Genomic DNA, 72,089 nt, shown 5'->3' with positions numbered 1-72,089 from the left:
GATTGAACTTTATTGGATCTTCTTTAATTCCAAAATGTTATGATTTGTTATGATGACCTGGAAGGAACACACATACTCTCTGATAAAGCATTTCTGGTTGCCGTTTTTCAAGTTCAGAAAAATGCCTTGGGCTAGAGATGCCTGTAGGGGAATTCCCACCTTCATTCTGGAAATGTTTGTTATGCGATTTCTGATATTATTTATTACAGTTTCTTATTACTAAGTTCCTTGGGACTATATGAAGGCCATTGAACTTCTAGGGGCCTTGATGTGTTACATCTATAAGACCCTGGGTTTCCATATCTATCTGACAATCTTTATTTTCCGGGTGGAAAAAATTAACTGTTTTATTTGTTAACGTGAAGGTAATTGACAGGGACTCTGTGAAGTAGGGTTCACTTAGCAGGCTACGTAGAGCAGGACTCCACCTCCCCCGCCCCCCATAGGCAAGTCCACTTTATGGGCTGAGATGCTGAGAATCCCACTGTGTGTTCCATTGCTTCCTTGTAATGGTGGTCTTATTCATGCATGTGTCCAATCACGTGGGCACAGCACCCTTCCAACTGCTCCTGCCCGCTGGCATATCTGACCAATACTATATTGAGCAAGGAGTCGCCAGGCAGAGCGAATGGTTAACGTCACAGCTGATAACCAAAAAGTCTGATGGTTTGAGCCCACCCAGAGGCAACTAGGAAGAAAGGCCTGGCAATCTACTTCCCCAAAATCAGCCATTGGAAACCCTATGGAGCACAGTTCTACCCTGACACGTGTGGGGTTGCCATAATTAATTGACTCGACAACAACTGGCATATTGAGCAGAGACGCAGCATTCAGTGGCCTGTAGTCCAGCTCCCAGATTATGGAAATTTTCTACTGAAGAGTCTCAAAAGTACCAAGAACCGTACATGTTTCAATAAAAATACTCTCAAGACAGGCAGTTTAAGGAAGAGCTAATTCTTTAATATGACTGAGAAGTGATCACTAAAGTTTGACAAGTACTAACCCTGTTGCTTTGTGAAATGCAACAAAACTCATGGAAAATGTGGTTGTATAGTATTTGCCTGCCTTGAGCAGACACTGTCATGGATTGAACTGTCTCCCCCCCAAAATATCTGTCAACTTGACTAGGTCATGATTCCCTTGTATGATTGTCCTCCATTTTCTCTTCTGATGTGATTTCCCTAAATGCTGTAAATCCCGTCACTATGATGTAATAAGATGGATTAGCGGCAGTTATATTGATGAGGTCTACAAGAGTAGGCAGTGTCTTAAGCCAATCTCTTCTGAGGTATAAAAGAGAGAAGCGAGCAGAGAGTCATGGGGACCTCATACCGCCAAGAAAGCAGCGCCGGGAGCAGAGTGCGTCCCTTGGACCTGAGGTTCCTGTGCTGAGATGCTCCCAGACCAAAGGAAGACTGATGCATCACAAGGACCTTCCTTCAGAGCCGACAGAGAGAGAAAGCCTTCCCCTGGAGCTGGCACCCTGAATTTGGAGTTTTAGCCTACTGGACTGTGAGAGAATAAGCTTCTCATTGTTAAAGCCATCCACTTGTGGTATTTCTGTTATAGCAGCACTAGATGACTAAGAGAGACACCTTAGAAAAGATTGAGTTCTCAGCATGTACTTTATATCCCTTTGCTGATTTTATTTTTTTAAAAGAAGCTAACTATTTTAAGAACATGTTTCCTCTACTCAGCCTTTTCTCAGTGATGAGATGGAGGTGGAAAAAATAGTTACACTTGAACATAATATCTTATTTCCTAGAAGCAGCTGATTGCCAATTAAACAGGAATACTGTAAAATAGCAGGTGGATATTTACCGACCAACAACAGGGAACTGAGGAGACAGAGAAGGGCCTCAGGAAAGAAGTTATTATTGTCAATAAAAGGTAGTTAGCAGCTTGAGTTGTCTTCATGCAATGATTTAGTTGAAGAGTCCTGACTTGTCCCTTTCCAGCTCTTCCTATTTTTAAAGTAAAACTGCTTGCCTCTCTGCTAAGACTTGCGTTTACTTTGGATGCTAGCAAAGACTTATGGGTTGTTTCAAATCAACTACAAAAACAGAACATCTCTGATGTTTGTTTTTCAGTGATCCAGGGTGACTTCCTTTCTGAGCCTTCTGTCTCTCCAGGTAGAGTTAGTCATTTCCTCTCTGGGCTCCCTCAGCCTGGGCTTATTTCTGTCACAGCACCCATCTTAGCATGTGATAATTATTTGTTTATGTGTCTGTCTGCCTGATTGTTAGCTCTTCAGAGGGAGAAAACCTGGCAAATAGAAGGTCCTCAATAAATGTTTATTGGATGAATGAATTAGTAAATGAATGAAGGACTGAATGACGGAATAGTGAGCATCTCCTCATCAGCTGTTGTCCTTCTGAGCCACTTGTCTATTAGCATGGGGATCCCCAAAATTTGGTGCTCAGTGGTCATCCTTGCTTAGCAGGGTCAAAGGACTACTCTGACATTCTATGGTGAGGTTTTTGTTTTAAGTCATAAGTGACATGTTCTTACAGGAATGAAAGGGTGACTTTTCCCCTCCTCTCAGCACAGGGTTAGGAATCCATGATGCATATGACCAGCTGCTTGTCACAGCCCCAGCCTTGAGTGATACTTGGACACATCTGCTTGTGACTCAGAGGCAGAACCTTCATGGAAGCTGCTCACCCTGAGCTCCACATCTCAAGGAGGCCTTATGTGGCCGGGCCATGAATGAGATGGTTTGGGGAGAAGAAACAGTTGGCTTTTCCAACTAGCCCAGAAGAAGTTTCAAGCTCATAAGTAACATAGTACCTAACATCTAACAAACACTAATTACGTATTTTAGGGTGAGTGATTAAATGATTCCCAATGCCTGACAAATTACCACATCCTATACCAAAGCAAAAGCAAAATTTTATCCACCCCCACGAATCTCTCAGGCATCGTGTTGCCCTTTGACGAATTCTTTGATGTTGTTATTAAGGATTTTTTTCCAGAAAACTAGGGCCTGGTTTGCTACAGGATAGGATGGATTCTCTAATGTAGCTTCATATAGATAAAGAAGATCGAAGAGGAATTGATGCCTTTGAATTATGGTGTTGGTGAAGGATATTGAATATACCATGGACTGCCAGAAGAACGAACAAATTTATCTTGGAAGAAGCACATCCAGAATGCTCCTTAAAAGTCTTCATCTCATGCATTTTGGTCACGTTATCAGGAAGGACCAGTCCCTGGAGAAGGACATCATGCTTGGTAAAGTAGAAGGTCAGCGAAAAGAGGAAGACCCTCAATGAGATGGATTGACACAGTGGCAGCAACAATGAACTCAAACATAGCAATGATTGTGAGGATGGCACAGGACCATTTAGTTCTGTTGTACATAGGGTCGCTATGAGTCAGAACTGACTTGACGGCACCTAACAACAACAACAACATAGATGAGGATATTGGGTACAGAGGGGGGCAGAGAGACCTTGACTTTACCATGTAATTTCCCCTAGACCATACACCTTCTGAGGTTTTCTCTTAGATGCCACTTCTAGGGAGGCCAATCTGAGAGTTGGTTAGCCTGAGGCCTCTGAGTGGATTTCACGGATGATGTCAGGAGGTAGATGCTTTGTCTAGTGCTTCACTTTGATAAAGATAGCTTACAGGTGAGTAGCGGACACAGAGGCATTGGTCATTCAGTGGTAGAACTCTCGTCTTCCATGCAGGAGACCAGGTTTGATTCCCAGCCGATAAACCTCATGCTCGGCCACCACCCACCTGTCCGTGGAGGCTTGCATGTGGCTATCATGCTGAGCAGGTTTCAGTAGAGCTTCCGGATTAAGATGGACTAGGAAGAAAGACCTACTGATCAAATATCAGCCAGTGAAAACCCTACGAATCACAGGACCAGGCAGCCATGTTGTGTTTTGTTGTGCACGGGCTTGCCATGAGTTGGGGTGGACTTGATGGCAGCCAATAACAGCAACATATGGGGGACACAGAGAAAATTTTTAACAACATGAGGTAGGCTTGTCCTATGCTCGTGATCTTTAAAAAAAAAATCTGGAGTAGGTCTTCTGCTCAGAGTTCTATTCCTGCAGAGAACTCCTTCTCCAAACTTGAGGGTCCACTGGTTGTTTTCAACCAAGTTTTAGGGTTTGTTAAACTTGATTTTTTATTTCTTTTTAGAGAAGTCTTTATTGAATGAGAATGGCACATTTAACTATAAAAAACAAAAACTAGCCTTATTCATATTAGGTCTTGTAGAGTGCCAAATAAGAAAAAGAAAATGGCATCTTGAGAAAAATAATGGTGCAGATTTCTCATAAGGTTGACTTGTCGATTGATTGCCTTATTTGTTGAGTGCCTATGTACAATGCAACGGCCTGGAAATAGGGATACAAAAAGGGGCTGGGCTGGGACTCAGCCCTCAAGGAGCTTATTATCTAGCACAGCAGGTAAGACAAAAAAGCAAATGGCTGTTTTACAAGATAGGTCACGGCAAGGGCCAAAGACACAGATAAAATGCCCTGGGATTACAGAGAAAAAGGACTGTGCTCCCTTCTGGGAAAAACAGCGATGCTTCATTGAAGATACAAGCCTTGCAGGATGGGTGGAAATAGTGGGAAGTGTGCTCCATGAACAAAGTGAGAAAGTGTTTTCATCTGGCTACAGTACAAAACGCTTGACCAGGATTAGTAAGGATTACTGTTGCAGACACTGTGGTTGCTTTTACACAGCAACCATTTCCTCTTCTGTCTTCTAAAGAGTATGTGCCACAATTTTTCAGGGCTCAGCCGCTCCCCACAGCAGCCCTTCCCGTCTGGGGCTGATTTAGGACTGATCCAAGATACTCTAATGAGTTAGGAGGAGGGGTTTGCTGTTGGCATTTGAGAATGTTCTTTCTCATTTACTTGGGTGAGCTCCTAGAAGGCACTTTTTCTCTTCATCTGCTGGATGCTGTTATCTACACGCATATGAGTCCCAGAAGTGTTGTAGCCGGCTTGCCATGGGCCTGAGCATAAAGGGGCACATAGAAAGTTGCAGAGCCAAAAGAATCCTAGGGAAGTGAAATGAGAACCACTGGATTAAGTCATCTCAAAGCCCATCCTATTTCTGTCCTCCCAGTTCCAACAGCAAATAAGTTCCCTAGCTGTTTAGGTTAGTTCGTGTTGAGAGTTCTGTTAGTAGCGACAGAAATTATCTTAACTGATGATACAATTTTATTGGAAATAGTGTTTGAGGAATTTAGACAATATTCCAAAGGCAATATGGAACCATTTAAAAATTTTCAGCTGAGGAATGAAGTGATTAAAATGTTAAGAAGATGAATCTGGCAGATGTATGTAGGATGGTTTAGAGGAGGGAAGAGAGTACAAACAAGGAGGCAGTACACTCCTTGTAGGAGAAGTCTCCCCAAGTGGGATTACAGTGATTAGTGAATTTAATCTTTGTCCTAAATCAACTGAAATTTTGCGTAGTAAAACGTAAAATGAATCACTGTATAAATTTGCTACAGGGAAATCCTAGATCACATTTGGTCCTTAAATTGATTTGCACGGTGCAGTTTTTTCTGCCTTGTTCTAATCAGATCTATGTATTCTTAATAAAAAAAGAAAGGGTGATTCATGTCAGCAAGTTCCTACATGCAATAGGCATCCTTTTCTCAGCTTTGGATTTCCAGAGATTTCTAGGTAGAATACTAATACCAGTGATATTCATCAATGAATACTCACTAAAGTTTTGAAAACAAACCAACGTACAAACCAACCAACCAACCATGAATCATAGAGTAGCTGGCACCTGAGAGCTGATTCTGCCACTTACTCCGAGACCTTGAAAATTTATTTCACTTCCTTAAGCCTCAGTTTTACTAACTGTAAAATCAAGATGGTATGATATGCACTGAAAGGGTTGTGAGGACTAACGCGAGAATATAAGTAAGCCCACAGTAAATTCCAACACATTTTAGTCGTGTTGTGACTTGTATTAATTACCAAGAGTAATAGAAGATTGGACATCTGTTTCCTTAGGAAGCCTGAGGTGTACTCGTGTGTCTGGAGTGTTGATTTTCTTTATGGATCAGATACTAGTCTAGTACAAGGAGGAAACGAACATTTCGTATCTGATTTTGAAAGGGTAAACAAAGTAGGCGAAGATAAAGATATTTTCTGCGCTATTTAAAACTCAAAGAACCTTGATCTTTAATTTATTGCTGACTCACAGATATGACATTAAAATAAAAAGGGATTACTGACATTAAAAACAAAAAAGGATTGTTGAACAATGAACTGGAATGGCAGACATTATGCCTTTTGAAGAGTGAAAATTCAAAAGAAAAATGTTGATTTTTGATAACATCTGTGAACGTTCTCTGTGGTTATGTTCTGAAAACTGATATGCTCACATTATCTTATGTTTGATTTAATCAAATTTTCACCTAACAAGTTGTAAAAATAATATGTTTTATTTATATATGAGAACTAGATATAGAACTGTGACATCTCCTGCCTCGGTCTTCTTGGGGGTCCACAAAAATGTCTAATTCCAAGTACCTAGGCTTATCTAACCTTGCTTGTTTTTTTCAAAAGAAACTTTTTATTTTGAAATAATTTTAAACTTACAGAAAAATTACAAAAATACTACAGAGGGTTCCTATATACCTTTTACTCAGCTTCCCCTAATGCTAACTAATGTTTTACATAACCATAGGACAATTAACAAAGCTTAGAAATTAATACTAGGACAACACTATTATCTAAACTATTAACTTTATTTGGGTTTCCTCAGTTCTTCAAGTAATATTCTTTATTTGTTCCAGCATGTTGTTGATGTTGTTAGGTGCTGTCGAGTTGATTTGCCCTCACAGCGACCCTATGTACTACAGAAGGAAACACTGCCCAGTTCTGTGCCATGCTCACGATCGTAGTTACGCTTTAGCCCCTTGTTGTAGCCACTGTGTCAATCCATCTCCTTGAAGGTCTTCCTCTTCTGTACTTTACCAAGCATGATGTCCTTCTTCAGGGACTGATCCCTCCTGATAACATGTCCAAAGCATGTAAGGCATAGTCTCGCCACCCTTGCTTCTAAGGAGCACTCCGGTTGTACTTCTTCCAAGACAGATCTGCTCATTCTTTTGGCAGACCATGGTATATTCAATATTCTTCGCCAACACCACAAGTCAAAGGCGTCAATTCTTCTTTGGTCTTCCTTATTCATTGTCCAGGTTTTGCATGCATATGATGCGATTGAAAATACCATGGCTTGGGTCAGGTGAACCTTAGTCTTCAAGGTGACACCTTTGCTTTTCAACGTTTTGAAGGGGTCTTTTGCAGCAGATTTGCCAAACACAATGTGTCTTTTGATTTCTTGACCGCTGCTTCCGTGGGTGTTGATTGTGGATTCAAGTAAAGTGAAATCTTTGACAACTTCAGTCTTCTCTGTTTATCATGATGTTGCTTATTGTTTTCTTTATATTGAGGTGTAATCCATACTGAAGGCCGTGGTCTTTGATCTTCATCAGTAAATGCTTCAAGTCCTCTTTACTTTCAGCAAGCAAGGTTGTGTCATCTGCATAACGCAGGTTGTTAATGAGCCTTTCTCCAATCCTGATGCCCCATTCTTCATACAGTCTAGTTTCTCAGGTTATTTGCTCAGCATACAGATTGAATAAACATGGTGAAAGGATACAACCCTCACGTACTTCTTTCCTTACTTTAAACCACCCAGTATCTTCTTGTTCTGTTCAAAGACTGCCCCTTGATCTTTGTACAGTTTCCTAATGAGCACAATTAAGTGGTCTAAAGTTCCCATTCTTCGAAATGTTGTCCATAATTTGTTATGATCCACACAGTCAAATGCCTTTGCATAGTCAATAAAACACAGGTAAACATCTTTCTGTCTTCATCCAGGATCCACCTGACATCAGCAATGATATCCCTGGTTCCATGTCCTCTTCTGAATCCACATCCCCTGTCAATACACTGCTGCAGCCAGGATAGTCTCTCTCAATCTGGGGATAGTCCCTTGGTCTTTCCTTGTCATTCCTGATCTTTATGCTCTTCAAGATTGCTGGTCAGTTTGAGTCTATCTAATGTCTTATCATGATAAGATTGAATCAAAGCCAATACCAAACTCGTTACCGTTGAGTCGATTCTGATTTATAGTGACTCTATAGACAGAGTAGAACTGCACCACATGCTTTCCAAGGCTGTAAATCTTTACAGGAGCACACTGCCACATCTTTCTCCCGCAGTGGGGCTGATAGGTTTGAACTGCTGACCTTTCGGTTGGCAACTGGACAGTTTAGTCACTGCACCACCAGGTCTCCCAGTGTGATTGAACGTCTCCTTTTTTGGCAGGAATTGCAGAAAGTGATGTGTCTTCTCAGTCAGTGGGTCATATCAGGAGTTCATGATGTCAGTGTTACTCTTTCTAGTGATGTTAACCTTGATCACTTGGTTAAGGGGGTCTGCCAAGCTTCTCTTCTGTAAAGTTACTATTTTTCCCTTTGTAATTAATATCTTGAGGGAGTTACTTTGAGACCATGCAAGTATCCCATTCCATTCTCCTCAAAATTTTACCCGTTAATTTTAGCATCCAGTGGTGGATACAGCAATTGTTACTGTGGTATCCTGGTAGTGATTTCCCATTCTGCTTATCCATTCTGTATCTATTAATGGAAATTCTTGTCAAAGGGACACTCTTCTTTCTGGTAATATTAAACAGATTGCCAACACCCATTGCTAAACTCTCCTTAGGGTTCCTAAGGAGCAGCTAGTGGATTCAAACTGCTGACCTTTTGGTTAGCAGCCTGAGCTCTTAACCACTGAGCCATCAGGGCTCTGGTAATAATTACCTGATAAAATTTAACTATAACTTCCCAATATGCATTTTCATTTTAAAATGATATTTCTGTGAGAAAAAAATTTTTGTATTACAAACGCAATGTGTACTCAATATAAAATGTAAAAAAACAAATACAGGTTAAAAAATCCATAATTTCACCTAGAGACAACTATTGTAATATCTAGAGTCTATATTTCCACATACTTTTCTATGCATATATATGTGTATGAAAACACCAGGTGGATCATGCTGTGTGTGCTAGTCTGTAAACCTGCTGCTTTTATTTAACAATACATTGTGGACATCTTTCTATAGCAATAGATACATTTCAGTAACGTCATTTGTAAGGACAGCCTAATATTCGCTATACAGATGTGTCGTCATTTGTTTCATGAATCCCTCATTATTAGATATTTTGTTGCATTTCAGCTTTCCACTTTCACAAATAATGGGGTGATGGCCATGTTTGTACCATCAATATGGATCAAGAACAGTAGCGACATTTATTGCATACTCCTCCCATGCCAGGACACCATGATGAGCATTTACATGCTTGCGCTTATCTTATCCTTACAACATCCCCGGAGATGGGCATCACTATTACCCCCATTTTACAAACCTGGACATTGAAATTCTTTCACATTAAGTAATTTGTCTAAGGTTTCGCTCAGCCAATCAGCAGAATCAGAACCTGAACCCAGAGTCTGTTGACATCAAAGACTGGCTCTTAACCACAGCACTGTGTTGATCTTTCTGGTTGCTGCCTTAAGCAAATTCCTAGAGCTGGACTTTCTGGTTAAAAAAGTACACACATTTGAAAGACTTTTGATGTGTGGTATCCAATTGCCTTCCAGAAAATTGCTCAAATTTACGTTCTACTCCAGTGAATAGGGTTGCTATGAGTTGGAACGGACTTGAGGGCAACGGGTTTGGTTTGTATTTGCCAGTGCATAGGTAGGGTGTGTGTGCTTATTTCCTAAACCAAGGCCAAAACTTAGGAGCAGATTACCCACAGCAGGTGAAATTGTGGGCTACAGATTAGTAAGTAAGCACAAGTAAGCCTGTGCATATCTTGCTTATTGGGTAATCCATCCCTGCTGATACTGGGTGTTATTATTTTTAAAAACTCTTTTTTAAGGGAGGTTTTTAAAGGGGCCTATTTACATTTTTATTTACATAGAGGAAGGTCTGGTATGACTGTTCTTGGCTTCCCTAACTTCCCCTTGGCTTTCTGACCCAAAGTTTGAAGGCTCTAGGGAGTGAAGCCCAAAGAAAACAGTTGTGGAATAGTGAATGAACAAATGAATGGATGCACCCGCTCAGCTGATGGCCTTAGCTTGGCCACTTCCTACTTCAGCAGTTTTGGGAGGGTATCTCCAGAGATGGCCACAGCTCTGGCCGTGGCCACAATGAAAGGAGGGACCCTGCCCTAGCTGAGGAGGAGAGAATAAACAAAAGCTCAAGCGACAGCTCTGACTTTCACAGTCACACACTTGGATGTGCAAAACCGTAATCTTCATTTTCAGAGAATAAATGTAATTTCTGACGGAACAGAAAGTTTTGAATTTAGTCATTTCCATGTACTCAGTCTGATTCAGAATTTCCTCAGAAAGTTCAAGTTTACAATTCAGTCACATTCAAGTTGAAATTCCCCCAGTCCCTTTTCTTCTTCCTCTCCCCCACTTTGTAGTGGTGGATTCTAGTCTTGTAGGAAATATTGCAGCTCCCTTGGCATCCTTGGAGAAGGATACTGTCGGCCTCTTTATTGTGATTTGTCTTGGTCTCTTGCTCTCCTTCCACCTCACATGTACCTCCAATGGCCACCTGGGTGGTCTGTGGGGCAGTGATTGGCTTCCCAGAGCTCTCTGGTGCCAGAGACATTTGCACCTAAGTACTGTGTGAACTGAACCTCTGGCCTTCTGTTGCTGCACACCTCTTTGTTCCAGTCTTAGGGCTTCCTGTCAACATTGTTGTTGTGCTGTCCTTCAAGCCTGGCCACCTACTTCCGAAAATCCAGCCAATGAAAACCCTGTGGATCACAATGGTCAGATCCTGTTGTGCGTGGGGTTACCATGAGTTGGGGTGCATGAGTTGGAGCCAACTTGACAGCAGCAAACACAACAGCAACGGGACCACAGCAATTCTTCTAAATTCATTTATAACTCAGAATAAAGAAATCTCAAACCATGCGTCCTGATTTTGAATCAGAAAATCTGTTTATTGTAGCTACAGCTGACTTTGAAATATGAAGGACAGCAGAGATATCGTTTCAAAGGTTCAGTGGGTAGATTCTTATCTATCCCGTCTACACATCAATGCAACTGCGCATTTCTCTCACTTGGACTTGCATTGTCTGTACAAATGTTCATTCTGACATATGAGCGCACCCTTGGCGTTCACGGATTTAACATTCCTGATTTCAACTATTTGCAGATGACCCAGAAGATTGATGATGTGTAGCAGTTTGTTCCTCGGCTGAAGCACAGATTTGAATTGCCTGCTGTGTGGCCACAGTGGCCCTGGAGTCATTTAGCTAGGGTGTAAGCTTAGCTGACTGTGCGGCATCCCCGTTTTGCAGGTCAATCATTTCTATTTCTCCTAACACAGTCCATTATTTTCATTAAGCACCTGATTACGTTTTTAGCTCATTTCACTGAATTTAACGGGAGAAATGCTAGGATGTGCTCTGGAGAATGTATGAATCTAGGCTTTTGATGAGTACTCACACGTATTCTTTGGGGTTACATCTAGGGTCTAGGACACACTCCATTGTCAACATGTCTCCCTTCCCACTGGAACGAGGGTGTGCTATACAAATGCTCGCTGGCATGAAGGAATGTGAAAGAAGCCACTTGAGCACCTAGGAGTGGCCAGAGATCACTCAACCCACTTTGTGCAAGGTGAGTAGCCAGGCTGGGAATCTGCAGTCTGGTTTCTCCGCTCTGAAGGCAATAAAGTGACCACATGCCTGGGCAGGCAGGTAGGCAGGCAGGAGAACCGGTGGGGCAGCCAGCGCGCTCCAGCCCAGTCTGCTCCAGCCCAACCAGGAGCTCCTCTGTAGCCAGTGACCAAGGTGACTTTCCTTTGGCCAAAACTCCAACAGTGGCTCTCAGTCCTGCCTCCTAGAATCACATGGTGAGCTTGTTACAAAAATAGAGGTGCCCAAGCCCCATTAAATCAGAATTGCCTGGGCTTTGCTATTATTTAAAATATCCCATCAAACCAAAAAAACAAACCTGTTGCTGTCGAGATGATTCTGACTCAGAGCAACCCAATACCCCAAAGGAGTCTAATTTGCAGCTGGGATTGGGAATCACGAGGCCGTAAGAGGGGGGTCTTGGTGGTTCAGTGACAGGGTTATTGCCTTCCATGTGGGAGGATTTGCTTCCCAGTCTATGCACCTTGTGCACAACCACCATCTGTCAGTGGAGGTTTGCGTGTTGCTATGATGCTGAATAGGTTTCAGTGGAGCACCCAGACTAGGACAGGCGAGGAAGAAAGGGCTGGAGGTCTACTTTCAAAAATCACCCAATGAAAACTGTATGGATCACAACAATGATCCAATCTGCAGCCAGTTGTAGAGATGGTGTAGGACTGGTCAGTGTTCTGTTCTGTTGTTCATGGGGTTGCCATGAGCTGTAGGTCAACTTGACAGCAGCTAACAACAACAGGTCATAAGAATGGCTTTTCTCGGCCCTGAAAGGGCTGGTGGCATGGCCTGTGGGATCCTTCAGGCCAGGGATACTTCACAACCCCATTATACCCCAGACATTCCAAACAACTCAGATATGACACGCTTCTCCACACCTCTGCCTTTGCAATTGGTCTCCCCTCAGCTGGCTATTTTTCCCTTCTCTGCTAGGCCAACTTCTATTCATCCTTCATCAAGAATCTCCTTCTTTCAGAAGCCTTTGCAGTGATCTTTCCTCCCAGCCTTCCACTGTCACCCCCAGATCCTGGCTGGCCAGGCACTTCTGTGTCCCCAAAGCCCCTCGGGCACATTGAATATTTTTACAATGTGTGGTTTGTTACTTGTCTATCCCTTTTGTTGGATTGTATTTCCATCTCCACTCCTCCAGTTCTTCACATGGTAATGGTGCCTGGTGTGCTTGCGCACACCATACACACATGTACACACATACACTTGCAGTGATTATTATATGAATTGATCAAGTTTGGATTATAAAGTCCAAGACTTGGATGATGTACTGGACAAAGGAAAAAAAAAATCTACTCAATAGATAAATGAAAATACATACTTGGATAAATGCAAAAAAAAAAAAAAACCACTAGTTTTTAAAAAATATTTTTCTTGAAATAGTGTATTTTTCTTTGGGTAATGCTATGGGGCAGTGATGTTACAACCCAACACCAAACCAAACCCCACTGCTGTTGAGTCCATTCTGACTCAGAGCGACCTCATCAGGCTTCCAAGGCGGTAAACTGTTACAGAAGCAGACTGCCATATCTTTCTCCCACGGAGCGGCTGATGAGTTTGAACAGCTGACTTTTGTGTTAACGGCTGAGTGCTTTGACCCCCGCACCACCAGGGCTCCTTGGTGTTAGAAGTTGGTTCTCAGGTTTGGCTGTACCCTGGAATCACCTAAGACAACAAAATTTTCGTGCTTGAGACCCACCCCCAGCAATTCTGACTTAATTGGCTTGGGTGCAGCCTGGGCCTTGGAATTTTTTAATGTCCAGGTGAGTCTAAGGAACAGCAAAGTTTAAGAACCACTCATCCAGCCCTGTGTCTGAACTTGAATGTGTCATAGGAACCACCCGTGAGGCTAGTTAAAATGGCAGAATCCTGGGGCTGGCCTTGGAGATCCTGATTCGCCTGAGAGGCTGGGGTTGCCTATTAGAAAACATCCAGGTTATTCCGATGGGGGTGCTCTTCCAACCAGACTTTGAAAAACCTTGGCGCAGGCAGTTTGCTTCAAAACCCACTTTCACCAGAGATACACTGGCAACTGAGGCAAAGGTTCATTTCATTCGAGCTTCCCAGGCTCAACTTTTCATTTTGCACAAGTCAAATATCTTAGCAGATTTCCAGGAAGATACACACATGCACACGTACCCGTATGCTTTCCATCCATCATTAAATGCATGGTATTTTTCTTCTATTTTATATATCTCTCCTGCTAAACTGCAAATCTCTCTGGGCCTGAGGCTTTATTTTTTTCATTTTGTTTTTAGCTCCTTATCATTGGCACAGTGCCTTGCAAATAATAAGTGATCAATAAACGTTTGTAGAATGAAAGCAATACAAAAAGCAATTAGGCACTGTTCTGAATCAGCAGCTTGACTAATTCAATTTTTTTTTTTTAAAAGATGGTCAAGAGAGGAGTATGGGAAAATGATGTTAGTGGGAATTCATATCAATTTCCAGTATTTTCAGTTAAAAAGTGAAATGTTAAAAAATATTTTGAAACAGTTCCTTGAGGCACATGTTTTAATTGCCAAAAGATTTTTATTCTTTTTCCCTGCCCCTAAATATTTTAAATAGCGTCTCTCACAGTAAGATATAATTACTGAGGAACTTCCACAAACTCAGAACACAGAGTTTGCTCAACTCTGCAGGCCTGTTTGATTAGAATTCTCAGTTGTCTGATTTTGATTCTGGAAAGTGCTCTCTGGAAACCTGGAGAGAAGACCGTTCTCCCCGTCTTCATCGTCCTAAATTTTTTAGTCAAGATGTTATTTTGACCTTCTAAAACTGTTTTCCATCTTCACCTCTACAACTTTGTGGCTGGGAGGGAGGTAGCAACAGGGAACTCCCTCCCTCAACAGTTCAGGAAGAGACCTACGCCCCCTCTAATGGCCACATTATTTAGACACGTTCTGGAAAAACAGGGAAGGATCCCTGATGGTGCGATGGTTAAGCGCCAGGCTGCTAACCGAAAGTTTAGTGGCAGTTTGAACCCACCAGTGGCTCCACAAGAGAAATGACCTGGTGATCTACTCCTGTACAGATTACAGGGCAGTTCTAACATATCCTATAGGGCTGCTATGAGTTGGAACCGACTCCACGGCACAACAACAACGATAGTGAAACAGGTGGAGGCTACAGGCTTAGGAATTGCCAAGTCTTTCTCTGATTTCTTTGTATATCTTCCCCCTATCCATTATCTACTCATTTCCAAATCCTTATGTGGGGATAGAAGCTCCCCAGTCAGGAAAATCTGGGGGCCTGTTGCTCTCTACACATTTAGCACAAGACCAAGGAGAAAGCTTGAGACCAGGCCTAGGATCTGCTTCCTGCCCCTTTAACAAACACTTGGTTTACTAATAAAGAATGTGACATTCCTTTCCTAAATATTGTCATCCTTCATTTACACAAATAAGGCAGGGGTTAGTGAACTTTTTCTCTAAAGGGCAGATAGGAAATATTTTTGGCTCTGTGGGCCATATGGTTTCTGTCTCAATTATGCAATTTTGGCATTGTAGCGAAAACAACCATAGCAACATGTAAAAAAAAAAAAAAAAGGCCTAATGGTGGTTACAAAAATATCTCATGGTAGAGAGGGAGTGGTTAGCAAACAAACATAGAAGGCGTGCATTATTTGGGTAAAATATGATGAACAAATTGTTATCGGTGTTCTAATAAAGCTTTATTTATGGACACTGGAAATCTTCTTTTGATTTTTTTTCAGCCATTTAAAAATGTAAAAACCATTCTTAATTTGGCCTGTGGTCTGTAATTTGCCAACCCTGGTATAACCAGAGTTATTGCAAAGTTGATTCCAATTCAAAGCAACCCCATGTGTGCCCGGGTAGAACTGTGCTCCACAGGGTTTTCAATTGCTGATATTTTAGAAGTAGATAGCCAGGCCTTTCTTCCAAGGGTGGGCAGGAACCTCCAAACTTTTGGTTATCAGCCAAGTGCGATAACCATTTGCATCACCTAGGTACTCCAACCCAAGTGTAGCACCTTTATAAGAGAGGGAAATAAGGAGGAAGGGATGGCAAAATCAGTTTGTCCATAGATTGCAATGGGATTCAGCATGTCGAAGGGTCTACAGGAATCTGGAAACACAGTAGTTTGCTCATTCTTATCTGGAAACAGCTCCTGAACAATCTGTAGTAAATAAGGATTTTGGAACATAATATGGAGTGCATGCCTTTATGTCTCTAAATCATATTAATATAAATTGATCTGGTCCACCTATTTGCCTGGTGGAAGAATCAATCTCTGATCACTTTTTCCTTGGGATTACAAGGAATTGAGTTTATTCGACACTCATGGGACACAACCGAGGAGATGTTTATCTTCAGTCCATGGTGGCTGCATCATTATTCTTGCTTTCTTCTTGGTGTCATTGTCGGGGGTCAATCTCCTGACTACATGGTGGGGCCTCAGGCAGACATTGTGCTCCTCGCTGACTGCTCTGGACCCCACCACTCTCATAGTGTGCCCTTCTGCAGGCATACCGTGGTATTGGAATGATGCAGGAAAGAAGGGCCTGGTTGTACACCGTGGGTGAACACCCCCACCTGCTAAAAGGCTCAAATCTGAAGAAAAACAGCTCTAAGGACCCTCAACTCTTGTTTCCACTGTGCTAGTTCTTGCTGCCTCAGCCTATAAATTCCAAGCAATTTTCTCCATCTCCAAATCTTGCCACCCACTCCATATTTCACGGTGATCCCAGGGCAATTTCTCTTCCTGGGTGAAGTATACAGAGACTTGTGACATTTAGAAGTACAATGGTTCTCCTCTTTGGCAGGACTGGGACTGACGTGGGAGAGGTTAGGGAAAGGAGATGCTAATATTAGTTAATATCTTTCATAAAAATAGACTCTTTTGTTTCCTTCCCCATATACCATCCCCTACAAGGAAATGCCCCAGCTGCTTCCTGGTTGCCATGACTCCATCCTTCTGTAGAAGTTAGTTCTGGTTGGAGGCAAAAATTAGAAAGAGATGAGTCCCTCAGACACAGTGGGTGTTGACACACGATTTGAAGAACTTTCTTTTCAACTGGAATCAATTTCTTCCTTACCCCTTTCTTCTCCAGATAGTTATTTGGATATAAAAATGTGGGCTGGGACCAAATAGTGAAGGGCCTGGTACTAAGGAGTCTGGACTACATTTTATAGGCAGTGGGGAGCTATATGCTAGAAAGTGGCACAATTGGATTTTTATTTTGGGTAACTAACTCAGGCAGCAAAGCAGAGGATGTACGAAGAGGAGAGTCTAGAAAGTGGGCACCTGGTATTTGGCAATTGCAACAAATCACGCAGTCCTGATTGTGATTCTTTACCCACGTGTCTGCCCATCTCTTTAGACTGTGACCTCCCTTACCTCGTGGGGATTGTAAGGTTCAATTTTTAGTTCCTTTAGCCCCACCACCCAAAGCTTCTGATGTAGTAGTTTACACATTTTGGACACTTTAATAAATATTGATTGAATTAGATTGCTACCAAATGACTTCTTAGAATAAAAACACTCTAAAAGAGAGAATCTGCATTTTCACAAGATTTTTTACTGTGGTCTATGTATAGGGTCACTATGAGTCAGAATCGACTTGACAGCAATAGGTTTGGTTTTTTGGTTTTTTATGTTGGAGCCCTGGCGACATAGTGGTTAAGATCTCAGCTGCTAACCAAAAGGTTTGCAGTTTGAATCCACCAGTTGCTCCTGGGAAACCCTATGGAGCAGTTCTACTCTGTCCTACAGGGTCACTATGAGTAGGAATCAACTCAATCACAGCAGGTTTAGTTGGTTTTCGATATTGGAGAGAATCACCTTAGTTGAGGCGTTTCAGCTGGCCACTAAAACGGAGGACAGCTTTGGGTAAGCCCTTCTTCCCCTCCCTCTCCTCCAGAAACTAATTCTCTACTCTGGCCTGTTTTATAATATGTATTTATGACAACAAAATATTAAAACCACATTCTCAAGTCATAAATAGCACAAACCATATTTTTGCATGGTATTGCACAGCCACAGTATTTTGCAACAGTTCGGCATGGAATTCTAAGTAGCATGCATTAAATTTCATATGCCCTTTAATTTTTTTTATCTCTTCATTTGCATGCATGTGTTTTATAATCATTTATTCTGGTAATAAAACCCACAGGATTTTAAATTGAATTGAGGTCCCAGATGCTTTAAAAGAATTTATGTTGCATAATTGTACTGCATTTCTGAAAACAAACAATAATGTATGACTTAAATATTCTGCCCAGGAGAGGAGTCAGATTCTTCCTTAGAATTCCCTGTCTTCTATTGACTGACTTGCTGTGAGGAGAAGACTCAGAAAACTATTGGGAGTATAAAAAGAATGGAGCAATGGAATGAGAATCCTTAGTGGCTTTCTGAAGAACCACGTATACATGTTTTAACTGAAAATATTTGTAAACTAGCCATCGAGCTTATCTCTCAGTTAGAGAGGGGGAGTTTGACTTAAATCAGTGTATCATCGTGGATGGTTTGTTTATGGGAGGGAAAGGAGAAGAATTTTTCTCCCTTCAGTGGGACCAATCTAACCAGGCCAAGGCAGAAGAAATGTTTAGTACTTGGAGGAAAGACTAGGAACCTGATTTGTTATCAATTTCTGCATATCAAATTACCCCATACTTAGCTTAAAACAATATATACATATATTGTTTTCTGTGGGTCAGGAACTCAGGAAAAACTTAATTGGTGGTCCAGCTCAAATCCTTCATGAGGTTGCTCCCATTGTTTGCTAGGGCTGCGGTCTAATCTGAATACTCAACTGGGGAATGATTGTTTTCTAAGCTCACTCACATAGTTTTGAAAGGCCTTAGTTCCCAGCAGGCTGTGGCCAGTCTTTAGCTCCTCGCCATGTGAACCTTGCTGTAGGCTGCCTGAGTGTTCTCATGATGTGGCAGCTGACTTCCCCCAGAGTGAGTGATCCAAGAAAGAAAGAGAACAAGCACCCAAGATAGAAGTTACTTTTCTTTTATACATACATAACTTTATATTATTGAAGTTCCGGTGGCACAGTGGTTAAGAGCTTGGCTGCTAACCAAAAGGTTGGCAGTTTGAATCCACCAGCTGCTTCTTGGAAACCCTATGGGACGGTTCTACTCTGTCCTGTAGGGTCACTATGAATCAGAATTGACTTTATGGCAACTGGTAACTTAGTATTAGAAGTGACATATCATCACTTCTGCCATATACTGTTGGTTACATAGACCAAACCTAATACAGTGAGGGAGAGTACTGCACAAGGGTGTGAATACTAGAAGGAGAGGATTGTCGGCAGCCATCTTAGGCTGCCTAACCCAGGTTTGACTAAGTAGGGGCAGTGACTCATGACCACAACCTGAAGATGGCTTCTGATTCATGTCATTGTTTGATGAGGGCCAGAGAAGAAGAGAGGAGAGGGCCAAGGCCATGTGAGGCCCCTTAGCTTCCTTCTCACCCCCTGACCAATGCCATAACTTTATACTATTTCTCTGAGCTGTTCCTGGGTAACTCCAGAATAATTAGTGGAGAAAGCTCTTGAGTAGGAGTCAGGAGTCAGGTTTAAGCAGTTTGACCATTAACAGTTTGGCGGCAGAATAAGTTTCATTGGAAGCCAAGTGTTCAGATCTCACCAGTTATGTAACGTTTGGTAAGCCATAGACAAGCCTTGTGAGGCTCAGTTTCCATATATAGGAAATGGGAATAATGCTTTATCTTGTAGTTAAAAGGATTAAATAGAATGTTAGTCTCCTTGCTCCTTCCTTGTGTGACATTAAATTGTTACTTCATGTATCTGGATTCAGTCTCAATGGAAAAATGACAGTGATGAGGCTCTTACCTGGTGGGGTCATTAATGTGTTTTCATTGGGGCCTACACACTGTAATTCTCTCTGGTGTAGATCTGATCTTGTGCCTTATCAAGTTATGCAATCTGTGGGGGCAGGGACCAGGTTGGGGTAGCCACATAATCAAGCCAAGATAATGGTGAAGATGGGGATGAGTAGATGCAGGGTGAAGAGTGGCGCTGTGAGCTGGGCTTTTCCTTAGGAATAGAAAGCACCTTTCCCCATGACTTAGAGGGAACATAAGAAGGAAGTATGATTGATGGTTTGTATATTGTTGGTTTTACCGAAATAAGAGAAAATGTCTATTAAAAAACACTTAGGCCAAAAAGTATCATAAATCACTCTTCTGAGAAGGCATGAACTTTATCTTATGCTTTCAGTTCTAGGCAAATGTTCTTTAGTGGCAAGGAACAGATACCTACTCCTGCTAGTTCAAGTACAACAAAGGAGGTGGCAAAGAGCACAGTTAAAATCAGGGCTTTGAGCGGGTGTGTTCTAGCTCAAACCCCTGCTGAGAATTTACATTTCTGGTAAGTTCCCAGGTGATGCTAATGCTGCTGGTTAGGGATCAGTTCTGAGAACCACTAGCAGAGCAGTGATTCTCAAAATTTGCCATACGTAAGAATCACCTTGGAATCTTGTTAAAATGCAAATTCTGATTCAGTGTATTTGGGATGGAAATGCAAATTCTTAGTAGGAATTCAAACTGGAATGAAATGGTTCAAAACCCTGGGTAAAACACATCTACACATCACTTATCAACCATGTAATTATCTGGCATTTTATATTTATGGAAATAGTAAAAAATCTACTATCTGACTATTTTGTGCTTTAACAACATACATCTGACAATGACGAATGCTGTGGCATGAGGCAAGAATAATGCTGGCTATGATGGTTAAGGTTATGTGTCAACTTGCCAGGTCATGATTCTCACTGGTTTGTCAGTTATGTAACGATATAATTTGGCAGTTATATTTTTTGTTATGATGGTTAAGGTTATGTGTCAACTTGCCAGGTCATGATTCTCACTGGTTTGTCAGTTATGTAACGATATAATTTGGCAGTTATATAATGATGTAATCATCCTCCATTTTTGCATAATGTCAATTTTTGCATAACAACCTGGTCTTTGGAACCTAACCATGTTGATAAGTGAGGTTTATGGATCTCATAGGATCCAACTGAAAATGGGAACTGAAAATAAACAAAGCTACTATCACCATTTCTCAGGAGTTTTTTTTACATTTTAATTTCTCTCTGATGTTTTTCTTGACTGGTTTTCTCTGCTTACTCATCTTTCATGTCACTCAACACGACCCCATTAGCCTCAATTTTGCATCATGGCCTCGCAGATTTAGTAACCCCTATAGGCTATCTTGGAAACCCTGGTGGCATAGTGGTTACATGTCCATCCTGAGACTGTGTACTGAGCAGTTTTCTAGAAGGGACTATGAGAGATGGACAGTCAATGAAATTGTGTCCAGTACATTTCACCCGATATTAAATAGTGTGTTTGCAGAAAGTGGTTAACTTGCTACTTCTTTGTATTTAGGAGGATATTGGTAAAGGATGGAAAAAGTTGAAAAGTTTAGCACAGAGGAAAAGGTTGAAAAGTTTAGAGCAGCTAATAAACTCTATTCTTCCAGGAGAGATAAATCTGGGAATGGGGAAAAGAAAAGTCTCCTTTTTTCTCTCGTATCTGAAGTAATACACATTTTCCAAGTCAGTAGTTTCCAGATGTTGAGAGTTCACAGAGAAATAAAACTAGAAAAATAAAAAAAGGTGTTGGTGGTGGTGGGGGGCTGATATAAGGTTGTGGACTTCATATTTTGCCAAGCAAAGATCTTAAAAACCTCCAACAATTATCTTCTTTTACAATTTCATAAAAGAAAGGACATTTCTGCCCCAAAGAAATACGAAGGACATACTCTCAGTCCTTTAAATTGAGTAAATTTTGCTTTTTGAGAAACTAACTGTATTGTCCTTATTTATCTCCACTCATTGCATGCAGGCTGGTGAGAATTTCATCATGGCTGACACTGGTTTATGGGTTGGTGTTTATTGGCCAACTTCTGTCTGGGAACCGTTGCTGTAATTCAAAAGGAAAGTCATATAGGTCATAGAGAGTTAGAGCCAGTCATCTAGTGACAGGATGAGAAAACCAAGACTCATTTGATCATTCATTGAATAAATATTCAGTGAATATCACTGTGTGGTTCATAGATATTAACTCATCCAAACTTACTAATTAGTCCTTGTTAGTTAATTGGGCCAAAAATCAGTACACTTTCTATGTATATTCTTTTATCTTTCAAACTGGAAGATTAAACCCAATTTTTATGCATGTTGGAGCAAGCCTTTGAATTAAGTTTTTCAAAGAAGGGGCCCATGGCTAAATGAAACCTCCAGAAAAAGTAAAGTTGAACTGTCCATTGCTATTCAAATGTACAGAAATGGCTTTTGCCAGTGGACTAAAATGCAAAATCCTGAATCATTTTGATTAAATTAAATTTTTAATTTTTAAAATTTCTTTTTTCCCCCTCTGTGGTAGGCAACATTTATGTAAATCCATATATGTGGAAAACCTTTTTACTTCAATGAAGCCACATCTCTGTTCTGAATAATTCCCTCCCTCGTTCTTCAAAGTACTGTGTCATTTATGTGAGTGTCGGAACATTTTCTAATTCCTAAGATTTCTGATCATGGCCAGATTTTTGTGCAGGTGCTGCTCCTCTTCAAATAGGAAAGTTTGAACAAACCCTTTATCTTCATGTGACAGAGAGGAAAAGCACAGGCAAAGATGTCCCAGTTCTCTCAGTTTCTATTAACTTTAAGCAGAACTTTGCCTGTGGAACAGAAGATATTCTGACGGCAGAGACTGAGGAGATCAAGTGACTTGCGCCCCACCGTGTAGGATGTCATTCACGGTCTATCTAGATAACCTGCTTTCCAGATTCATACCAAGTTATCCACTCCACTCTGTGCAGTCACTAATGGCGCTGGTTTACTCTGGGACCCTTCCCTGAATGACAGTTCACTTACAGGGCAGGTGATCTGCATCTTCGTGGAGTTGTGAAGCCCATGAACTTTATTCCTATGCAGTCCATTATCATTGCCGATAGCTTATATTCAATGTCTGTAGATGTTGCTCATAGTGTTTTGGGGTCATTTCCCCCCTCCCCTTTTAAATGCACTTATGTTGCTGTTGTTGTTGTTAGGTGCCCTCGAGTCGGTTCCGACTCATAGTGACCCTGTGCACAACAGAACGAAACACTGCCCAGTCCTGCGCCATCCTTACAATTGTTGTTATGCTTGAGCTCATTATTGCAGCCACTGTGTCAATCCACCTCATTGAGGGTCTTCCTCTTTTCCGCTGACCCTGTACTCTGCCAAGCATGATGTCCTTCTCCAGGGACTGATCCCTCCTGACAACATGTCCAAAATATGTAAGACGCAGCCTCGCCATCCATGCCTCTAAGGAGCATTCTGGCTGCACTTCTTCTGAGACAGATTTGTTTGTTCTTTTGGCAGTCCATGGTATAGTCAATATTCTTCACCAACACCACAATTCAAAGGCGTCAACTCTTCTTCGGTCTTCCTTCATTGTCCAGCTTTCACATGCATATGATGTGATAGGAAATACCATGGCTTGGGTCAGGCGCACCGTAGTCTTCAGGGTGACATCTTTGCTCTTCCACACTTTGAAGAGGTCCTTTGCAGCAGATTTGCCCAATGCAATGTGTCTTTTGATTTCTTGACTGCTGCTTCCATGGCTGTTGCTTGTGGATCCAAGTAAAATGAAATCCTTGATAACTTTAATCTTTTCTCCGTTTATCATGATGTTGCTCATTGGTCCAGTTGTGAGGATTTTTGCTTTCTTTATGTTGAGGTGTAATCCATACTGAAGGCTGTGGTCTTTGATCTTCATTAGTCAGTGCTTCAAGTTCTCTTCACTTTCAGCAAGCAAGGTTGTGTCATCTGCATAACGCAGGTTGTTAATGAGTCTTCCTGCAATCCTAATGCCCCATTTTTCTTCATATAGTCCAGCTTCTTGTATCATTTGTTCAGCATACAGATTAAATAGGTATGGTGAAAGAATACAACCCTAACACACAGCTTTCCTGACTTTAAACCAATCAGTATCGCCTTGTTCTGTCCAAACAACTGCCTCTTGATCTATGTAAAGGTTCCTCATGAGCACAATTAAGTGTTCTGAATTCCCATTCTTCGCAGTGTTATCCATAGTTTGTTATGATCCACACAGTCAAATGCCTTTGTATAGTCAGTAAAACACAGGTAAACATCCTTCCGATATTCTCTGCTTTCAGCCAAGATCCATCTGACATCAGCAATGATATCCCTGGTTCCACGTCCTCTTCTGAAACTGGCCTGAATTCCTGGCAGTTCCCTGTCGATATACTGCTGCAGATGTTTTTGAATGATTTTCAGCAAAATTTTGCTTGCCTGTGATATTAATGATATTTTTCTATAATTTCCACATTAGGTTGGATCACCTTTCTTGGGAATAGGCATAAATATGGATCTCTTCCAGTCAGTTGGCCGGGAAGCTGTCTTCCATATTTCTTGGCATAGCCGAGTGAGCACCTCTGGCACTGCATCTGTTTGTTGAAACATCTCAATTGATATTCCATCAATTCCTGGAGCCTTGTTTTTCGCCAGTGCCTTCAGAGCAGCTTGGACTTCTTCCTTCAGTACCATCAGTTCCTGATCATACGCCACCTCTTGAAATGGTTGAATATCGACTAATTCTTTTTGGTGTAATGACTCTGTGTATTCCTTCCATCTTCTTTTTATGCTTCCTGCATTGTTTAATATTTTCCCCATGGAATCCTTCACTATTGCAACTCGAGGCTTGATTTTTTTCTTCAGTTCTTTTGGCTTGAGAAATGCCGAGCATGTTATTCCCTTTTGGTTTTCCATCTCCAGCTCTCTGCACATGTCGTTATAACACTTTACTTTGTCTTCTCGAGACGCCCTTTGAAATCTTCTGTTCAGTTCTTTTACTTCATCAATTCTTCCTTTTGCTTTAGCTCCTCGAAGCTCAAGAGCAAGTTTCAGAGTCTCCTCTGACATCCATCTTGGTCTTTTCTTTCTTTCCTGTCTTTTCAGTGACCTCTTGCTTTCTTCATGTATGATGTCCTTGACGTCATTCCACAACTCATCTGGTCTTTGGTCACTACTGTTCAATGCTTCAAATCTATTCTTGAGATGGTCTCTAAATTCAGGTGGGATATACTCAAGGTCATATTTTGGCTCTCGTGGACTTGCTCTGATTTTCTTCAGTTTCAGCTTGTACGTGCATATGAACAATTGATGGTCTGTTCCACAGTCAGCCCCTGGCCTTGTTCTGACTGATGATATTGAGCTTTTCCATCTTCTCTTTCCACAGATGTAGTCAATTTGATTTCTCTGTGTTCCATCTGGCAAGGTTCATGTGTATAAATAGTCACCGTTTATGCTGGTCAAAGAAGGTATTTGCAATGAAGAAGTCATTGGTCTTGCAAAATTCTATCGTTCGATCTCCAGCATTTTTTCTATCACCAAGGGCATATTTTCAAACTACTGATTCTTCTTCTTTGTTTCCAACTTTCACATTCCAATCACCAATAATTATCAATGCATCTTGATTGCATGTTCGATCAATTTCAGACTGTAACAGCTGGTAAAAATCTATTTCTTCATCTTTGGCCATAGTGGTTGGTGTGTAAATTTGAATAATAGTCGTATTAACTGGTCTTCCTTGTAGGTGTATGGATATTATCCTATCACTGACAGTGTTGTACTTCAGGATAGATCTTGAAACGTTCTTTTTGACAATGAATGCAACACCATTCCTCTTCGAGTTATCATTCCCAGCATAGTAGATTATATGATTGTCTGATTCAAAATGGCCAATACCAGTCCATTTCAGTTCACCAAATGCCTAGGATATCCATGTTTATGCGTTCCACTTCATTTTTGGTGATTTCCAATTTTCCTAGATTCATACCTCGTACATTCTCGGTTCTAATTACTAATGGTTGTTTGCAGTTGTTTCTTCTCATTTTGAGTCGTGCCACATCAGCAAATGAAGGTCCCAAAAGCTTTGCTCCGTCCACGTCATTAAGGTCGACTCTACTTTGAGGAGGCAGCTCTGCCCCAGGCTCATCTTCCAGCACTATATCAGACAATGTTCTGCTGCTATTCATAAGGTTTTTCACTGGCTAATGCTTTTTAGGAAGTAGAATGCCAGGTCCTTCTTCCTAGTCTGTCTTTGTCTGGAAGCTCAGCTGAAACCTGTCCTCCATGGGTGACCCTGCTGGTATCTGAATACCAGTGGCATAGCTTCCAGCATCACAGCAACACACAAGCCCCCACAGTACAACAAACTGGCAGACACGTGGGGGCCTAGTAGGCTAGAGGTCCAAATTCAGGGTGCCAGCTCCATGGGAAGGCTCTCTTTCTCTGTCAGCTCTTCAGGGCTTTGTTGTCAATCTTCCCCACTCGAGGAGCTTTTCAGCACAATGATCCAGGGTCCAAAGGACACACTACTTTCCTGGAGCTTGTTTCTTGGTGGTATGATGTCCCCTTACAGGATTGAAGAATTTACATGAAATTATGTTTGGCTTTAAATTATTAAAAAATTTAGTAAATACAGAAAACGGCATCGACACAAACAAGAATCACCAGTAATCCCATTTCCCAGAGGAAACCACTGTTAACATTTTGACATAAAGCTTTCTTCTTATTTTTATCTTCAAAGAAAGAAAGGAAAAAATGCTATTTAAAACACCAGTGGCTACAGAAGTGTTTGAATTCTAGAGTGGTGTAATTCATCTCAGCTGATAATTTTTTTTTTTTTTTGGGGTCTAGGCCAGCAAAAGAAGGAATGATTCTGAGTCTTAACAACAGAACCCAAATAAGTCCCATATTTGAAAAAAATACATTCGTTTCCTAGAGCTGCAGTAACAAAATACCACAAAGGAGGTGGCTTTAAATGGCTGATGTATTGCTTCACAGTTCTGGAGGCTGGGAGTCCGAACTCAGCATGTCAGCAGGTCTCTGTTCTCTCTGAAGGCTCTAGGGGAAGATCCTTCCTTGTGTCTATTGGCTTCTGATAGCTCCAGGCATTTCTTGGCTTGCAGCTGGAGCATAAGTCCGTAGTCACATGGACCTTTCCCCTCTGTCTTTCTGTCTCTCTCTTCCTCTTTTATAGGAAACTACTCAGACTAGGGAGCTCTGGTGGTGCAGTGGTTAAGAGCTCAGGCTGTTCACCAAAAGATCAGCAGTTCGAATCCACCAACCTGCTCCTTGGAAACTCCATGGGGCAGTTCTGTTCTGTTCTGTAGGGTTGCTGTGAGTCGGAACCGACTCGACGGCAAGGGGTTTACTCAGACTGGGGGAGTCCCTGGGTGCTACAAACAATCACGTGCTTGACAACTAACCAAAAGGTTAGAGGTTTGAGTTCACTCAGAGGTGCCTCAGAGGAAACATCTGGGGATCTATTTCCAAAAAATCAACCATTAAAAACCCTACGAAGTTTAGTTCTACTCTAACACACGTGCGGTCACCGTGAGTCAAAATTGACTTGGTGGCAACTGGTACTCAGTTTGGATTATCCGTCCTACTGCGTTATGACCTCCTGTTAATTTATAACATTTCAAAGACTTTATTTCTAAACAAGGTCACATTCACAGGTACTAGGGGTAAGGACTTCAACATAAATTTCTTGGGGACACAATTCAATCTATAACCAATTTTAAGGCTTGATACATGCATCAAAAGGTATGTATTTGTCTACAAACAATTTGCAAGAAGTAAAAATTAGCACTCCTTACCAGGAACAAAAAAGGAGAAACAGTAATTCATTCAAATTGTAGTATTGTGTCTATTTAACTACAATATTCTGTAACAACTCCTTTGTCTATTGTTATGCCCATTCAGGCTGTAACAATGTTACTGCTTTTTTGCTTTGCATATTGATATACAGGGTTTTTCATTGCGATCAAGAGCTGACGGGAAAAAAAGGAGGCTTAGTGAGCTATGACGCAATTAAGACTTTATATTGTAGTGTCTCTTTGGTTTGTTGTGTTTTGTCAAAGATGTGTCTGGCATCTATTGTTTTTATTATTTCCAGCTGTCCTAATTATTTCTCTCATTTGATTTTAATTCTGTTTTCAAAGAGGAGCTGGCTTATCAGGTGGTAGTTATTTTTTTTCTAAACTCAGCTCTAAAATACATGTCTAAAGAAAGATTATTTCAGCATTTACTGGTAACATATTTATGACCCCATTGAAGAGGAGAGTTATGTGTTCCTAATGCTGATTGCTATAGCTAGCAGTGCCACCAGTGCCCGAGGAGACAGGATGAAGGCACAGCATTTCAGAATGTTGTGTATTTCTTCTTAAAAGAAAAAAAAAAAATGCTGTGTATTTATTTGGAAATAAAATGTTAAAGTCAGACAAACGTTGCATATAACTACACTTAACAACAACAAAAAAGAAATTCTAACCAACTTTCATTGTTTGCTAATACTTTTAGTCTTTACGAAGTAGGTCTTATTTGGGTGACATATTAGTAACCAAAATATTAAAGTTAGCTAAAAAAGGAATAAAAGACTGGAGGCAAAGGGGAATATGACACTAAGTTCATTCAGATGGGGCTTGATGGGCCATATCCCTCCCTCCCTCCCTCCCCCCTCCCTCCCTCCCTCCCCCCTCCCTCCCTCCCCCATCTACCCATCCATCCCCCCACCCACCCATCCTCTTGCAGGTGAAACAAATAAATGGCTATTTTCTCACTGTTAAGTAAAAGGCCAGTTAAACTGCTCTGCAGCTTCCCTTTGGAGATGCACTGCCCTGCATTTCTAGGAATTTTCTTATGTTGGTGTACAGATAATAGAATTGTAAAGGCATTCTCATTTCCCTCTGACTCCATCAAACTTTTTCTCCAACCTGCTTCGCTTGGCAAAAGGGACCTGGTTGATCTCAGCTCCATTTGGAGCCATCCTCCTCACCCTTTGCCGTGTGCCGTCAATGCCCCTTCACCCACTGCCCTTCCCTCAATCCCTGGGGCTCCCCTATCTCAGTCTAGGCCACCACTGTCTTTCACTCCTCATTCTAGAGATTTTCAAAGCTGGTCGGTCAGTGGCGAGTGGGTACACTAAGAAGACACAAGGGCTATAACTCTGAGAGTCAGACTTACGGCCTCACCCAGAAGGTCTTTGTATACCCAAAACACCTCACAACATACTTAACAGTTGGTGGTGTCCAGGGAGGTCACGCTCTGCTGGCTCCATCTGCATCATTTCTGGAAGCTTCATAAGATGCTTCTACAAATCTGTGCTGAGTACGTGAAAGGGCTGATCAAATCCCTCAGTGCTCTCTGCCTGTCTTTCTTAATGCAAATGTATTAAAACTACTTAGAAAGGGGAAATCAGGTCAAGGCTGTGGGACGATGTGGCAAGTTGAGAAGCATACAACCTTTAGAAGCAGAAGAGGATTCCAGTTCTAGCTCTCATTCTCACCAGGTAAATGAACTTGGAAGCCCGCTGAGCCTTGGTGTCTTTCTCTGTAAAATGGGGCTCTGATCACTAGGATTGGTGTGAGGGTTAAGTAGTGTATGTGAAAGTGCCCGTTACAGAACAGATTTCAGTATATATAAGCTCCCCTTCCTGCCCCCAGGTAGATGTCAAATCCTAAATTATATCTCTAGAGTTGGCCAGTGGAAAGTGTGTGTAGAGACTATGTTTGACAATGTTGTTACATAAAGGTATTAGTCCCTGCCAGACTCATCATTAGGAGAAAGGCCTGACAATCTGCTACCTTAAAGATTACCCATTGCTGTCGAGTCAATTCCGACTCATAGAGACCCTATGGGACAGAGTAGAATTGCCCCACAGGGTCGGCAGGTGGATCCAAACTGCGGACCTTTTGGTTAGCAGCTGTAGCTCTTAACTGCTGCACCACTATGGCTCCCCATAAAGATTACAGGCTAGAAAACTCTATGGAGCAGTTCTGCTCCTTCCTACAGCATTGCTATGAGTCAGAATCTACTTAAGGGCACCCACCAACAACAACAACAGGCTCATCATTGGAAAAGGAAATAAAGATTAAAAAGTAACTTGCAAAAGGAAAAGTTCTTTTTTAGGAACTCACGGGCTAAGATAGCTGCTTTATCTTTGTAAAAAAGAATGCTTAGGCTAGAATTATGAACATGGCTTTTATCCTCTCCTTGAGGAATGAGAGGATGGTTTCTGGAAGACACAGCACAAAACATAAGATACAGTCCTGAACCCAGAATTGTAAAATATATTTTAGAACAGGTGTGGATCTAGCTTTAAATACATACTTCCTGACATAAAAAAAAGCGGCAACTTTGTTCCTTCTCTTCACCCACAAAACCACCCAGATACCTCAGATCTGGCTCAGCACAGCCACCTGCATCCAAGCACACCTGCACTTCCTGCCAATGGTACCTGCTGGTGGCTGGTCACCCTACAAAAGCCAAACACGTTGTTGAGTCGATTCTCACCCATAGTGACCCTATAGGACAGAGTACAACTGCCCCATGGGGTTTCTGAGGAGTGGCTGGTGGATTCAAACTGCTGACCTTTTGGTTAGCAGCCAATCTCTTAACCACTGGACCAGCAGGGCTCATCCCACAAGCAGTGGCCAAAGCTGACCATCTCATCTGCTCATTTTACTCCATTGTGACCAAGAATGGCTCCATCCTGATCCATGGAGAAATGTCACATTCAAACTGTGGTGTTGGCAAAGAATGTTGAATATACCATGGACTGCAAAAAGAATGAACAAATCCGTCTTAGAAGAAGTACAATCACTATGTTTCTTAGAAGTGAGAATGGTGAGACTTCATCGTGCTTACTTTAGACAAGTCATCAGGAAAGACCAATCACTAGAAAAGGGCATCAAATTTGGTAGAGGGTCAGTGAAAGCGAGGGAAACCCTCAGTGAGATGGATTAGACAATAGCCACAACAATGGACTCAAACATACCAAAGACCATGGAGATGGTGCAGGACTGGGCAAATTTCCTTCTGTAAACATCAAGTTGCTATGAGATGGAGTTGACTTGATGGCAGCTAACAACAACTTCTTAACCCCAGGGCCATGAATCTTGCTCGTCCACCCTCAGCGAATGCCTAACTCGTGGTTGGGAGAAAGGTCAGAGGTGAGTGACTTCCTGTAATTATTTACAGGAAAACTTGGACGTCTTTATACCTAATGAACAAGCACTCAAAACACCCATCCCTCTGTCTTTCCCACCGCATCATTTGGAAGCAAAGCCTTCATTACCAGAATCTCCAGGTTCCCGAGACTGCCATCCAGGAATTATTCTCAGGGAATATTTTCATACCACCTCCTAGATAGAAATGGTTATTTAATCTCAAATTTACATAAAAAGATAATTCTGTACTCCCCCGGGATTACTAAAATGATTTTTACAAACTGCACACTTAGAGCTATTTTAAGCACACGTGTGTAATAATGGGTACAATGGCCTTTGTGGATAAAAGTAAAGAGTAATTATTTGATAATAACCTTGAGCAGCTTTCCCAACCTTGGGGTTTTTACTCCCTCTGTGCTGCTTAACTCCTGCTCAGCTTCAAATCTGAGCTGAAATATCCCTTTCTCAGTGATAACCTGGGCCCACCCTGCCTCCTGGTATAAGTTACTTCCTTTTGCAGCTTTTATCTTAATTATTATTAAAAACATATTTGTGTTAAAGAAGTAGTAAAAGGGCTCGAGAATCACACAGCTCAGGTTCAAATCTTGGCTCTGTCTCTTAATAGCTTTGTGACATTGGGCAATTGATTTTACTTTTTTGTGTCTCACTTAGCATACACCTGTGGAGTTGTTGTGAGAACTATGAAAAAAACACACATGAGAATTAGCATAGCGTCTGCCGCATTGATGAATTCAATAAATGCAAGCTGTAATACATTCTTCTTCCCCACCAAACTGAGCTGTGTGTTCCACGAGAGCAGGTTTTGTGATTGCCTCGCTCACAGTTCTGCAAGACTGACAGCCCATTAATTGTTTATAGACTGACTAAATGGCCAAGATTAGAAACACCTTTTCTCGCACACACCTGGCTCCCCAGATTTCTAGGAGTCACTTGATCCAATTTGCTGACTGACTCTCAACAAGAAGCCGTCTAAGGTAGGAAGCTTGATTTAGTCTTAACATTAGCTTTGTTTTTTCTTGTGGAAACACTGGTGGTGTAGTGGTTAAGTGCTACGGCTGCTAACCAAGAGGTCGGCAGTTCGAATCTGCCATGCGTTCCTTGGAAACTCTATGGTGCAGTTCTACTCTGTCTCATAGGGCCATTATGAGTTGGAACTGACTGCATGGCAGTGGGTTTTGGTTTGTTCTTCCTTATTTAAACAAAAAATTCTCACGCAATTTTAATCTCTGTAAAGATAACACCTTTTGCTTTATCATACCTTTCTTTCCCCCTTCTGGCAGATGATTGAGTGTTGTATAAAAGGAGCAGTATCATAATCCATGACTTGCCCAAAGGGCTTCTAAATGGGTTCATTGTGGTTCAAACCCCTGCTGAGGATCTGCATTTCTACCAAGTTCCCAGGAAATTATACATAAGAATCACCTGGGGATCTTGTTAAATTGTAGATTCTGATTCAGTATATCTGGGGTGGAAATTCAGATTCTCCGCAGGGAACTCATTAGAAATGCAAATTCTCAGCAGGGGTTCAGATGAGGACGAACCATCTGAAGCCCTGCTTGCCCGGTACCATACACTCTAAAATGTTTTACAATATTAATTAATTGATCCTCATAGTACTTCTGGTGAAGAAACCAAGTACTCTCTTCTCATTTAATAATCGAGACACTCAGGTGTTATTTAAAGTCAGACAGGAGACACTGAGCCCAAGAATCTATGTCAAAAACAGTCTCTCTTCTGTCGATTCATCCTCAGGACTTTCGGTGCTATCAACACTTCTTGGTCTTCAGGTTCAAACTTTGGAATTACACTATTTGCTCCACTCATGTCATTGAACTCAGCAGTTCTTCCTCCAAACTTGAATTTTGGTGTTTCTTTCTTTTTTTTTCCAGCCTTCATCACCTCATGCAAAGATAACTGCAAGCCTGACTGTTTTCCTGCCCGAAGCTTCCTCCATTCCACTCCTTTCTCACTCTCCTGCTCAAATATTCTTCTTCATAGGCAATATTTTATCTCATCACTTTACTATGTAATAGTGATTCCCTATTACAAAGCATGGAAGAAAGGCCTGGAGATCTACTTCTGAAAAACAGCCAATGAAAGCCCTGTGGATCACAAGGGGCCAATCCCATTGTGCGTGGGGTCACCATGAGTCAGGACCAACTTGAAGGCTGCTAACAGTGACACAGAAACCCTGATGGTGTAGTGGTTAAGAGCTATGGCTGCTAACCAAAAGGTCAGCAGTTCGAATCTACCCGGCGCATCTTGGAAATTCTATGGGGCAGTTCTACGGTGCCCCCTATAGGATTGCTATGAGTCGAAACAGACTGGACAGCAGTGGGTTTGGTTTAACAACAACACATTACAGGGCATATATGACCAAGCTCCCCAACCTGGATTAAACCACAGACAATAAAAGAAGAAAGATGGTATGAGTTTACATTTTTAGAAATGGACGTTTACCACTAGGTATGAATGTATGATGGTGTGAATTCTCATTGAGCATTCTGTTTGTCTTTTCTGTTCATACTAATGACTGACATTTAAATTTTTTACCATGTTCTTTTCCTGTTATGCCTTTGTCTCATTTACCAATTTTTTTTTCTTGCAACTTTGAAAATGGACTTTGCTACTAGCCATTGTTTTCTTTATTTCCTTTTTTCAGGTCTTCTTTCTGTTTTTAATAGAATTATGTCTTCCTAAATAAAGTTGGAAACCCTGGTGGCATAGTAGTAAATAGGTATGGCTGCTAACTAAAAAGGTCAGCAGTCTGAATCTGCCAGGTGCTCCTTGGAAACCGTATGGGGCAGTTCTACTGTGTCCTATAGGGTCGCTTTGGCTCAGAATCCAATTGACGGCAATGGGTTTGGTTTTTGGTTTTGAATGAGGTTACTTTTCTTTTTCTACTTCTTGTCTCATATTGCTCTTCCTAGTCAGGGCTCTTGAGCCCAAAATACCATCTGACTCCTTCACCGATTTTAGTCATCTCGAATCTTTTACAGACTCACAGACTCAATGTGTTAGTGTTGAATGGGACCTTAGGAAACCAGGGCCAGCTCCATCATTTTGCAGATGAGAAAATCGAGCCTCAGAAAGGGAAGTAATTTGCCCAACATCCTGGAGCTAGTTAGCAGTGGGCTGGGACCAGACCTCTGAACTCTTAATCCAGCCCTCCTGCCGATATGCCACACCTCCCTCACATTTCTTTGACATCTTTCAACCTTTTCATTCTTCTTCAGCACATTATAAACTCACTTTTACTAGCAGACATTAACGTCTCTTGTAAGGAATGTTAAAACTAGCCAAAGGAGTCCTGGTTGCACAATGGTTAAGAGCTTGGCTGCTAACTGAAAGGTTTGCAGTTTGAACTCAGCCAGGGGCTCCACGGAAGAAAGATCTGGCAGTCAGCTTCAGTAAAAACTACAGCCTAGAAAACCCTATGGGGCGGTTCTACTCTGTCACATGCGGTCACTAAAAAGTTGAAAATTGACTTGATGGCACCTAACAACAAAACTGGCCAAGTTTTCTGGTTTTTGTTTTCTTCTTTCCCCTTACTTAGGGAATCCACTTAGATTGCTCTTTGGCTCTGAACTGGGTCTATTGACCTAAACTGCTAAGATTCAGTGAGAAAACAACCAACACAAAGTGTGCAATGGTCTGCTCAGAAGGTTAGCAATGATGTCCCAAACTCCCAGACTAGACGAGAAACACTGAGGTTCAACATTTGGTCTTTCTCAAAATGAACTTTAGATGGGCTTTTCTTGGGTCATTTTCTCAAAGATTGCTTTAGCTACATGGAAAAAAAGGCGCAATGAAACTCATTTTAAATGGAAGGTGGACTAAAAATGTGACGAGTAGTCCTATCTTCTGGCAGGCTGATTTGCAGATGGAGTAAGGTTGCAAATGGAATTCACTGATTGTTGTGTTAAAATGAGTAAGAAACATTCATAACCTTTGGGTCAGAGAAGACTCTGGTGGAAAGGGCCAGACTGCTTTTTCCAAACTCAACCCATTGCCATCGAGTTGGATCCAACTTGTGGCGATTCTATGTGTTATGGAATAGAACTTCTCCATAGGGTTTTCTTGGATGTAATCTTTACAGAAGCAGGTCACTAGACTTTTCTTCCATGGCACCACTGGGTAGGTTCAAACTGCCAAACTTTAGGTTAGTAGTCAAGCCCAAACCATTTGCACTACCCAGGGAACTTGGCTACCTTTAAAAAAAAAAAAAAAAAAAATTTTTTTTTTTTTTTTTTTTTTTGGGAGTCATATATTTCAGTCTTGAGCAGGGTGGTCCATTCTTCCCCAAGGCCACATGGTGGCTGATTCAGAAAGGATAGGCCATCCTCAACTCCCTCACACACATGATGTTCCTGCAAAATAATAACCAACTAAAAATAATCACTGTTAAAAAAAAACACAATTTTTTAAAACTAATAAAACCCCAGGGATGTAAAGAAAAAAAAGACCTTTATGTTCAAAACATAAGATATGGTAAAAGTCATAGATGGTTAAATGTATGTAATAAAAAAAAAAAGCCATTAAAAAAAAAAAATCACCTAAATGTCACAGCCAAAATGTTACACCACGGCAGAAACTGATCTTTCCCCATGCAAAACGTGATGTCATCTCTAAAGGCCCCTGCTAATAAAAGCACTTGCCAATACTGTGGGTGTGTTTTTAAAGGCTAATTAAGAACTTTTGGTTCTTAGATTACAACACTGCAGCAAAATGAGATGGGGAAACTTAAGTCTGATGTACCATACCAGTTGCCAAGGGGCAAAATTCCAAGCTCTCTTATAATCCAATTGACACATATAATATTTATTACAGAGCAGCAAGGGTTTATTTCATCAATAGGCTGAGAGATTGGGTGACTTTTTTCAATTGAACAACCGGTTCGCAATAATGGAATTATATGTTAGGTATGGAGTGACCCAGTGAACTGTCTTCTTTCTTCATCATCAGTTAGTACAGTAAACAAGCACCAGAATTACGCCATGAATGGAATGGAACAAACATACCCTTTTTAGAAGTTCCCATGGTGGTTTAGTTATTTGTCAGGCAAACATTAAAAAAAGGCTACTTTTGTTAGACTTCCTATGTTATATGGCCAGAATTTATTGTGATGATGATTATGGCAAAAGCATAGGAAGGCATCTAAAGGGTGGCTCTATTGCTTTCCTCAGAGTACTTTGAACATTTTTTCCCATATGAATCAAATAATTTTCTTTTTACAAGCTGCAAATGTATGTTCCTGCATGGAAGTATAATTGAAGTTGGTGTTGCATATAAATTCAATAAAGCTGTAGTATCTTTAGGATTCCCAGTAAGCAGAGATGATATTTAAAATATTTAACAACTGGTTTTAAGACACAGGTTTTGACCAATCCAATTGGACTGTTACCTATGGTTTGCCTTACCTATAAGTTAAACATAAACCATGTCGGAAGTGTCTTCTTTTGAAATTTCTTGGGATTCATGGGGGACTATCCATGATTATTACACAGTGGTAAAAATTGGAAAAGGCGTGAGTCAGGGATGTATCCTTTCACGTTACTTATTCAATCTGTATCCTGAACAAGTCATCCAAGAAGCTGGACTGTATGAAGAAAAACATGGCATTAAGACTGGAGGAAGATTCACTAACAACCTGAGACATGTAGATGACAAAATCTTGCTTGCTGAAAATGAAGATTTGAAGCACTTCCTGATGAAAGTAAAAAACTACAGCTTTCATTATGTATTACACTTAAACGTGAAGAAAACAACTGGACCCATAAACAACGTCACGATAAATGGAGAAAAAATTGAAGTTGTCAATGATTTCATTCTGCTGGGGTCAACAATCAATGCCCAGGGAAGCAGCAGTCAAGCAATCAAACAACGTATTACATTGGGAAACCTGTTGCAAAAGACCTCTTTAAAGTTTTAAAAAGCAAAGATGTCACTTTGATAACTAAGCTGTACCAGACCCGAGCCATGGTCCTTTTAATCGCTTCATATGTGTACAAAAGTTGGATAGTGAAAAAGAAGACAGCAAAAGAATTGACACATTCAAATTGCGGTGTCGGCAAAAATATTGAACATACTGTAGACTGCTAAAAAAATGAACAAACCACTCTTGAAAGAAATACAACCAGAATATTCCTGAAAAGTAAGGATAGCAAGATTGGCCTTGGTTACTTTGGACATGTCATCAGGAAAGACCAAGTGCTAGGAAAACGACATCACATTTACTAACGTAGATGGCCAACAGAAATGAGGGGAAACCCTAAATGAGATGGATTGACACACTATCCATAACAATGGATTCAAACATATCAACCATCATGAAGATGGCACAGGTCTGGGCAACATTTTGCTATGTTATACGCAAAGTTGCCATGAGTTGGAGTTGGCAACTAACGACAACAATCCATGATTAATGGCTTGGGGTCTCAACTCTGGGTCTATCAGCTTTTTGAGAATGCTTGTATGATTCAGAATCTAAGGACTGCTGTGGAGTTGGAACATTTATTCCTAGATACATAAAAACATGGACAGCCTGGTGTGTTGGCAAGAGCTCTGGATTAAATGACCAAAAAAATCTGTATTCAAGTCCCAATTCAACTACTTACCAACTGCATGACCATGGATAATTCACATGATCTCACCCTTAACTATGAAATGAAGGTACTGGACTGAAATTCTCTCCCGTTTCATGGTTCATTTAGATTTAACCCTCATACCCGCTCATAGATCACTAATGGAACATTTCAGCTTTCAGAATTGTGAAAGTGCAGAGTCTCCTTTCCGCAGAAATTTGTGATAGTTATGCAATGTCACCCCAGGGATGTGACTTGCTTTCAGGGGTGGGGCAGATTAACCAGTAAGCATGGTACACACATGTTTGTATTAAGCAAGGCATGCATGGGCTTACTTGTGTTTACTTACTAATCTGTACTAAACAATTTTATATGGTTTTCACATCAAAGATGTGGTGAAAAAACAGGTAAAATTTTTAGTACAGATCAGTAAATAAACACAAGTAAGCCTGTGTGTACCTTGCTTGTTGAGTAATCTGGCCCTGCTTGCTCCTACTGTTCACAAGATCCGTATTTTTGGTGGTTAAGGAGCCATGGTGTCACAACAGTTAAGCCTTTGGCTGCTAACTGAAAGGCTAGTGGTTTGAATCCACCCAGCTGCTCTGCTGGTGAAAGAACTAGTGATCTGCTCCTGTAAAGACTATAGCCTAGAAAACCTACTGGGCAGTTCTACTAGGTCACAAAGAGTTGCTATGTGCCGGATTGACTCAATGGCACAGAACAACAAACACTATTCATTATTAAAAAAAAAAAAAATTGTCGGTTATTTAATTCTCTCTTCTGTCTTATGTTCTTCACTATCACATCACCTGAAATTGGCACGGTTTCTTGAATGGGAAATATCGCATGTCTGGGCTTCCAACTATGTCTTTAAAGGAGAAATGCCACATGGTCAGAATGTTTTAAAGCAATTATGCTGGGGTGATTGGACTATCTCCTTTTTGTACTGCCGACCTTATTTTGCAGATGGTGAAAGGGGAATAAGTGGCACTTCCATGAGTCTCTTAAAAATATTCAGCGCAAAAGAGTTGGCCTGAATTTATCCATTAGGGTTGCCATAAGTTGGAATCAACTCAATGGCAACGGGTTTGGCTTTTTCTCTTTTTGTATTTGGAGTCCTGGAGACCTGGTGGCACAGTGGTTAAGCATTCGGCTGCTAACCAAAAAATCAGTAGTTCGAATCTACCAGCCCCTCCTTGGAAACCATATGGGGCAGTTCTACTCTGCCCTATAGGGTAACTATGAGTTGGAATCAACTCGATGGCAATGGGTCTGGTTTATAAGAAGCACTAGGAGCCCTGGTGGTGCAGCGGTTAAGTGCCCTGCTGCTAACTGAAAGGTCTATGGTTCAAACCCATCAGCTACTCCATGGGTGAAACACGTGGCAGTCTGCTTCCCTAAAGATTACTGCCTTGGAAAACCTATGGGGCATTTCTACTCTGCTCTGTAGGGTCGATATGAGTTGGAGTCGACTTGACAGCAATGGATTTGGTTTATGAGTTTATAAGGAGCCTTGGTGGTGCAGTGGTTAAACTGTTGGGTTCTAAACGAAGGGTCTTTGGTTCGAACCCACCAGCTGCTTCGTGGGAGAAAAGACCTGACGATCTGCTCCTATAAGGGTTCCAACCTAGGAAACCCTATGGGACAGTTCTACTCTGTCGTATAGGGCCATAATGACTCAGAATCGACTTGACAGCACTCAACAACTACAATAAGGAGGAATAGGCAAAGACTTCTGTTAATGCCTCTGACCTAGCTGCCCTGCCAGCCACTAACAATTGCTTAACCTCCCTCTTCCTGCCTCTGCATTTTACTAAGGCTTACAAATATTGATAGCCTAAAGATTGTGCTATGAGGGAAACACTGTCCCTGCCTTCCTCACACGTGGGTAGGTGGACAGGGGCTTTCTTGCCAAGTCCAGATCTTTCTGTGGGGTAAATTACTCCTTAACTGATCATAAAATAAGCATCTGACATTTCCTGCAAATGCTTTATTTCTTAATACAGAACTAACCTGCCAAAAACATTGTGTTTACAATCCAGATATTTGGGTCATAAGCCAAAAGGGTGGGGTAGTCTGTCTTCCTCCGTATTTTACACAAATGATGTGTGCAGTAAACATTAATTGTGATAATAATAATCAAAGAAGAACATGTTGAGGGGAAAGTGTGAGGAGCCAGGAGTGGTAAATTGCATTAGTTATGAGAATTACTTAAAGGAAAAAATGAAAAGATGCTTTTGGATTGCCCAATCAATGTACGTATTTTCCTGGTTTTAGAACCTGGAGAAATCGCTTCCTTCTGAGCAGGTGGAATGTTGCAAAGCCTGAAGCAAGGGCAGAGGCTGGAACAGCACTCAGAGGCCTTGAAAGCTCGAAAGTCTAACGGGCATTGTGTTTGGTCCAGGAGCAGACTCAAACCCCAGAGTGTCACCTCTGGAGTCAGGCAGACTTGGGTTCGGATTGAGGCTCTGACAGTTCTAAGTGACCCCTCAAGCCCATTTTGTCACCTATAAAACAGATAATACAGGCTTCTATGTCAAACAGCTGTTAGGAGCTGTTAAGGAGTGAATTGTGTCCCCTTTTGTTGGAAGTCCTAACCCCTGGTACCTGTGAATGTGACCCTATTTGGAAGTAGGACCTTTGAAGATGTTATCTGTGAAATTAACATGAGGTCATCCTGCAGTAGGGTGGGTCCTAATCCAATCTGAATGGCATCTTTATAAAACAGAAGAAGAGACAGCAGAGACAGATAGAGAAAGGATGGCCATGTGAATACATGTCTACAAGCCAAGGAATGCCTGGGGCTACAAGAGCTGGAGAAGACAAGGAAGACTCTTCCGCCAGGGCATCACCCAGCTGGCTCATTGATTTGGACTTCTAGTCTCCAGAACTGTGAGAGAATAAATGTCTGTTGTTTAAAGCCATCCACTTTGTGGTACTTTGTTATGATGGTCCTAGGAGACTAAGGTAGGAGTGTTAAATGAGATCGTGGAGGGAAAGTACTTGGCATGATACCTGCACGTATGAAAGCACTCAGTAACGGTAACTCTGGTGGCGATGGTCACTAGGGTCATCCCTTTAACTGACGGTGGAGCTGGGCGTCCCTGATAACTCTGGACACAGTGCCCTGGGCATGCCTTCTGTCTCGCCTCCACCCCTGCAGAAGAGCGCCTGAGTCTTTCATGCCCCCTATGCCTCTTTTTCTAAGAGAGCCTTGGTTTTCAAGTGTTCTGATTCATTATCTCCATAAATCCATGAAATAACTAAGAAATTCCAATATTTGATACACAGTAACTTAACAATGCTGGTCAGTAATACAGTACAAACATAAGCGTCACAAAAATTGATAGCCACAGGCTGAATGAATTCAGGGATTAGTGAGGACGTGTGTATGCTAGCCCATGTTTGATGCAGTTATGCGTGTGTGTGTGTGTGTGTGTGTGCGCACGCGTGGTGCTCTGTCAGTTGCAAAGTTGAAGAATATTATACTTATAAAACCCTGCCAAACAGGGGGCAATGCAAAGGTGGTGAACAGCAATAAGGAGTGGGAGAACAGTGAATCTTCCTGAGAAGCTATTAAATGCAGTTAGGTCATTTAAAATGAGATGGAAAGCTTTTCAGAGGCTGAGAATTATTTTCTTTTACATTTTAATTTCTAAGTCAATGCAAAGGGATGGTAAACCACAAAACCATCCCAAATTTCATCTTGGAAACTGTGCCTAGATTTTTTACTTGAAAATTATGGTTAACGTATTGATAATCAAAATTTCTGACATGGAGGACTTTGTTAATACTGAAGGCATGGACATGACGATACCATGAGTTTTATTCCTGAGATGATGACCACAAAGCCTGTGTGACTTGTGTGAGGTAGAATGGCGATGGTGCTGCCTCCTTAAGCCTGTGACCAATTGCAACCAGCCTTGGAAAACTACTTTAAAAGATATGTTTATTTCACAGTTTTAAAAATTGTCGCAATTACAAAACTCTCCCAGGGCACATGTTCAAATTATTAGTACAACATTTATATGGAGAATAACCTAGAATAGCAACAACAATGAAAAAAGCAAATAGTTGCCTTTTTACCAACCCACTACATAGGACCAACTAGAAGAAAAGAAGATGCTGAACTTGAGAAGCCACCTCTGTGATCTTATTGTCTTTATGTTCACGCAAAGAGATGAAGGTAATGTACCCTCAGGAATTTGTATTATGGCTCCTCTTGGAGAGTTAAGATAGAAGTTCACTAATAATGACTGAGACTAACTCTCTTTAGTATTAATGGAAGGAACAGGATGGTCTATACATATGTGGTGGCAATTTGGGAGCCTGCAAGGACAGCCAAGGTGATGTGGGTGTGGTTTCGGCAGAGCAAATGGAATCTGGTTGCTTACACCAAGGAGGCCACATTTCACAGCTGAAGAATGAATGTGTTAACAGGAGTGTGGTGAGTTCAGATGACTAGAAAAGGGTGTGAGGGCCTGGACAGCGACTTGAGAATTAAGGGCTATTGACAATTCATAGGGACCCTAGGTTCATTATGAGTTGGTTTGGTTTTGTTTGGTTTTGCCAGCATTAGGCAGTGACTGCTTGGAGAACCAACAGGTAAGAAGAGCCTCTGACTAGTTCCACTTGTTCCAATTTCATGTTTATAAAGTACTTCCTGGTTGTAAAATAGTTTCCTATTTAAGTTTTCCAACAGGGAGAATCTGCACTGACCGAAGTTTGGATTGTCTGATCACCTCGGCAGATAGAGTTCTCAATGTAAACTAATTAGCTGCCTGAGTGAATGGGAAAATGAAGTGATTTATCCCGTGCCAAGGAGAAGCAGAAAAAAGGACATGCTTCGGAAGGCTTTGGCATTCCAGTCCTGCTCAGTCACTGGCTCTGTCTCTAACATGTCTCTCTTGGTCCATAGAGGCTTGACAGAAGCATAGACAACACATCTTACAACATCTTTTGGCTTCTTGGTATGCATTTATGCGGGTGAGTGAGCTCATGCTTGTGTGCAACCTGGGAGAACCCCCAGCCTCCTCCTTCTTAGTGGCATTTTCCTTACTCTTCATAAGCTTGTCCGGTTCCCATAGATGAGATGTTGTGTTGTTGAATTGATTCCGACTCTTAGCAACCCCATGGGTGCTGAGTAGAACAGCTACAGGGTTTTTAAGGTTGTGGCCTTTTAGAAGATTGCCAGGCGTATCTTCTGAGGTGCCTCTGGGTGGGTTTGAACTGCCAACCTTTCAGCTAATAATAGAGTGCTTAGCCATTTGTGGTATCCAGGACTGTATACAAAAGTAGGCTGCTGAGCCGAGGAGATGGGCCACAGGGTCAACAGCATGCTTTAGGCACCAATCGCAATGAACACTTAATTTGGGTGTAATCTATTTCCCAGCAGACATCTACGCTTCCTTGGGGTTTGTAACACATTTATGTACTGATGAGGAGACTTTTTAATTCATTCTCTTATTGGAAAAAAGAAAATATGGACCAACCCAATAAAATGAATCATTAGTAACTACTGCCATTTTTGGATCCCAGTTCTACAGATATTGAACCATAGGCTTTCTGGTTAGAAGGAAACCTTAAAGGTCTTTTAGTCCAAATGAAAACAGACATACATCTTGCTTACAATCTAGTTCATTCATACACACACACAGTGGAAATACAAGTTTAATGAAATAATACTTTTCTTACTGCATGGGATTTGTACTGATGTCCTCTTTTTCATGAATAGCCACAATCCATTAAATTGATGCTACTACAATCTACAATTAGGGGCGGACATCCTGTTGGGTTCAAACTTTATCCTCTGCCTGAGTCTCAGTCCCAAATTTCTCTCTTGTCCCAATTGTAGGAGAAGGGACGGGATGGGAGTTATCCAATTTATCTGTCACTGAACTGGCGTGTTATGATGACTCACGCAGGAGGGACCCAATGCAAGTTGGCAAGGCTGGCGTGGAAACAGAGAAATGAAATAAGCGCTTGAGGGCAGAAAGCAAGCCTGGCAGGCAGGAATGCAGCCTCTAGCAGGGCTAAAAAACCCAAAAAACCAAACCCAGTGCCATCGAGTGGATTCCAACTCACAGCGACCCTATAGGACAGGGTAGAGCTGCCCCATAGAGTTTCCAAGGAGCGCCTGGCGGATTCGAACTGCCGACCCTTTGGTTAGCAGCTGTAGCACTTAACCACTATGCCACCAGCAGGGCTAGGAAAGATATTTTGACCATCCTTCCAGGTTCTCAATGCTGTTAGTTTTCCTCACATCTTTGAGCTCCAATGCTAATGCTGCTGCCTGAAGGTCATGGCAGAAACCATGATGTGCACACACCCTTAGTGTCATGGTCTTTCTGACTTAATAATAGTAATAGAAATAGTGATAATAAAAAAATAACAATAACCATCATTTCTTCAATTGTTACTACGTGCTATCACATTACATGTGTCTTCTCATTTAACTTTTGCATACACGCTATGGAGGAGGCAGTATTTCCCCAATCCTGCAAATGAAGAAATGAAGACTAGCAAAAATTAAATGATTTGGCCTCTGTCACACAACTAGTAAATGGCAGAGCTAGGGTTTGAACTTAGATCTGCTGGATCCAAAGTGTCTACTTACCCACAATTCATTTCTGCCTCATGGGATTTGCCAGATGACCTTTTGAACGCAGGGAGGGTTTTTCCTGTGAAGGAAGGACTTGTGACTTTGCTTTTTTTGGTCTCTTGATTGCTATTATCAAGGCTGAAGTTGTGTCTCCCTCATTTGGGAATTTCCTGTGTTTTTTGGAACTGATTTTTATATCTTGTTATTCCAGAGCCTTGCAGAGAAATCGGACTAAAGATAGTAACGTTTCTTTCAATGAGTGGTTTCTGAAGATAGTAAGGAAAGTTTAATGTTCTCTAAATTGAAGGCGCCAATATTACTATTTACATGCCACCAACAAAGACTGGATACAATCTAATGCTTATAAATGCTTATAGGGGGCAAAAATCCATGCACTATATTTATGTTTGCACTTCTATTTTCAGAAGATATTACTGAAGTAAAATCTTTAGTAAATCAAATCAAAGTGTGATGAGAGCTAGCTTTCCTATTGAAAAATGCAAAACGGGAAATAAAAACATCATTGTGAGAGGTAGGCGTACTTTTATTTCCTTAGTACCGTATTATAATCACTGTAATTTAGGCCAAGGGCTTTACTTAAATGAAAACAAAAGCTCATGAATGTAAGTGTAAATGTAAGTTTAACTCTTTAATTGGCTAATTATGCTTCCTGGTGATGGAGGGAGGCTTAGCATCAGTGTGGGTGGTGTTTTATTATGTTATTTTATTAATATGAGAAGAAGATGCTATGAAAATCGGATGATATTGCTACTTAATGTATAGATTTTTAAGCCTGAAGTTAGTAATTATGAATAACCTTAAAATACATTGCATATTAGTTGTAGAAAATAATATACAAACTTAATTATATCTTCTAGGTAAAAAAAAAAGAAAAATTTTTTCAAATCGTTAATTCTGTTCTAGAGTATTCATTATTAGAGAGCGAAACACACGACAAAGCAGTAAATTTGAAAAAAGATTGTAGAATTGCAGGCCTTTACAATGGAGAGACAGTGTCTTAAAGACAGCATAGTTCGCTTTTTTTAAAAAAAATTTGTAGCTAGGGAAATAAAGGCTGAGAGAGTTTAGGTAATTTATGTAGCTCAACAGTGAGGCGTGGCAAAGGCCAGGCAAGAAAACCCAGCATCTCTTTATGCCCAGTCTGGTGATCTTCTCCGTGGACGGATAACTTGGGCTGACTCTGGGCTGTAAAGCAGGAAGGGGTCGTAATAACAGCAATCATGAGAACCCAAAAGCAGAATCACAAGTCCTACCTAGTGGAAGAAAAAAAAAGCTTTTCGTCAGTGTTTCATTTTACATGTCCTGTGGCGCTGCATGGATGGAATCTATTTAGGGAACCGAGAGGGTTTTTCTATGTAACATATCACAATAAAGTCTGTTCATTCCACGAATTAACTGTGAAAGGACCGCTGACCTCAGGACAGCTTGACAGTAAGCGCCATTCACACCCAAACGCTTTGTAGTTAAGCACACCAACCTGGAGTCAAAATAAGGTTCTCTCCAAGCTGATGACCTTTTCATGAGTAAACGGACCCTCTGACAGTGATCTTCTAGACACATGAGCCACTGGCTTTTGAAACAGTGATATGCTAAAAGCCTCCAGGAAAAATTGCACTTAAAACGTATAAAGACGTGGTGATTCCTGTTGAGCAATCCATCCACGTTCACACACCAGGGCCGGAACCATATGTGTTAATGGTCTACAACACGAGGTTGGGATTGTGTTGGATGAGGTACTGAATGCAAGGACCTCTGAAAAAAATTAAAGATGAAACTCTGAAGTCAATTTTTGTCCTCCTAAGAAATGCGAACCTTAAAACCCACACTGACTTTTTTTCTTTTCCCTAAATACCTCCTTGTCTTAGTCACCTAGTGCTGCTATAACAGAAATACATAAGTAGATGGCTTTAACAAAGAGAAATTAATTTTCTTACAGTCTAATATGCTAGAAGTTCAAATTCAGGGCGTCAGCTCCAGGGGAAAGCTTTTTCTCTCTGTTGGCTCTGGAGGAAGGTCCTTGTCATTAATCTTCTGCTGGACTAGGAGCTTCTCCTCCCAGACTAGGAGCTTCTCCACGCAGGAACCCTGGGTCCAAAGGATATGCTCTGCTTTCTTGGGGTTACGAGGTCCCTACTCTCGGCTTATTTCTCTTTCCTTTTATCTCTTGTAAGATAAAAGGTGGCACAGACCACACTTCAGGGATGTGACCTTAGTGAGGGTGTTACAGTCCCACCCTAATCCTCTTTAACATAAAATTACAATCACAAAATGGAGGACAACCACACAATACTGGGAATCATGGCCTAACCAAGTTGACACATATTTTTTGGGGATGCATGAAACCTCCTAAAACAAAAAACAATAGCTGCTGTTGAAGCTATACCGGCTTATGACGACCCCATGTGTGTCTGTAGGTATGGCAATCTGTGCTCTGTAGGATTTTTGATGGCTGATCTTTTGGAAGTAGATTGCCAAGCCTTTCTTCCAAGGTGCCTCTTAGTGGGCTCGAACCTCCAACTTTTTGGTTATAGCTAAAGTGTACCACACAGGGATTCCTCCTAAATAATGCTGTTCTTGTTGTTGTATGTTGTTGAGTTGATTCCTGCTCATAGTGACCTTATAGGATAAAGAAGAACTGCCCCACAGAGTAGCCAAGGCTGTAATCTTTATGGAAGCAGATTGGCATATCTTTCTTCTGCAGAGCGGCTGGTGGGTTCAAACCTCAGACCTTTTGCTTAGCAGCTGAGTGTTTAACCTCTGCACCACCAGGGCTTCTTTTTCCTAAATAATAATAATAAAAAATAGCTACCGTTTATTGGATAGAGTTCACTGTGTACCAAGTGCCCTACTTTAAGTAATCTTTACAACGACCCTATGAGAGAATCACTATTACTCCATTTCACAGTTGAGGCTTGGAGAGGTTAAATAACTGCTAGTAAGGAAGCCCTATGGGACAGTTCTACTCTGCCGTATAGGGTCCCTATGAGTCAGAATCCACTTGAGGGCACACAACAACAACAACAACAATAAGAACAACTAAGTGGTAGTGCTGACATTGAAACCCAACAAACCCATTTTATTTGTTGGAAAAAAAAATCCTCTTAAGTGCTTCATAATTGAAAGGCAGCATTATTGCTATTATTGTTATCAGTCAGGCATATACAATCTAAAAACTGAGTGAGCACGCGTTTTCTCTGCCATTAGATCATCAGCCTAGTGCGTAGTAGAGAGATGATGGGCCCTGGAAATTTGATATGAATTTCAGACCTCTTTCTGAGTTTGAAGCCCTGGTGGTATAGTGGTTAAGAGCTATGAGTATTAATCCAAAGGTCGACAGTTCAAATCCACCAGCTGCTCCTTGGAAACCCTATGGGACAGTTCTATTCTGTTCTGTAGGCTACCTATGGGTCAGAATTGACTCGATGGCAAAGGGCTTTTTGGTTTCTGAGTTAAAAAATACTGAAAATCAGGCAGCAACCTGTATTTAGCCATTTGGATGAATATACTGTTAGTTTATAATAAAACATTTATGTGTTTTTTATATCAGAAATGTGCTTAATTATTTGGTGGCTTTTGACTACTGTATGACATAGTGGCTCTTCAGCTGGTTAAGACTGATTATCTCTAGCTTATAGCGCTAGAGCTTAATTAATTTGCCCATTCCATACAGAAACTGGAGAAGAAAATTCTTAAAAGTTAATGGGCTAGTTTTATATTTAGTCAGTATATCTTTAATACAACTCTGGGCAACAACATTTCATGTTATATAGCTTAGAAAACAAAATACCCGTTATTGTCAAGTCGATTGTGACTCATACCAACCCTATAGGACAGAGTAGAACTGCCCCATAGAGCTTCCAAGGCTGTAAATCTACAGACTCAGACTGCCACATCTTTCTCCTGCAGAGAGGCTGGTGGGTTTGAACCACTGACCTTTTGGTGAGCAGCTGAGATTTTAATCACTGTATGCCAGAGATCCCCTTATATAGCTTAAAACCTGTTGCCATCAAGCTGATTCTGACTCAGCGACCCTACAGGACTGTTTGGAACTGCCTCATAGGGTTGCCAAGGAGCAGCTTGGTGGATTCAAACTGCTGACCTTTTGGTGAGCAGCCAAGTTCTTAGCCACTGCACCACCAGGGCTCCTTATAGAGCTTAGTGAAGTGATAGTAGTAAAAGAGAGGTTGTTGATTGCTAGGGCCAAGGTTTATTCTGGCTTTAAGCTTTTTCTTTCTCTTTATAATGAGCCTGATCTTCTTAGATGGCAGTGGGTGGGGCAACGCTGGAGGTGGGAGGTAAGGGCATTGGTAAAGTAGGTGACTAGAATCCCATTGAGAAGATTGGCATTGAAATTAGCACTGTGTTCAAATCCTGCTTTGCCACTTTTTAAAGCCATTTAACCTTGGACGATTTAACCTGGCTGTGCCACAGTTTCTGCGTCTGTAAAATGGTAATCATAACACTTATTTTATAAGGTTGTTGCAGAGATTGAATGTACTTAGCAAAATGCTTGTCCCAAAGCAGGACAAAGCTAAACCAAAAAAATCCCAGTTGCCATCAAGTCAGTTCCAACTCATGGTGAGCCAATGTGTGCCAGAGTAGAACTGTGCTCCATAGGGTGTTCAACGGCTGTGGTTTTTCAGAAGTAAATAACCAGGTCTTTCTTCCAAGGTACCTCTGGGTGGTGGATTTGAACCACCAAACTTTTAGTGAGTAGCCTAGCATTTGTACCAGCAGACAAAGCCAAATCCTGTACCAATCCAAACCTGTTGCTATTGAGTCCATTCCTACTCATAGCGACCCTATAGGACAGAGTAGAACTGCCCCATAGGGTTTCCAAGGAGTGCCTCGTGGATTCAAATTGCCAACCTTTTGATTAGCAGCCGAGCTCTTAACCACTGCGCCATCAAATCTAGAGGTCAGTAAATGGGAGCCACTCTTGGGCAGTGCTCACGAAAAAGATTTGAACACTGACTGCTCTGTCCCCTCCTCAAGGGTGAGATCTCGCCCTGGTCCACCCCATCTTTCTGAAGGGCTCAAGAGCCTGGCAAGGGGCCCATAATTGTTTTTAAGCTGTTCTCCATGTGTTCATTGCTTGGGTCGCACTATGGGGTCACAAGGAAATCCCAGGTAGATTGTAAGCCCCAGGAGTCAGAAACAGGTCTTTTAATTTTTTACAGCAACTCGTATTATATTTGGGAGCCCTGGTGGCGCAGTGGTTTAGAGCTCGGCTGCTAACCAAAAGGTCAGCAGTTCGAATCTACCAGCCGCTCCTTGGAAACCCTATGCGGCAGTTCTACTCTGTCCTATAGTGTTGCTATGAGTCAGAATTGGCTCAATGGCAATGGATTTGTATATTTTTTTTGTATTATATTGGACATAGAGTCGTCGCTTAGTCAATATGTATTGGTTTTGTTTAACTACAATGTATTAGGAAGAGCTTCGTTCCTCCAGCTGTAGTTGGGGAGGGTTATAGATCAGTGAGTCTACAGTGCAGAGGAAGTGGGGCTTGGGGAAATAGAAAAAGGAATGAGTTCTTCCCCTCGGAAACAGGGGAAATGAGATTTTTCCTAATGACCTAGTTCTGTTATAATAAGAAAAAAAAGTAAACATTTTCCTAACAAAAGTAACACTAATTTGAAACTTGAAGAAATTTGTTGTGGGTTGAGCTGTATTGTACGTTAGTAACATTTTGCATCCTCAAGAGAACTAAGTGTTTTCTGCCATTTTTGAAGCACTCATTTTCATATTAAAGCTGAGTTAATTACACATCATTTTTATTCATTTCTCTCTACTTGGCAACACTCAACTAAGCTAATTCGAGTTAGTGGATAGAGGATATTGAAAATGTTTGGAGCTAGATTTCCTTAAAATTCTAAAAAAAGATAACGTTCACATAGTTTGAGGGCTTCTCTGTGAAAAAGGACAGAACGTAGAGTATTTTATTTTAACACACTGATGGGTAAAAACACAGGGAAAAGCAAATCATCTGGGCTGTGGCTAGTCAGGTTTTCAAGTTTTTGTAAAGATTACCTTAGGTGACAAATTTTTTTTTATCAGAAATGTGTTTTATCTGATTAACAGTAGTGATAGGTTTGTAGATAAATTGTAATTCAGATACTTATTCCTACTTTACCAAAACCCCCTGATGTGTTATGACTGTCTTCTGGAGAATACATTGCCTTACTATGAAATACTGAGCACTTCCTATTTCAGGTCGAATTATAACTGCCTTGAGATTACACTTGAGAAAAATTTGGATTCTTCTAAATTTTTTGGATTCTTCCAGTGCTGGAGGAAAGGACTGAATAATTAAATACACAGATGGAGAAAGCAAGGGGGCTGGGGGAGGAAAAGGGAGTAAATAAAGAAGAACTCTACGGCCTCTTTATATTTTGAAGTTTTTGAACATGACATTCTAGATTTGAATGTGGTTTTGACTTGGTTTAATCAAAGATTTCACTAAACTTGGTTTCACTATTCCCACTCAGCGTGTCCTCATTCGCTTTGGCTCTGCTGACCTTATTGCTGACACATGGCTAAGGGTTTGTGGAAAGAAATCATAGGAATTTCCAGGAAAGCTGACCTCACCCGAGAAGCAAGGAGACCAGGAAAGATTTCAGGGCTCAGAAGCTAATTTCATGGCAAGAATTCCTGCCCCAAACCCATTGCCATCAATTGATTCTGACTCATAGCAACCCTATAGGACAGAATAGAACTGCCCCATAGAGTTTCCAAGGAGTGACTGGTGGATTCCAACTGCCGACCTTTTGGTTAGCAGCCATAGCACTTAACCACTATGTCACCAGGATTTCCAGAATTCCTGCTGGGATCTGTAATATTTTGTAAACAGGGCCAGACTTGCAACATGCTGGGGACCAAATGGAAGCAAGGAACAATAGGGAACGAGACTATGGGTTGTAGCCTTGTATACTGCAACCGAGGGCAAATCACTTCACTTCTCTAACCTCCGTTTCTTTTTGGTACAGGAAGTAGTTGGACTTAGCCAATGTCTAAGTTTTCGCCTCAAAGCTACCATTCTGTGGGAAGACCAGGCAGACTTCATTTCTACTTTGCAAGGTCAGAGCTCAAGGGCCTGCCATGGACTTCACACCATGGTCTGCCCTTGGCAGACTCTTTGGCTTTTGATCCTGTGTCTGAGGAGAGAGGATTTGGGTGGGGAAGCGGTGTAATAAATGACCAAAATTGCAGAGCAGATCTCACCCATATTAAGTAAATTGAAGGATTTTCCTTTTGCCTTCTTGCAGAATAGTATCAATGGAAAAATGAATTTTTTTTCTTGTTAATAATAAAAATTGTCAACATATACTGAATGGTTGCTATGAGCCAGGCATGATGCCAAGGACTTTACACGCACCGTCTCATTTAGATCTCACAATAACCCTCTGGATGAGGTACAGGCAGCATTCTCATTTTTTATACAGATGGAACTGGAGGCCTAGAGACAGAGTCGCCTGCCCAAGGTTCCTCAGCCAGGAATGGCCGAGCCCGGATTCAAACCCTGTCTGACCGCACAGCCTGGGCTGTACAGTGGGACTTGGTGCTGCCTTTTGAAGCGCCGTATCAGTGCAGTCACCTGATGCAGCCACGTCCCCTGAAAATGGTAACTATGAAGATTATGAAAACAGCAAAGAAAATGCCTTTGCTAAGTGGAAAATTAAAAAGACAGAGAGAGAGAGAGAGCAATGGAAATTGTATCTCTGCTCTGATAGATCCTTTGGAAAAACGATGCAAGTTCACATGCAAGTGGAACTCCTTTAATTCATTTGAGGGCAGGGTTATGGGTGGTGACTTTTTTTTTCTTCCATTTGGTATTTCATCTGTGTCATAAGAAATAATATAAGCAATCATTTTAAAAAGCCCCAAGGAAACAGATTTCTTGATCAAGGTACTCCTTGTAAGAACCGGGTTTCCTGCAGGCTATGTTCTTGCAAAAGAGCTAACTGAAAGGTTGGTGATTTGAACCCGCCAGCCGCTCTGCAGGAGAAAAGACCTGGTGATCTGTTCCTGTAAAGATTACAACATAGGAAACCCTGTGGGGCAGTTCTACTCCGTCATATAGGGCCGTTATGAGTCAGAACCAACTCAAAGGCACACAACGCCACCACCACATCCTTGCTAAGGAAGAGCAGAGAACTTTGAGTTACCTGTAGCAGAGATGCTTGTGGGGCTCAGATTCCTCATGACAGCTAATTCACGTTTTCAACAAGCCCATGTGCCCTGCTTTGTATGTTCAGTAAAACTTGTAAAAGCTGGAAACCGTGTAAGGCAGAAACTTGCCAGAGAAGGGAAACTCAAGTATTTTCCACTAAAATGAGTGATAGGGAACTGGTATGACTGCGGCCTGTCAAAGGTGGCAACTTGTGAGACCCAGGAAGACAAGGGAGACCTGTGGAGTTCCAGCCCTCCCAGGTTTCCCTGTATAAGAAGAAGGAACAGTACTTGGGTTACTCTGCCTTGGCGATTCCTTGGGTAAGCAGCATGGATATTTCTGACTGTCCTTTTGATTCTAGTTGAGGCCGCTTGTCACAGGCACCTCTGAGTAGATTGTGATTTATGCAGGTCTGAAGGGGACCAAGGATCATTTATCTTCAAACGTGGAAAGAGACGAAAGCAGCTTGGTAGTAAAATTTCCTGTGGAGTTAGATGAGTGCACCAAAGGAAAAAAATGTCATTGTTTCACAAAAAACTAGGAAACGTGAATCAGTTTCTAATGTCAAAGATTTTCTCCTACAAAGAATTTAAAGTTTTTGGAAAAATCTCCATCAAAGGATAAAAACAACTGAAGCAATGCTTTAGCGTAATTCAGAAGCAATGACCACAAAATGCAGCCTTTTTCAGAAGGTCAAAATTAAAATAAAGGATCAAGTGGTGAAAATTGTAAGCCGACTTACGCCACTGGTAATCATTTTTCTTGGGATTAAGTTTAATTTTCTGCCCTTGTTTAAATGTTTGAGCACTATTTTTACTTTAAAACGAAAAATATATTCCTCAAACTGTACACTTTGACTTTGATATCCTTGGTTCTTCCACATTCCTCATCCTCCATGACTTTGTGTTCATTGGCAGCCTCTGTAAAGATGGTGATACTCCAGGTGTTGGTTACTCTGTGCAATTTGTTCAATGGTCTCTGTGTTCCGTATGTTATAAGAGTTCGATTCCTTTTAAATGTGTTTCACAGATTCAGAGATATTTAAAACATGATGCTTGGAGGCAAAAAAAAAAAAGTTGCCACCAGGCCATTTGTCACTGTGCATAGGAATATAAGATTTCCACCAGACAGAAAAGATATTACGAGTTTCTCTCTGGCTACTGTACATGCCATAAGTAAAACAATGATGCATGAAGTGGGCTTGACTGCCAAAAATAGATCAGGAAGAAAAATTTCTCCCGTGACAATTGGCTCAGATCTTAGGGATTTTCCCATTTTACTTTGAAGCTTTGAATAGAAATACGTGTTTTTTTTTTTCTTCTTTCTCCCTCCCTTCCTTACTGGCTTCCTCCCTGCCTTCTTTTCTTCCCCCGCTCCTTTCTTCCTTCCTAGTACATTGTACCTTTTGCTTTAAAATCATCTACAAACTGTATAGCAAAATTGAAGTGTGGCCATAATTAAGTTAGTCTGAATGGCATAGTCACTGCAATGGCTTTTCCAGTGGAAAAACATACCTTCCTCACTCCCAGTTTTCAGATCTCCATTTCTGACTCAGAAGAGCTTGGCCATCAGGGGTGATATCATTTCAGTCCTGGGGTGATGTTGTTATTTAAGAAATATTATTCAATGATTGGGAAGAGAAAGGAGTCCTTCCAAATAAATACACATTAGCCAGATGTATGACTACTATACAATTCAAGACTCACATCTAAACTCAGACATTAAGAATATTAACAAATTATCACTACCACCTCTGCCACCACCAAAAACTCAAACAAACAAATTTAAACTCTTCAGAGCATCGGTATTGGGTCACCTAAACTGTGGAGTCCTCATAAGTATTATTAATAAATATTTTGAGGATCTAGAAGTTGACACCATCTGGAATTGCCCAAACTATGGCAGACATGAGACTTTAGGGGACAGCGTGGTATATGGACTCTGGCAACCAACAGAATTGGGCTGTAATCTTGATTTCAATACTCACTCCATGTTAAACTTGGGTTAATTACTCAGCTGTTCTCAGTCTCATCTCTTTGTCTGGAAAATCCTTCATTCCTTCTCTCAAGCCCTTGGGTACTACTCAGTTACTTTCTTTTCCTGCTGATTATCTTTACATTTATGTCTTTTCTTCCACTTTGATCACGGGAGCCTGTGTCTCTGTGTTCCTCAAACTGTCTATCATGGTACTTTTTACTTAGATTTATAGAATGAGAGCAGTAGACGAGATTCAGAAAGGAATGATTTTCAGTAGATTTAAATCGTATTTGAAACATCAAACCGATTAAAAGTTACACTTTATTAGCATTCATTTATTTTATGAATTAATTAATGAGGACCTAAGCTAGTTTAAAAAAAAAAAAATTTTTTTTTTTAAGCTAGTGTGTTGTTTGTCTCCATTGTGTTAACATTCGGTATATGACACACTTGGCATATAGCTGATTTATTATCATTTTAAAAAGTTAAATATTATACTTAAAAAGGAAAGCATAATTCAAAGCTTTTGGAGAATACAATGTATATGTTTATTATTGTGGTAAACATGTATGTAACAAAGCATTTTCCACTTCAACATTCTTCACGTGTACGATTCAGTGACTTGAGTGTTGTTCGACTATCACCATTATCTGTTTGCAAATTTTTCTATCATCCTTGACAGGGTCCCCCAAGCATTGAGTCTTACTTTTCCCCTCCCTCTTGCCTTTCCTTGGTAACTGCTAATAAACTTTGGTCTCTATACACTACTTATTCTAGATGTTTCATATAAATGGGATCATACAATATTTGTCCCCTTATGACTGACTTATTTCACTCAAATGTTTTCAAATTTCATCCATTGTGGCATGAAACTGTACCTTTCTTGAAACACAATTTGAAATATGTAAATTCGACCATTTTACAGATGAAGAAACTGAGATTTAAGAAAGATTGAAAAAAGTTGCTTTTGACTGATTAACCATGGTAGACATTGAGATGTGCTGCCTAAATCTCCTTTCAGGGGAGAACTTCTGCTCAGCTGTGAGGAAACCAGCGAGTAGATGGGCTCCAGCTCCTTCAGAGTTGGTCTCAGCTGCAGAGTTGCTTCAGCAGAGCTCCTACCCTTCCTAGGGAAGCCTGCCTCTGGTAACTGTGGGGTGGGGATCAAAGGCTTGGCTATTTTGGCCCACCGTGGGACAGTTTGGTGGGCAGTACTTGCCCTAGCACTTCTGCCACAGCTTTGTCAGGCTTACACTATAGCTTATCTTGCTTCCTCTTCCGTCCCTTCACAGGTGTTGATTCCTAATAAATTTCTTGCACCAAACACCATCTCAGTGTCTGCCTACAGAGAACCCAATCTGTGGCATTAATTGGTTGAAATTACTTTGTATATTGGCATTTCAGGAAAGAGACTGATGAATAGAGTTTTCATTAAATTAATACACTTTGAGAATATGAATAGGAGGGTTTTCATATCACTAACCATAAATAGAAAAAGAGTGTCACTTTCCATAATTAGAAGATAATTATAAGAATAAATCTAATTAATATAAAAACATGGAATTCTAGCAGACTACTCCCTCCTGCCTAAGGCCTTGAACCTTTCTTCTTCTGGTTAAAAAAGGAGATTAGTGAGTGCCCGAAAGGTGTTAAAGATATATGAGCAATAACTGAGGCTCTCATCTTGATGTAATCAGGGGGATTGAAAGAGAATTAAAAGGGAACAATTTTCTCAGTATATAATTCGGTGTTGTTTAATGCTGTCTGAGAATTGCTCCAATTTTTATCCATGTACGTGAGGTACAGTTGCCATACTGTGTATCTTAGTTATCTAGAAATACCACAAATGGATGGCTTTAATAAACAGAAATTTATTCTCTCACAGTTTAGGGGGCTGCCCAGAAATCCAGACCCAGTGCCATTGAGTCGATTCCGATTCAGAAGTCCAAATTCAGGAAGCCAACTCTAGGGGAAGGCTTTTTCTCTCTGTCGGCTCTGGAAGAAGATCCTTGTCTCTTTTGAGCTTCTGCTTCTGGGAGATTTCATGTGGCTTGGCATCTTTCTTCCCCCATTTCTGCTTTCTTTTGTCCTAATCTGCTCTTTTTCAATCTCAAAGGTGATTGGTTTAAAATACACCTTATACTGATATGGCTTCTTAATACAACAAAGAAAACCCATTTCCAAATGGGATTATAACCACAGGTATAGGGGTTAGGACTTATAACACATACTTTGAGAGGGCACAATTCAATCCACAACACTGTGGGAGATACCGACTTAAATAAATGGTCAGTTGGGGATTCGCTATCCTGTACCAGACATCAATCTAGTCTACTTTTATAAAACTCAGAGTGAAAATACATCTCCCACCTTTTTCTCAGCCTGAATTTTTCCACCAATCTCAATTCTAATGTAAAGTTGTCCTACATTTTCTCTTTCTTCTGTTTTTACATTTGAAAAAGATGTAAGATTTCTACAGACAAGTCCTCTCTCTCCAAATCCAGGTAAGTTCATCCCTTCTACTTAAGCAGAAATAGAAAAAGCAACCCAATTCATTCCCTTCTTTCTTCCCTTGATTCATTCACTGAAGAATATATCTTCTGATGGCTCCACAGCTGGACCATTGCAGGATAAGTGCAGAGGGATGCGGGATGTGTGTTTGTGAATACTATTCACCCACTATAACAACCCCAGGAGTGCCTGTAGAAAATTTAGGGAATTAGAGTCTTTGGATAAGAAGCAAAACAAAACCAAATCCGTTGCCACAGAGTTGATACCAACTCATAGCGACCCTATAGGACAGAGCAGAACTGCTCAATAGGGTTTCCAAGGAACGGCTGATAGATTTGAACTTCTGACCTTTTGGTTAGCAGCTGAGCTCTTAACCACTGGGCCACTAAGGCTCCTCTGAATAAGAAGGGGGTCTTATATGTAAGGATAAAAAGAAGGAAGTAAGGGAATTAGGAAAGGAATGAGGGAGAAGGTTTCCCTTCATTGTATAGACCGCATATACAGAATATACTTTCTTTCTGGATTATGGTTTATTGGAAAATAGATGCATCACAAATATGATAGCCTCTTTTATTTATATATATATGTTTGAAATATATACATGCTTTGAAATAACTATTTGGTATATAAACATTTCTGAGGATGCTGGGTGGTAAACAAAAAACAAAAAAAATGTACAAAGGGTTAATGTGCTCAGTTATTAACTGAAAGTTTGGAGGTTTGAATTCAGCCAGAGGAGCCTTGGAAGAAAGGCCTAAAAAAATCAGCCACTGAAAATCCTGTAGAGCACAGCTCTACTCTGACACACACGGTGTTGTCATGAACTGGAATTGATTTGACAGCAACTGGTATGTGTACATATAAAAGTCCATAGTGATAAAACATGGAATCTTCAAGTCCTCAGACCATACAAAGGAATCTACCTCACATATTTCAGTGCTCATGATTTTGTTCCAGATTCATCTCCCAAAGTTCTTTATTTTCAGCCATGAAATATTTTCTTTAAGAAAATTGTAACTGATAATTTAACCATAGAATTCTCAGGTTGGATTAAACCTTGTTTTACTACTATCTGTAAGGTGTGCTACTTGGCACCTAAATCTTCTGTTTTTTTTAAATAAACTTTTTTATTTTAGAATAGATTTACAGAAAAATTGAAAAAGTAGTATGGAGTTCCCATGTATTCCTCACCCAGTTTCCTCTATTATTATTATTTTATTGTGATTTAGGTGAAAGTATACAGAGCAAATTAGTTTCTCATTCAAAAATTTATACACAAATTGTTTCATGGCATTTGTTGCAATCCCATGCTGTGTCAACACTCTCCCCCTTTCCCTTTCTACCCTGGGTTCCCTGTTTCCATTTATTCAGTTTTCCTGTCACTTCCTGCCTTCTTGTCTTTGTTTTTGGGCAGGTGTTGACGATTTGATCCCGTATACTTGACTGATCTAGGAAGCGCATGAGGAACGTGCTTCATGGTTTGTTTTATAGGTCTGTCTGATCTTTGACTGAAAGGTGAACTTTGCGAGTAGCTTCAATTCTGAGTTAGAAGGGTGTCCGAGGGCCATAATCTCAGTAGTTCCTCCAGTCTCTGTCAGACCAATAAGTCTGGTCTTTTTTGTGAATTTGATCATTTGTTCTACATTTTTCCCCCACTCTGTCTGGGACCCTCTGCTTTAATCACAGTCAGAGTGGTCAATAGTGGTAGCTAGGCACCATCTAGTTCCTCTGGTCTTGGGGCGGAGTAGGCTGTGGTTCATGTGATCCATTAGTCCTCTGGACTAAGTACTCCCTTAAGTCTCTAGTTTTTTTTCCCCTCTCCTTTGCTCTGGACTAGAAAAGACTGATAGTTGTATCTTAGACTTAAAAGCTAGACATGTGCTCCCAAGCTTTTAAGACCCCAGACACTACTCACCAAAGTAGGACGAAGAACATCATCTTTAAGAATTATGTTGCTTGGCCCTTAAATCTTCTTTGCAATTATCATATGGGCCCAACTGATTCAGAAACTTTCTCTACTTCATAGCTGAAAGTGCTCTTTACATTTGGGATTCTACATCACTTCTGCTGGGGCCAAAATGCAATAACAGGAAATGGATTTATCCTACTGCCTGAAACAACTGAAAAGATGAGTCAAACATATTGAAAATATTAGTTTTCAAGACTTTGGACATTAGGCAACAAAGGACATTGATCCCTGAAAAATGGGAAACAGGAGAGGTGAATGAGGCCTATAACTGCTCCAAATCACTGCCTGGAGAGAGTTTCTAGGCTGTGAGAGGGAAGAGGGAACTTAGGCAAAGAATGACAGCCATCTTGAGTTGAGAAGATGAAGTGGGAATCCAGAGAGACTAAGGCAGCTAGAATTTTCAGTGTGGAGTACTGGAAAGGAGAGAACACTAGAGATCTCCAAAGGGCCCTCCGTGAGCATTCAGCTGAGTGCTGATCTGTGCGGGCAAGTAAGAAAAATATTTGAGACTGGGAAAAGAACCAGCCAAGAGGAGCCAAATAAACAACCCTCATACTGGAAAACCTCATAATTCTTGGAGCATCAGGTAGAGTATTCAGAAGGGATTTGGCTCAGTGGTGGGGTAAAATCAGCCCTAGATTAAATGCGCCTCTCATCCTGCCTAACAAAACTTAAAAGCAGGCCTGAAAGGATCAAACTGTTTCCAAGTAATTTAAGCACAGCCAAGAACAAAGCTCAAGATATTTATAGGAATGCAAAAAATACCTAGTACCCAACAAAGAAAAAAACACAATGTTTGACATCTAATAAAAAAATTATCAGGCATGCAGAAGAACAGGAGAACAGGACCCATAATAAGGAGGAAAAAAAAAATCAATCTTAAGAGACCTCGAAATGACATAGATGAATTAGATGATAACTTTAAAAAGTGGTTATAAATAAACTGTGTTTACGAAGTCAGAAGAAAGATCAAATATGTTAAGTAAAGACATGGCAGATATAAAAAAAGTCTCAAATCAAATTTTTAGAGATTAAAATTATAATGTGTGGGATTAAAAATAACTCTGGATGGGATTAATGGTAGATTAAGAACCGCAGGAGACAAGATTAGTAAACCTGAAGAGCTAGCACTAGAAATCTGAAATAAAGCACACAAGGCGGGGGAAGAGAAATGATCGCTACTGAGCTATGTGATAAATTCAGTCAGCTGACTGTAGATGTACTTAGCATCCTCAGGTAGAGGTGGAGGGGAAAGGAGAGATAATGGCTGAAAAATATAAAAATTTGACGAAAATGGCAAAGTCAGAGACACAAGAAGCTCCATAAACCCCAAGCATAAGAAATATGAAGAAAATGAACTCAAGGCACATCAAATCAAATTATTCAAAACCCGTGATGAGGAGAAAAATCTTAAAAACAACTAGAAGAAAAAAAAAAAAAGACACATCTTATACAGAGAAACAGAGATGAGGGTGACAGCAGATTTCTTGTTGGAAACTATTCAAGACAGAAGCCAGCAGAGCAACATTTTTTTATATGTACTGAGAGAAAAAAAAAGACAAAGCTTTCAACTTAGAATTCTATATCTAGTGAAAATATCTTTTTAAAACGATGATGAAATGGAGACATTTTCAGATCTACCAAAGCTCAAGTAATTCCTCCCCAGGACATGTGCACTACAAGAAACCTTGAGGGAAGTCCTTTGGGCAGAAGGAAAATGATAACAGATGGAAATCTGGATACACACCAGGGAATTAGGAGTAGCTGGAAATTGCAATATGTGGGTATAATATAAAGACTTGTTTTTTTCTTATTATTTATGTTTCTTTAAAAGTAATCAAATGTTAACAGCAAAATTAATAATTATGCATTGTGGGGTTTGTATGTAGAAGTAAAACATATGATGAAATAGCAGAAAGCCTGAGAAGAAAGAAATGGAAGTATACCACTGTAAGGTCCTTAGGCTATGTGGGAGGAGCCCTGGGGGTGCGGTGATTAAGAGCTTAGCTGCTAACCAAAATGTCGGCAGTTCAAAGCCATCAGCTGGTCCTTAGAAACCCTATGTGGCAGTTCGACTGTGTCCTATGGGGTTGCTACGAGTTGGAATTGACTCGATGGCAATGGGTTTATATTATATGTGAAATGATATAATATCACTCAAAGTCAGAATTGCTTCATCGCTATAGTGCAAAAATTCAGTAAGGGTATAAATAAAAGAGGATAATCACAGAAAAATAACATTTGAACTGAGCCCACATGTGTAAGATGAATTTTAGAAGGCTACTATTAGGAAGAAGGGCTTTCAGAGTGAAGAAAGAATATGAACAAAATTAATGAAAGAAGTGAATAAAGGGCCTTTGTTGATAATTGCAAATAACCAAAACCAACTAGTTGCAGTTGGGTGGCCTCTGACTCAAGGTGACCCCATGCACATCAGATTAGAACTGTGCTGTAGAGGGTTTTCAATGGTTGATTTTTTGGAAGTACATTGCCAGGCCTTTCTTTTGAGCCGCCTCTGGGTGACCTCTAACCTCTCACATGTTAAACTTTTGCACCACCCAGGAATTCCTAATTGCAAATACTCTTCTTTCATTGAAATATGGTGAATATTCACAGGAATAGTGAGCCATAAGGCTAGCAAGGTTAGTAGCAACCAAATTATGGAGGACCTCCTATGCCCAGTTAAGTCTGTGCTTTCTTCTGTAAGTAAACAATGGCTGTTGACAGTTTCTGAATACTGGAGAGACAAGATCAGAACTATACTTATAGGAACTTTATTAACCTGTCAGCAATGTATAACATGAATTAGAGAGAGACTAAAAGCAGAGAAGTCAGCAAGAAGGTAAGAGTCCAAATGAGCTATAATAAGCCTTTAACGAGGACAGTGATAGAAGTGACAGAGACGAAAGGATATACATCATTGAGATAGAGGAGGAGGAATGATAGTTTGGAATGAGGGGCATGAGGGAAGAAAGATGTAAAGATGCCGGCTAGTTTTGATCTAGTCTGGGAAGATGGTGATGCCTTGGACAGAAACAAGAAAGAGAGGACACATAAGTTTGTGGATTTGAGGTTCTGAGGTTGGGTGCCAGGGATATGTCTGGGTGGAACTGGATGGCAGACAGCTGGGAATGCAAATTAGGAGCTGCAGAAGGGAGGTCAGAGTCAGAGATTTGGGAATCACTTATATTAGGTGAGTATTGAAGCTGTGGAAACCAATAGGATCACCCAGAGCGACTATAGCGAGAGAAGAGAGGGCAGAGAAAAGAACGTTGGGTCAAGCCTTTATTAAGCAGGCGAGAAGGAAAAAAGAAGCCAGCAGAGGAGTTTTTTTTTTTTTTCTTCTTTGTATAACACCTTGGAGAGAAAATTTTTCTCTGTGTTTCTGGAGGGAAACTTCATAGAGCTTTTTGGGGAAATAACATCTCCAAGTGGTTGCGTACTTCACTCACATGCATGTAGGTATGTAGGGTGTAACTTCTTTTTTTTGGTGGTACTGCGTGTCATGAATTTTGTGCTTACGGTATTTCATTTAATCTTGCGCAAACTCCACATCAACCATGCCAGGGAGGTGTTATCACAATTTTTTTTTTTTTTGCAGGAGGAGAAGCTAAGGTTTGGACACACGGCTGAAGTCACTCAGAGCCCAGGTCTCCTAATAAGAAATCTCAGGTCATCTCCACCATGCCATACAGTTATGGATTGAATTGTGTCCCCCCAAAATGCATGTCCACTTGGCTAGGCCATGATTCCCAGTATTGTGTGGTTGTCCGTCATTTTGCGATCTGATGGGATTATCCATGTGTTATAAATCCTACCTCTGTGAAGTCAATGAGGCACGATTAGAGGCAGTTATGTTAATGAGGCAGGACTCAATCTGCAAGATTAGGTTGTATGTTGAGTCAATCTCTTTTGAGATATAAAAGAGAAAACCGAACAGAAAGGAGGGGGACTTCATACCACCAAGAAAATAGTGCCAGGAGAAGAGTGTGTCCTTTGAACCCGGTGTCCCTGCACTGAGAAGGCCCTCAAACCAAAACCCTCAAACCAAAACTCAAACTCATTGCCATCGAGTCAAATTCCGACTCGTAGTGACCTTATAGGACAGAGTAGAACTGCCCCATAGGGTTTCCAAGGAATGCCTGGTGGATTCGAACTGCAGACCTTTTGGTTAACAGCTGTAGCTCTTAAACCACTACACCAGAAGGTCCTAGCAGGGGAAAATTGATGACAAGGACCCTCCTTCAGAGCTGACAGAGAGAGAAAGCCTTCCTCTGGAGTTGGCACCCTGAATTTGGGCTTTTAGCTTACTAGACTGTGAGGAAATAAAATTCTGTTTGTTAAAGCCATCCACTTGTGGTATTTCTGTTTTAACAGCACTAGATAACTAAGACACAGTCTGTCTTAGGCTGAGTCCTCTAGAGAAGCAAAAGCAGTAAAGAGTATACATGTATATATATACAGAGAGAGATTTATATCAAGGAAATGGCTCACACAATTGTAAAGGCTAGAATATCCCAAGTGTGTGGGTCAGAATAGAGGCTTCTCCTGATTCATGTAGCCACAGAGGCTGGCGAACCCAAGATCGGCAGGTCAGACAGCAGGGTTCTTGCTCACAGGCTGTGAAGATTGATGAATCCCAAAATTGGCAGGCAAGACAGCAGGTAAGCTGCTAGCTCAAGTTGCGGGTACTGGAGGCTGGACAAACAGGAGCCAGCTTCAGGATTCAGAGCCAGTAAAACCCCCAAGCCTTGCCAAAATGTCCACTTATATTCGATACAGGCCACATCTCCAGTGATGCTCCCTTTCAACTGATTGGCGACTCACAGCAGATCCCATCATGGAGGTGATCACATTATATCAGATCTCATCATGGAAGTGATCACATCATCATACGACAGCCAAACTGCAGTATAACTGCCAAATCACTGAGAATCATGGCCCAGCCAAGCTGACACACAACCTGAAGGATCACACATATCGTACAACATTTCATTGGCTATGGACTTGAGGATAAATACAGGGTATCACTAAGGGTGTAGAGTTTAGTGCCAGTTAGACTTGAGTTTGAAACCCAACTCCATCACTTAACAACTACGTCTATTATTTTACCTCTCTAGGTTTTATTTTTCACATGTTTAAAATACAGATAATGATACTTAATTTGTAAGACTGTTATGAAGATTAAAGATATATGTTTATAAAGTCCTAGTGATATTACAGTTGGTGTCAAGTCGATTCTGACTCATGGTGACCCCATATGTGTCCGAGTAGAGCTGTGCTCCTAAGGGTTTTCAGTGACTGATGTTTTGGAAGGAGATCACCAGGTCTTTCTTCTGAGGCACGTTCAAGTGGACTTAAACCTCCAGCCTTTCAGTTAGCAGCCAAGAGCATGAACTCTTTGCACCACCCGAGTACTCCACTAATGGTATAGGCTCTCAATAAGTGGCATAAATTATTATTCTTATTTTCATGAAAAAGAACCAGTTGGAAGGCTCAATGATGTTTTTGAGGTCAGGGACCACTTTTCTCTGTGTTTGACATTCTCTGTGCTGTCTCCCCGTTTGTACTGTACCAACACTAGCAAAATACTGAGGACCCGGCAGATGCTCTGCAAATACGCTTAATCAGTGCCGTTAAGCTTTAATTAGACGCTGTGGACTCTGGTAGGATTTGCTCACCATGGTTCTCGAGTGTGCAAATTCCAGAGTGTGGCTAGGGTGGGAGGATGGGAAGGAAGAAGGAGAAGGAGAAGGTAGTTTTGTTTATATTTTCAGCAGAGGCTACTGAGAAGAGGGAAGCACTTTTATTTCCCTTGTGGACTGGGTCTTCGTTTTGCTGTAGCAGCTGCTAATGGAAAATAATAAAACTCATTTCCGTCAGGCAGTATCTGGAACACTTACAGGTCAATTCAATGCTCAAACCAGATTGTTACAGAGCACGTTAGTTCGTCATCAGCATCCAGTTTGGTCAGGGGATTTTTATCATTGGAAATTGAATTTATAGATTATGGTCTCTTACGATTCCTGAAAATCAGCAAATCTTTGCAAGTTAGTGGAAGCCTAGAGCCAGTTATTATAGATGAGCACACAATCTTTCCATTTGTTAAAATCACAAAGGTAGCAAATTAAGCTATGGGAAGACCTGAAAACTAGAGCAGCTGCAAAAATAGGACTTTGCAAATTTGAAACCTATGTTATGCCTATTAATTGTTACAAACTGAAGAATTTGGTCTTAGTTCCATCATAAATCCCACCCTCTAATACAACGCCAGGAGATAATGTCAATGCTGTTTTTTAAAGCCCCGAAACCATGCATGAGATGAAATACTGGGACGTCTTTCCCTTTGCTGTGGCTCCACCACCTAAGTGTACTTGTGTTCCGACGGAGCTCTCCAAACGCACAGCTAAACAAAGTTAGCTGCAATTTTTAAATACAATGCCCGTGGTGCTGGTTGCAAAGTCTGGTGGAAAGAGCCCTGCCTGGGGCATGGGGTGCTAATCTTGCCATTTGCTAACTGTGTGACCTTGTGCAAACTTCATAACGTCTCTGGGCCTCAGTTTCCTCCTCTTAACATAAGGACTTGGGTTTAGATGTTCTGTAAAAATATTTTCTGTTTTATATAAAAAAGAATTTTGTTGTTTTCTTCTAATGTAGATACACGTATATACATACACACACATAACATATACATATATATGTGTATGTAATATGTTATGAAGGAGAACTCCCCAAATAAAAATATGCAAAAACCAGAAAGTAAAACTCACTCATACTGCTACAATCCAGAGACACATGATCAACCTTATGGTGTATACTCTTCCAGTTTTTATATGGTCACGTATGCATATACCTATGTATATTTAAATAGACACACAAAAATGGAATTCTTTCGTATACACACCATTTTGCTACCTACTTTTTTTGACTCAACTATGATGTAAACATCTTTCTCCGTTATACGATTTTCTAAAAATTATATAACATCAATTTCCCCAACCAATTCCCTATGTATGGCTAATCTGGTATTTTTTAAAATCTTTTGCCATTTGTCACAATGTTATAATGAACACCGTCTAGGCTAAATCTCTGTGAACATCCCTTAACTTTTGTCTTGGGGTCAATTGCTAGAAGCGGAAATGCTGAATCAAAAGGTACACGTGTTTCTTAGGTGTTTAATATTTATTGCTAAATGGGCATAAAATTTAAATTCAATGATATGCTTTAGTGTCTCTGGAGACAATTAATTATAATTGAACTCAGGAATCCTGAGCGTGAACACTCCCTTATGGTAAGATAGGCCTAGGTGCATTTATAGTTGAGCCCTGGTAGTGCAACTCTTAAAATGTTCCGCTGCTAACTGCAGGGGGGGTAGTTCTAACCCACCCAGCCACTCCATGGGAGAAAGACCTGGCAATCTGCTTTTGTAAAGATTAAAAAAATCCTATGGGACAGTTCTACCCTGTAACACATGGGATCCCAAAGAGTTTGAATCAACTCGTCGACATCCAACAACAACAAGGTGCATTTATATACATTGCATCTGTACGTCGACAGTTTTGGTATTATGTCATTTTATGATTATTCAGGAAAAATTGCAGTATATACTTTTATGACCAATTCCCTTCTTCCTCTCAGGGAACGTTGTTGCAGAAAGAACAAAACAAAACAAAAATCACTGTGTATTTCTGCGTTTCAGAGAATTTCAAACTGATCTTCTAGGATCTTTCCTAGCTCTAGCTCCAGTAGTTTAGGATGATATCCAATTTGCCTCAACATATTTATTGAGTAACTACTATGTGCATTTTATACTATATGCCTTTGGCATGAAGGAGAACGTGTTTTGGGAAGAAGAGAGTCACACACCAATGGTAAACGTTTATCATCAGAGACAGGTGTGTAGCATTGGCAATAGCGCTATAGGCATGAAGAGTAGAGGCCAGAATGGTCTACAGAATGAGGAGACCGGGAATTGAGCGAGGTGTGGGAGGGTACTGTGTTAACCAGAACTTTTTGATTAGCACCTGAGAGAAAGCCACCTCAAATTAGGGTGACCTTATTGACTCCTCTAAACAGCCCTCAGGAAGGCTAGGGGTGGAGCAGGGGCATGACCAAAGCAAGTGCTCTTTCTCTTTTGTCTTCTATTTGCTTCTCTCTGTGGGCTGGCTTCATTCTCTCAGAATCAGTTCTCTAAGCTCATGGCTGAAATTAGGGCTGCCAGCTGATGGTGCTTACATCACTGAAGCCATGAGTCTACAGAGAGAAAAAAAAAATCCACCTCCCAGCTCCAGTTTGAAAAATCCCAAGGAAGGACTCTCCTTGGCCTAGTAGGGGGGTGAGCTGTGATGTGGAGCAGCCATTAGGGCCACAGAGGGCAACCGTGATTGGTTAGCTCATATCAAACGCCCACCCCTGCAGCCAGCCCTTTGGGTATGTTACTTTACCAACCAACCAACCCATTGCCATCCAGTGGATTACGGCTCACAGCAACCCTATGGGACAGGGTAGAATTGCCCCATAGAGTTTCCAAGGAGTGCCTGGTGGATTTGAACTGCCGACCTTTTGGTTAGCAGCTGTAGCTTTTAACCACTGGGCCACCAGCGTTTCCATATTGCCTTAAGAAGAGGAATAAAGGTGCTGGTTGGACAAATGAAGGATGAGCACTTAAGATGAGCAGGATTTAGAGAGGCAAACGAGAGTTTAACAGAGGGTGCGACAGTAGCAGGGAATCAAAACATATGAACCGAATGAAACGATTGAAAGAGATGGATAGGAGCGAAAAAGAAAGCATCTTCCTTGATTACCAGAGTTCTACATCCATTATTTGTTTTCATCTTCAACAAACCTCTCAGTTATGTGGGTTCACATTTTGTAGATGAGGAAAGTGAGGAGGTTAAACTCTTTAGGCCCTAGCTGATAGGGTGCTTATAAAACCACAATCCTGTATCTCGTTGTGATCTCATCGGCTCTGCCTCATCCTGCGCCAGCTTTGAGCCTCATTCATCTCCTGTTCCCTCCCCTCGCTTGTGGGCCTCTAGTCTTTATCTTCCCTCCTCCCATCCTGACTGTGTTCCAAAGCCCCAAATAACTGGTCTTGAAGAGTAAGATTTTCCTTTATTTACCGGAAGGGAAGATAAGCCAGAATCTGTTTTAATGGGTAGGTTGGGAAAGGCTGTGAAAATTCCTGCATTATTAATTTTGTTATGACTCACTTTTTAGTGGAGCTGTGATTCTGATTCAAATGTGAGATTTGTGTCTTTTCCCCTCCATCATTCTACCTGGGGGGAGATCAGTGGAATAACCTGAGCAATGACTGAAGTTTTCTCTGACTGTTCCAGGTCCTGCCTTCTTGATCTCTACAATCCTAAAACTTATATAAGCTTTACCACATAATAAAATACTGAATGATATATAGTAATATCTGCTTTCCTCACTGTTTACTTAGATCCACATAGCACAACACTCCTTCAGCCTGGAGTATCCTTTATCTGCTTGTCGTCTGGTGAACACCCACTCATCCTTCGAAGCCCAGTTGGTATGTTTTCTTATCTGTGAAGCCTTCTCTTAGGCTCCAGGGAATTTTTGCACATAGCTTTAGTGTAGACTTATCACAGTGTGCTGTAATTGTTGTTTACCCATTTGCCACCTCCTAAAAATTTAGAGCTTCTGTAAGTCTAGTGTAGAGACTGTTGTTATTGTAGGGTGCTGTCAAGTCGCTTCCAACTAATAATGACCCGATGTACAAAAGAACAAAACACTGGCCAGTCCTGTGCCATCCTCACAATCGTTAGCATGTTTTGAGCCCATTTTTTTTGTAGCTACTGTGTCAACCCATCTCCTTGAGTGTCTCTTTTCAATGACTTTCTACCTTACCAAGCACGATGTCCTTTTCCAGGGACTGGTCCCTCCTGATGACATACCCAAAGTACGTGAGATGAAATCTCAGCATCCTCGCTTCCAAGGATAGAGTCTACAACTCATTTATCTTTGTCTCCCACCCCCATACCCAACATGGCGTCTGCCACTTAGTAGGTGTTCAATCAACATTTTTTTTTGGATGAATAAAAAATGAACAACTGTGTTCTTCCTGGATGTAGTAGGGGGCCCTGCACCAAAGAGAATGTTCAATAGCACTAACTGACTGATTGATCTGAGAGCAGGAGGGAGATGTTGTAAGTCCTTGAGCAGAGGATGACACAATGAAATTCATGTTTCAAGAGAATGAATGTGGCAGCAAGATCTGTTATTTGAGATTTTCAGACCTTGGAATAATTGCCAGTGTTTTGATGTTCTCTTGCAGCTTTGGGGAAATAAATGGAACTAAAAGGAAAGAAATTCTTCTGGGAAGTTCTCAGAAGTAACTAGTATGGGTTCAGCAAAATAAGCTCCAGAAAAGATCCTAACACGTTGTCTTGCTCCCTAAGGCTCTATCAGTCTGAGGGATGGAGCATCTTTTTTCTCCTAAGTGTTAAGAATCAACCAACAGATTCTCTCCTCTTTGAGTTCCTTGTATTCTGTCTCCCTTCTCTTCTTACGTTTACTCATACACGCTCCACAATTACAGGTAAGAGTAAGAATAGGGTCTGATCTTTCTTATGTTTAAAATTTCATTTTCTTTTAAAAAACAGCAATGAGTTCTTTTTATCATTGGCTTGCATTTGACTACAATATTTTCAACCATTCCATAAGGACACAATTTGTCATTCAAAAGTGAAATATTATCTGATCTACATCAATGATGTTTGGAATCTTCAAAGTCAGATTGCTATTGTCTGGATCATCCCAGCACAGGTCCTGCCAACCTCTGTCTGGGCACCCTCCAGAGTTCTGTGTATTCTCACGTGAAACCATGAAGGCAGAGTTTGCAGAAGTTCAAACAGAGAAAACTGAAGTTCAGTGATGTGAAATGATTGCTTAGGTCCCATACCTCTGGGAGAAATTTCTAGATCTTAAAAAAGACATTTCAGGTGAAGCTAGAGAAAGGGAGACCGGTTAGGAAATGGTGAGGTTAGAATTTAACCAGTTGTCATCAATTGACTCCACTTCATGGAGACTCCCATGTGTGTGAGAGTAAAACCGTATTCCATAGAGTTTTCAATGGCTGATTTTTCAGAAGTAGATCACTAGGTCTTTCTTCAAGGTGCTTCTGGGTGGACTTGAACCTCCAATCTTTTTGGTTTGCACCAGCTGCGGACTCCAATTACATAGGGCCATTTAAAACAAAGGAAAGTCTGTACCTGTGGCCAAGGGCTATTAATAACTGCATAAGTCAACTGCTCAGTATGTACTGAATGACACCAAACTGTTGAAATTATTTGAGAAACTTCTAGGACTTAAGAGTTTTGTTTGATGACATACAGAATGGCAACAGAATTAACTTTCTTTTGGGCAGGAATTTGAGATCAAGTTGATTCAACATGAATGGTCTTAATTTATATAAATCTGACTTGGTCCTTCCGGTGTTTTGTTGCTGGGTTCTGCTATCTGCAAATGTGTGGTTTCTTGCAGATGGACTGAAACAGTAATTTAAATAAATTGTGATCTTATGTTCTAATTTTAAGTTTCATTCATTTGAGTACTTCTTATTTACAAAGAGGAAAGAATTCAATTTGGGACTTTTACTAAGGGTCATTATGTGTCAGATGCATGCTAGGGGATAGAGATAAAACAAAGATCTAGGCCCTGCTCTCGAGGAGTTCCCAGGGAAGAGGAAGGGTCAGAGACCTCGGTAGTCAAAGCAGTGATAAAACTATGCACAGGGAGCTAAAGAAACATCAAGGAAGTGCAAGTAACCTAATCTAGAAATTTGGAAGGTGGTAACTGAATTATGCCTTGACTGTATAGGAGTTAGTTGAGTGAAGGTGGAAAGAATATTGAAGACAGTGAGAACAGCAGATTCAAGAACCTGAGTTGTAAATGAAAGCTATTTTTAACGTGAGTCGTCATCTACACTGACATTACTAGAGATACGCTCTCCAACCTGAATTAGAAGTTTTGTATTCATTTCTAATGAAATATTTTATCTGTTCATGAAGACCATTTTTTCCCATTTCCTAGCTCTTCTGGTTGCCTTTAGTGTTGCCTTGTTTCCCTTTCTTCATTTCCATTCTGCTGTTCATATTTAGATATGCATCATCAATTTTCATCAGTAGGGAAAGTAGGCTTATAACCAGGAAAACAAGGAAACAAAGACAACATTGATTAAAATTTCATCCTGAAAAAGACTTTCAAGTAGACAGGTTGGTTCACAGATTCATGTAAATCATATTCAACCACCTGGAACCATTTTATTTCACACAGCCAAGTGAAGATCCCAGAAAATCCTCATGCATGGAAATGATGTACAGCGATCTACAATGTGAAAAGTCAGCTGGAAAATGATTAATTGGAGGTTTTGCCTCTGGCATTTACTCATTTTTACTTTGTGGATTGCTCACTTTCCCAAAACTCATACTCCGTAATAAGTTGACCATTAAATTGCAGCTACAATTCAAGGGGGGCTCTTGGATTTTTGGATTCAGACAGGTTTGATTTTTTTCTTTTTTTATTGTGCTTTAGGCAAAAGTTTACAGAGCAAATTAGTTACTCATTCAACAATTTATACACAAATTGTTTTGTGACATTGGTTGCAATCTCTGCGATGTGTCAACACTCTCCCCTTCTCCACTCAGGCTCTCTGTTTTCATTCGTCCAATTTTCTTAATTCTTCCTGCCTTCATGTCTTTGCTTTTGGGCAAGTGTTGCCCATTTGGTCTCGTATACATGATTGAACTAAGAAGCACGTTCCTCATGTGTGTTATTGTTTGTTTTATAGGCCTGTCTCATCTTTGGCTGAAGGGTGAACTTCGGGAGTGACTTCAGTTCTGAGTTATTTAAAAGAGTTCCCAGGGGCCTTATTTTCAGAGGTCCTTCGAATCTCTGTCAGATCAGCAAGTCTGGTCTTTTTTTGTGAATTTAAATTTTGTTCTTCGTTTTTCACCCGCTCTGTCTGGGGGCCCTCTATTGTGATCCGTGTCAGAGAGGTTGGTGGTAGTAATAGGGCACCATCTAATTGTTCTGGGCTCAGTCTGGTAGAGGCTGTAGTACCTGTGTTCCATTTAGTCCTTTGGATTAACATTTCTCTTGAGTCTTTGGTGTTTTTCATTCTCCTTTGCTCCGGATGGGGTGGGGCCAGTAGATATACCTTAGATGGCCACTTGCAAGCTTTTAAGACCCCAGACACTACTCACAAAAGTAGGATGTAGAACATTTTCTTTATAAGCTATGATATGCCACTTGACATAGATGTTCCCTGAGTCCACGGTCTCCAGCTCTCTCAGCCCCAGTAACTTGGACCTTCAGGGCGTTTGGATGTGTCTATGAAGCTTCTACGACATTGCCTTCGTTAAGTTGTGCTGACTTCCCTTATGATATGTACCGTCTTTCTCTTCACCAAAGTTAGCACTTACCT

Source organism: Elephas maximus, chromosome 23 (assembly GCF_024166365.1).
Source record: "Elephas maximus indicus isolate mEleMax1 chromosome 23, mEleMax1 primary haplotype, whole genome shotgun sequence".
Lineage (NCBI taxonomy): Eukaryota > Metazoa > Chordata > Mammalia > Proboscidea > Elephantidae > Elephas > Elephas maximus.
The sequence above is the reverse complement of the archived record's forward strand: the minus strand, read 5'-3'. Positions refer to the sequence as shown.